The 72089-nt window shown below is 25.8% G+C and overlaps 4 protein-coding genes across 4 annotated transcripts; 2 read left to right on the forward strand and 2 right to left on the reverse strand.

The window, feature by feature from the left end:
* The first annotated feature begins 3926 nt into the window (after positions 1-3926).
* Positions 3927-31325, forward strand: LOC129615166 (spaetzle-processing enzyme-like). The gene is made up of 4 exons (XM_055530263.1): positions 3927-3965; positions 30140-30304; positions 30377-30512; positions 30595-31325. Exons 1-4 carry the CDS (start codon positions 3927-3929, stop codon positions 31323-31325), a joined length of 1071 nt encoding a protein of 356 aa, XP_055386238.1.
* Positions 31326-32537: 1212 nt separating this feature from the next.
* LOC129615167 (serine protease easter-like) lies at positions 32538-34447 on the forward strand. The gene is made up of 5 exons (XM_055530264.1): positions 32538-32541; positions 33191-33333; positions 33519-33660; positions 33726-33773; positions 33843-34447. Exons 1-5 carry the CDS (start codon positions 32538-32540, stop codon positions 34445-34447), a joined length of 942 nt encoding a protein of 313 aa, XP_055386239.1.
* A 721-nt stretch (positions 34448-35168) lies between these two features.
* Positions 35169-42261, reverse strand: LOC129615168 (uncharacterized). The gene is made up of 7 exons (XM_055530265.1): positions 41953-42261; positions 41481-41635; positions 41206-41353; positions 40198-40926; positions 36466-36635; positions 36111-36252; positions 35169-35908 (listed from the first exon to the last, which is right to left on the reverse strand). Exons 1-7 carry the CDS (start codon positions 42020-42022, stop codon positions 35202-35204), a joined length of 2121 nt encoding a protein of 706 aa, XP_055386240.1. The 5' UTR covers positions 42023-42261; the 3' UTR covers positions 35169-35201.
* An 8139-nt stretch (positions 42262-50400) lies between these two features.
* On the reverse strand, positions 50401-55310 carry LOC129615353 (solute carrier organic anion transporter family member 74D). The gene is made up of 6 exons (XM_055530509.1): positions 54995-55310; positions 54600-54788; positions 52884-53040; positions 51783-52782; positions 51433-51718; positions 50401-51344 (listed from the first exon to the last, which is right to left on the reverse strand). Exons 1-6 carry the CDS (start codon positions 55044-55046, stop codon positions 50554-50556), a joined length of 2475 nt encoding a protein of 824 aa, XP_055386484.1. The 5' UTR covers positions 55047-55310; the 3' UTR covers positions 50401-50553.
* Between the last annotated feature and the right edge of the window lie 16779 nt (positions 55311-72089).

A 72089-nucleotide genomic window follows, 5' to 3' on the forward strand; every position in this document is an offset into this window, starting at 1 on the left:
AGTAAGTGTTTTTTATATTAAATCATTATCCGAATAAACACCATGGCACCGGTCCTTTAACCGAAGAATCCCGACTTCAAACCCCGATCAGGTCACTATAAACATTATATTCAATATTATATAACTTAATGTACAGTACTAATAAATATTATACAAGTATTTTCAAATATTCGTAATATTCGATATTAAAAACTAAGAAAAATAAACAGTTAATATTAATAAAATTAAATATTTAATATAAATAATATGGCAGGCTAGTCACCTACCTGGTTAAATCTATGACGATATGAAACTAGGGCATGATATCATGCACTAGCCGTATGCTCCTCCTATAGGAGTGGTGAAGGAGAAACAAAAAAAAAATCCGAGTAAACCCTGTGAATAAGTATGTACCCTTTTAATTTTGATATGGAGGCTTTCAAATTTGAGTAATTTTACCCATACAAAACCTTGTGTTTCAAAATTTAATTCTTGATATTTTTGCAAATATTGTATTTATTGGAAAATGTTAGAAAATTTAGTTTTTTTTTAGATTAATTGTGTTATATCTGCCAGATTACATTAAAAATAAAATTCTGCGTTCTAAAATCTTGAATTCTTTGCTTCTTAATTTTATGATTGAGAAGATTACTACCATGTCCCAAAAAAATTTACGAAATTTTTTCTCCAGTTGTGTTACCAAATTTTTTCTATGTGAAAAACTGTAATAATTGGGTGGTCGAACTTGTTAGATCGTCTTCGTTGGTAATCATACATTTTAAATGGTAGTCCCATTTTTGTCCCGGTCATGAATCGTGACTAATCAATATTATCTATTTATTATTACCTCTAAATTAACCGTTTGGTTGAAGGAATCATTCTAATAATAAGTGCAATTGATAATATTCTAAAATGCTCCACCACTGACATCGGATACAGTCTAAAAGTATCTCCGTTCTATTATTACAATAGGAATAAGCGTACATAATATATAGTATTTAGATATTATGTACATATATGGATGTATATATACATTTAGAGTGGAAAGCATAAAAGAAATGGGATAAGAAAAGAAAATCACAGAAAACGACAAAACAAAAGAATTTTTGTTTTCGAAAATATTGTTGTTATTTTTTATGTTTATTCAAGATATATGTATGTGTATGTATGTGGGTAAATTGTTTGTGTATATAAACTTTAAAAAAAAAAACAAGGATGTTTTATATGATGCTGGTAATTGTTATGAGGTAGAAAAAAAAAACAACAATGCAATTTCATAACAGTTATTTACTGTACAAAATATAACAATTTTATAGCAGTTATGTTTTTGTTTGTTCTTTTTCTCTGTTTCTTACAATTTCTAATTTAAATATGGTCATACGTATGATACCATACATTGTTGTATTAAAAATGTTATAAAACACAATATTCTTTCATACCGTTTGTATGGTTGTGTATTGTAGGTAAAAATATATGTGTTTTGTTTTTGGTTGGGTTTGTGATTAAAATTTAGGTTATTTACTTTTTTTTTTTCGTACATATGGTTGAGTCCATTGTATTTTTAGTAATTTTTGTTTATTTTTTGTTTTTTCTTAAATTTACATAGTTATAGAGTTTTAAGAATAATACAATATTGTTTTGATTATTTTATATTATATACTTTTTATTTTTATATATACCAATATTATTATTACATATTTACATATATAAAAACTATTAGGTTAAATAAAAAAGAAATTAAAAAAAAAAATAAAATAAAGCGTCTAGTATAATTAAAATATTTTTACTAACTTTTAGATTTCATAAGAAATTTGATAATTTTCTAATATAAATATGTATGTATATGAAAAGTACCGACATATTGTATGAGGTTAAGGATGAAGAATAGGTATATGAAATAAGAAAAATGGTTAACTTAAAATTATGAGGTAAGAGCTTGATTATGTAAATTTAAAATGAGAAAATTTAAAAACAAAAATAATTTTAATATATGGAGGAAAACTGTTGCTTTTGAAATTTTTCTATTATACATAGAAAATCATAGTGAAATACAAACGAAACAAAAAAATGCATACATAAATTAAACCCTTAAAATATTTTTTACCTTTGAGAATTTAAAATAATCAAATATATATATATATATATATATACAAAATTACCATGAGAATTCGTTTTGATTTTTAAAATAGCTATCCAAAAGAGAAAAAAAAAACAAGTGAATTGGAAAACTTATCTATCCGGAATAAAAATAATTTTCATATTCGAAAAAAGAAGAGAAAACTTATACTCGTATTTAAATTTTTTTATGAGAATTTCATATATACTTTCAAAGCACTGTCAAAATCAGTCATTTGATTAATCAAAATATGAATGATATAAAAATTTACATTTTGTTAAGTTTTTTTTACCAAAAGAACGGTTGGGATGATTAACAATATAATTTTCTATAATTTAATAATATTTTTAGAATTTTTAATTATTTTTATTATAAATGAAAATTCTTCTGGAACTGAAGGTTTTTATGCCTAAACTACATTTTTCATACCTAAATGTAGTTTAGGCATGAAAACCTTCATTATAAATAATTTGTTTTTAAACAGCAGTCTAATATAATTATACAGAGTGTAACAAGTTTTTAATAAAAGCAATTAATCTCGGAGTTATTAAGATTGCTACGAATAGAATATGATAAATTAAAGACAAATAAAATAGTGCAATGGAAAAAATGTATTATAAAAGCTTTCCAAAATTTGATTACGAGAATCATTCCATCACAATTCTATAAAATTGTGGTTATTTGAAAACGCGACAAATGTGTAATACTTCTATTCATCATTAAAATTAGAATTATGTATAAACTAATTGGTTTCAGAAAAAATTATTTACCTCTTTGAGGAGCTTTTCAGATTTTTAAGGCCCTTAAACAGAAATTAAACTCAAATAACATATAAAGACATTCTTCTATTTTGGTTTTCTGTCTATATTTTTAATTGTTAATAATTTCTTAGTCCTTGTGCTCTTTACAGACCGCATTGCATGCAATAAGGAAGATTATATGATGGTATCAAATTTCGGATGTCGAATTTTCGGTATGAATGCACTTCTTCATAGTAAGGAAGCATAAATAAGCTATTTTTAGAGAGATATCAGTTTGTCTTTCTGTTAGTCTGCCTGTCTGTCTGTTTGTCGGTTTGTGTGTACGTGTGTATCTCAAGTTCGGCTAAACCGATTTTCATGAAATTTTATATGTGAGTTCATTTCGGCTATGTAACGGATTGTTAAAACTATTGGGATATTTCAGACCTCCGGACCTTTTTTCTTCTGTACCTTTTTGCAAGCCGATATCACATTTTTAATAAAGTAAAGAAAAATAATCAACCAATTTTTTAGAAATCTATAATTTGAATATGAGATGTCAAGCCACCAACCGGTGGTTAAATAAGAAAAATTCTTTTTCAAAAGCAATTGCATTAACAAATAAGATTAAGATAAAACCTAAGTCTTAATAAAACCTAAAAAATTCTTAATTAAAACCTATTGACCTTTTTTTGTCTTGCCAAAAAAATAAGAAAATTTGAGGTTTATTTGTTTCTGTTCATATTACTAATTTTTTATTCGTAAGACGTAAGAATATGTTCAATTTGACTCTAAATGAAATGTTGCAAATTTTCTAATTTACTAAAGAGATTCATTTTGGTAGAAATTTGTTTTGACTTCGGGTCTTATGCGTGATAATGTTCATTAAATTACTTTATTACAACAAAAAAATTTAAATTAATTTTTTTAGAAAAAAAAAAAAAACAAATCCATTTTCCTACACTAGTACGCGTACTACAAAAATTTCCATGAACCTTAATTAACCCTTTGATCAAATGGAAAAAAAAAAAAATTTTTGTCTTTCTTTTCATAAAAAGCCCGAATTCTATTTCAATTAGAAAGTATACACAATGGTAAATTCAAATAACCTTGATGAAACAGAACAAAAGGTAGAAGAAACAAATTTAAAAATGTCCCATAAGTTTCCAGTAGTTCCATAATACTTTTTTTTCTGCAAATCTACTTGAAAACTTAAAGAATTTGCGACAAAACACTATGATATTCGACAAGTAGTCTAGAAAAATTATATTTATAAAAATATACACAAACACATAGTATAGTAATATATGTATACTTAATCCTCAAGCTATTAATCTGATGATGAGTATAAAAAAGTGAAAAAAAGAACAATAAGAACAAACGATATTATTACCACAAGTCACAACACCAAAAAAATGAAGTACTGTCAACACCTATAGGAACATATTGAAATACACTCCTTTGTAATACCTATACATGTATATGAATGTATATGACGTATAAGCTATGAATAGAAATGAGAAAACAAAAAAAAAATTATAAAAAAAAATCAAATAAAATTTCAAGTGTTTTTCAGAGAAAATCAACGTTCAGGCTACTTTTACTTTATTATTGTAAGGGATGAAAACAACAAAAAAAAAAATCAAGTAAAACTTTTTCTACTGAGAAATAAAATATTCAAGGTGTTATAGTGGAATATTTCAAAAATCCTTGTATATATATGCACAAAAGATTCCTTAAACGAAAATTATCTAAGAAAGTAAACTATAAACCATTATATCCAGTGACATGCATTACATAAAAAGTGGAAAATATCATGAGACTGACTAAGTAGCAGTGCTCGGGTATCACACAAAAAAAAAGGATTTAAAATTCAAATATTTTGGAAACTTTTTTTCTTGCTGTTGTTGTTGTGATCTTTTGATGCTGAATTTTGCTTCTTTTTAGGTTTTAACCGCAATAGCATAACTTAGCAAAAGTTATTTTATGCAGCATATTAATGATAGTTGACAAATAAATTTAATAGTTTATATAAAAAAATGGTCATGTTCGTAAATTTTCCGGTTAAGTACAAATTTTTTGCATTTTTATAACAATTTAATTTTTCATTTATTTAATATAATTTGGAAAGTTTTAAAAGATAATTTTCAAATTACTTCAAGCTTCCCACAAGATATCAATGAATTCCACTCTTTAAGAATTTTTTTAAAAGCGATTATTAAATAAATTCAAGAAAGAGTAGGGAATCTTGTTATAAATTGTGCTTAGGTTATTAATTCTTAAAACTGAATTGAAGACAATTAAGTCTGATAGAATCATTTAGAATGGTTTTTGGAAAATATCATGGCTCAAACATAAATATTTCGCTAAATTGCAATTTTTAACCCGATCATTAATTTTTCGTCATATAATCGAGAAATTATTAAGAAATACAAGATGAATATCAAAATCATGTTATTAAAGTTGTATAGAATATTAAAACATGGCAAAAAAAAGAAACAAAACCTAAGAAACCGAAAAATTTTATAAGTTGGATTATTGTAGAATTTAAAAAATTTTTTTCCATTAGAATTACATACATTATGTATATACGATAGAAATTTTTTATGGCTATACAGGAATTTTCATTATGAACAAACTATTATATAACAAGTATAATATCGCAACACTTAAAAATCATTATAGAGGGATTTAGTTAGAAAGAATTTTGTTAGAAAAATAATATGATTATTTATGCGATCTTTTGAATAAACAGAATTTTAAGTATAGAAAAACGTAAAACCAATAAAATTAAGTTTTAATAAGAAATTATTTCCATGCTATGCAAATTGTAAAGGGTTGGTGGTAGGGTTTAAGTTAAGCTCCATAATTAAATTAGTGATGATTAAAATTAATAAGAATTTAATATTTGAAATTTTTTAGAATTTTTTAAGGATTTTTTACCTAAAATTTAAAAATTAAATTTAGATATAAGTTGATAAATTTACAATAACTAATTTTTTTAAAGAATCTCTTGCACACTTTTGACGTACTCAATTGACTCAAAATTTAAAATATTTGTTGGTAAAAATTTCACAGGCTGTGCAAATTAATTGCAAATCTTTTATTAAAAGCAAAAGAATTTTGAAAAAACATCAGGATTGAATTTTGAAGTTCTATATTCTTGATTATAATGCTGACCATGCTGTGCAACATAAACTTATAAAATATAGTTTGGCACTTTATTCTTACTGTTTTTCACACAATAAAATAATACAAGAAGTTATTTTCAATGCTAGAAATCTCTGGAACCTTATCTTTGCTACGAGCTGATTTTGCAATTTTTGACTGTATTTAAGAAATTAATCAGCGTATGTCCTCGATATTATATATGTAAATTTCGTGTGACAATATGAGAAACAACGAACCATTTGGTGCTAGCAACTTGATGTTTACTCCGGCTCAAATTTTTTAATGTTGCATATATTTTTGAAAATAATTAAATTGTAAAATTTTTGGGAATATCAAGGCTGGAAAACCTGGTCAAGGGTCGAATTTACATTTTTTATCATATAAGGAATTAACTGACGGAATTTTTTTAAATTTATTATTTCAGTTCTGTTTGCTACAGGATGGGATAACACCTGTTGAATTTATTTGAGTTCTTTGTTGTCTAATAGGGAATTCGAATGGCATAAAGTATCATTTAAAATTTGATAGAACGATTCAAAGAAAACTTTCATAATCTTACGGAATATTTACGCTAAATTAGCCAACATCTACATCTTGCTGCCGGTTATGTGCTATCATATCAGATTTTTTTGATTAACAAACACTTTATATGATATTTTAACATTTCGTTAAATTAATTTATAATATTAATCCTGCATTTTCTATCTTTAAATACCATTTTCATAATTATTATTTACATAGTCTCATGTTAAGTTAATAAAAACTTCATGACTTTACTTACGAAATTTTACTTATAATATTAACGAATAGCCAATGTAAAATGTTCTCACTCGTATTCGAAACAAATTTTTTTAATTATCTTCCTAAAAGTATGCTTTAAGATTATCAAATTAAATTATTACATCATTATATATGTATAAATGTGATTTCGATTATCTATATATAATTACTATTTAAAGATTCTTTTGAAGTATAACACATTTTCAATCAGATAACATTTTAATTGATTATAGATTAAATCTTTATGTAATTCAAATATAAGGATTAATGCATAACATTATTATATATATGTATATATATCTGCACGTCATACGCACATATATATAAAATGGTATGATTTATAAAATTAATTTCTCTTCATTTTCTTTCAATTATTTTTAGAAATTTATTTTATTTTGTAACATATTGCCTCAAAATGTACTAAGTAGATATTAAATGCGGGATAATGTGAAAATTATAATTAATTTGATGAGAATTTATCAAAGAATACTATAGAGAGAGAGAGAAAGAGAAGGAAAATAAAACCCAACATTTAATAATAATTTTTCATTCTGTTCTCAAATACATATATTATTAAGATAAGTATATAACACTGAAAATTATACATACATACAATCTTGCAATGTAAATGGCTAACGTTTTTATAATCTGATGTGTTAAAATATTATATAATTATTGTTGTAGTGTAAAGCAATGGTGCAACACATAAGGAAAGGTCAAACAAATGCTCCATACTTTATTTTATTAATTATTATTATAAATTTTTATATTTTATATTTAAACGAGCTCCTAGTGTTAAAAGAAAAATTTTATTTTTAGTTTTTAAAAGAAATTCATCACAATACCAAGACTCACATTAATAAGCATTTTCAATGTGAAATAAAGAAAACAAAGAAATTTTGTAAAATTTTTTACATTAAAATTTTATAAAGAATTGGAAAAAAAAGGAAAAATTAAAGTATTTTATGCCAAAATTTATTTGTTAAGAGTGTTAAAGATTTGATTTTTTCTCTCTGGAAATTTTATTTTTATAAATTTAAAATCCTTAACTTTTAAAATATTTTTATTATATAATATTATAAAGAAAACAAAACTTTTTTTTTTATATAGAATTCCGGCTAGTCATGTGTAATTAATTTTTATTACAGCAAATAAATTTTAATTTTATTTTCATGTTTTGTTTCTTTTGCCTGTGTTACTCTACATTAAAACCTTTATATAATTATATGCACATACGAACAATATTACTACATACATATATTATATACATACACAAATATCTAAGTAATGTAAACTTTTTTCTTCTTCTTCGATATTCTTATTCTTGGTTCCATTAAATTGAGAAAATCTCACAGGATACTATTATCCTTCCAATTCTTTTTTTGGTTATTTCTCTCATACTTTAACTTTTTATTCTTATTGCTCTTATTGTTGTTGTTATTGTTGGTATTATTGTTATTATTATTACTATTATTATTATTGTTATTTTTATTATTAATGTGGTCAAACTTAACAATCTGGAACGTGAACACAAATATGCTATATATAAAATATATAAAAATAAGAAAGTAAATACACATAATAATAATGTGAATCTGTATAAATGTAGGTCTATGACTAGATGCAGACGTATATGTCATAATATGTGATTATATTGTTAAGAAATATGATTGTAAATATGTATATCAAATGCATAATATGTACATATATATATAATATAAATGACTATTATAATATTATTATACTTGTATAATATTATATAAGCATATCAGGTTTGCCGCTATTAAGATAATTGAATTTCTCTCATAAATTTTTAGGTTGAATATTTTCTCTTGATATCATAAAAAAGAAAATATAACAAAAAAAAGAAAGAAAACGAAAATAATTTTATTATTATATACAGAATCGCCTGTCGAGAGAAATTTTATATTGAATTTATGTATATTAAGTGCGCTCTAAGTATATGTATATTTAAATATAACAATAAATTTATTTATATTTATCATAAATTCATTTAATATATTTAAATAATGAATGTAGTACAGTTATATATTTGTGTTTACATACGTATATGAATAAAATATGTAATGAATCTGGTATAATAATAAATTAACTTTGATTTACATTTTGGTGTAATGTTGTACGGCATTCTGTGCATTATAATATTATGTACATATATCTAATATGAGAACTAAGAAAAGAATATAGAAATAGAACTTGTTTATCCTTATATTCTCTCACAGGTATTAAAAGTACAGTAGAAATGTGTTACTTTGACTTAACTTAGAATTAGAACATATAGAGCTACTCTGTTATACAAATACGATTTTCAATAATGTTTTGCCAAAACTTTTCTGGAAATCCTGACTATATTTTGCATCCAGTTTACGAAAAATTGTTAACATTATAGATCAAGTAATTTTTAAGTTGTGATGACATTATTTTTAAAGTTATTATTGATAAATATCGTAGAGATTCACTAAATAAACTATGTATACCTTCTTTTTGTTCTATTTTGATATAGAAATTGCGATGACAGGGACACTATAACCAAATTCTACCTGAATCTGTACGATGATTGCTCGTAGTACATTGCTCTATAACATAAGAATATGCAGCTCACGCATTTATTAGGGAAGATATTTTTTTTTCACAGACAATATCAATATTAGATTTTTTACTTTTGTATAACAGAATATTGTAATACAAAATAGTAAATCGATACAATATTTATGCTACCTTATATGTTTCAAATACCAAATATGCTTCAATTTTTCTTAAAAATTAGGCTCTAGTAAGAATTTTTGCAATTATTATTAAAAATAAAAATAAAAATTCTTTCAATTGCAAATTTTTTATTCTTGTAAAATCTATAAAAAAATGATTTACAAACATTTTTGTAATTTCTGGTTAAAGCTACACCTTTTTACGGTATTTATTTTTAGTAAACTGTTTATTGGATATAAGATGCTGTAAAAAATCTATTTAATAAACTTTTATCGGATTAAGAAAATCGAAGTCATTCAAAAACACAAAAAAAAATCAAAATTTTATTGTTTTTCCATTGGAAACATTAGTTTTTTTATTAGAAAAATTTAAGGTTATACTTTTGAATTTCAAATATTTTTTATGAGTTTTCATTTTGATTGGGTTGAAATCAATAAGATAATGAATTCATTTTAAAGAGTCGAAAAGTGTAAATTCGCTTTGAGGTATGAAGGGTGTATTCACTTTGGTATTTAGTTTTTAACCACTTAAAGGAGTCGTCTCCGGTATTGACATGTATATATTTTCTTACTCAGCATTAAATTCTGCGTTGATTTAGCCATGTCCGTCCGTCCTTCCGATCGCACCATAATTCAAAAACGAATAATGCAATCGACACCAAACTTTTACAAGTTTTTTCTTTTGTGCAAACGAGGGCTGCTATTGTAATAGGACCAGTTCGGACAACGGGTTCTTGTAGGTGCCATACAACTCAAAGAGGTTTTTTAAATATTTCAAAAACTAATAAAGATACGAGTATTATTATAAAAATTTTTAAAGATGTGTCCAGTTATACTTTACATAAGCTTTGACAATTTTAATGGAATGGCTGCACTGATTCGGGTAGCTGGAAACTAAATTTTAAAACTAGTTTTAAATATTTAGAAAAATAATAAAGTCAGATTCGTGAAACTTGGCATGTGTGTGTCCAATTATAGGTCAGACTTATCCGTGAATTTTTTATAGAGTGGTTTGCAAGTTCGAGTAATTGATATACAACAATGAAAGCTAACATTTTCTGGATATTTCAATAAATTACATAATTTACACATAAACAATTTTAGATATTTCAAAAACAAATTTTAAGACTCAGAGTGTCTAGGTACAGGTACAGGTCTATAATTTGATCGGCTTACATTGACTGAAACGTTTTTAATTGTTATTCTTAGTTTCTTTCTGTATAACTTTAAGTGTAGCCATATGAATTGATTGAAGTGTATTGAAATGTTAACACGCGTACATAAAATTGTTGAATTTAAATCTCGTTATTTTAAACAGAGCTGATACTATCAATTTCTTCCTATCTATAAATATCTAATATCAGTAAAATTACGTTGAGAATTTATCGCAGCTTTGGGATATTGTAGGCAATAAAGTATCTGTAAAGAGATAGATTTATAAGATTTTTAAAACAAAACACAATCATTATGAACTTTAACAAATTTAAAATTCATGTTAAAACGAGAATAGATATGATAGATGATAGATTGATTATTTAGTTTTTTTTACATGTCTAGTACAATTTTGTACATAAGTATATGGTAGTTACCATACAAACCAATACATTTTAAAAAACTTTTACTAAAAATGTTGGTCACATCACCAAATTCGTTTATTCAAAATTTCAGCTTTTAACTTTAATAGTTTCTGAGGTACGATCAAACAACTTAAAAAGTTATGTGGTATTTTACGAAATACAACAGAGCTAATAATAGATTTGCTTGCACAAATTGTTATAACTGTACCCTGTACCCTGTATCGACCGTACACAATGTAAATATGGTTTTCTTTATAAAATTATTTATTGGTGTAAATAGTATATTGTAAAATTATTATTTATTGGGTTTCTTAAGAGTTATTATTTGAGAAAATTTGGTAAGCTTAGTTCAATCAGTTTTTAAGTTATCGTTGGGACGGACGAACGGACGGGCAAACATGATTAAACCAACTCAGAACTCGCCGCAGATCAATAATATACTACATCTAAATCCCTTTATCTAAGACCACTATTTCTTAGCGTTACAAACGGTAAGGCAAATTTATTATACCTTTCGAGCATACCTGCTTACGGATGTAATTACATTTCGGTGTTGATAATATTTTTGACCAAAACAGTCTTTAATTTCTTTTATTATTTTAGCAATAGAACTAACCATTCAATAAAGAACTTACAATTATAAATTAACAATATTGAAAATGATATATTAAATTCATAATATCATACTTAAAAACCGTATAGGAAAGTGGTTTCCAATCATCATAATAGAAATATTTTACTAATATTGAAAAAACGTCAAGGAAAAGAATATTTTCCTTTTTATTGAACGCTTCACTTACCATATAACATAATAAAATTCAATTTAAATTATAAAGGAACAAAAATAATTTTCTTTGTTTTCTCCCAAAAAAAAATAACAAAAAAAAAAACATTCAGAAACGGATGACAAGGATAATAAAGAAAGAAAAAATGAGAATTATTAAAAACATTTTGCTATGCTGCCATAGAGTAAAAGAAAGAGCAGGAAATTTTTTTTAATACCTGCAAAATACTCAAAAAATAAAAAAAAAATCATTTTATTCTTTAAAAAGAAAATGTTTCGAAAATTTTCATCAAAATAACAAAAACAAATTTTCTCTTCAGTTTGATGAAAAATAACTTTATTTAAAAATAAAATAAAAATTTAAAAAACAACAAAAACCAAACACAAAGACACCAACAAAATACTCCAAAAAAAGAAAAATATTTTTTTGGTAAAAATTATTCAAAAAGAGAAAAACAAAATTTAAATGAAAATTTTATTAAAACAAAAAAAAAAAAATGTTTTTTAAGTAAAAAACTTGGTAAAAATTTTATTTTTGTTTTATTTTCTATAATAGAAACGATTGTGCATGTCACGAACTAAAAGTTTTCCGAGTACAATTCCCAATCTCTTTTACATTTACTCAATAACACTGAAATAACTAAAACACTCTGAACTGTCCTGCATTACTACTGAGAAATTAGAAAAATTTTTAATAAATGTAGGCTGGAAAAGAATGCCAAATGAAGGAAGTGATATGGTAGAACCTTGAGAAGGTGTGTAGGCAAATTACAATTAAAAACGTAAGAAATCAGGAAAATGGGTAGCTAGAAGCTCATATTCAGTGAACAGATTACATTTTTTATTCAGTTTGGATTGAGGTTGATAAAAGCAAATTTGCTTGAAGAAACAATATTATAGCTCATAATACTAGATTACAAACGTTCGTAGATATGGACAGAGGAATCCAAAATTAAATGGAGTTAAAACGGAAAAAGTGCTTCGTTTGTAAAGACTGCAAAAAATCAAAAATCAAAATTCTATTAATGAGCATTATTTGCAGTATGACTATTGCCATGCTAGATTACTGTGTGTATTATTCTACCGAAAAGCACCAAAGTCTATAAAATTTAAAAAAAATATTGGATTGTAAAATATGGAAAAGTTTTAAACAACAAATAAAATTTCAAAGTATGTGCATGAAATTTTATATTTCATTTGTGGATTTTTAAAAATAGAACCCTTATGGTCGGAAATTCTAATTATAGTGGCACTTCTGTTCTAAAACAAAATACTTTACGAATTCTATTACTTTGTTTTTTATTTTTAATTTCGTTTTTTATTTTTATATTTTTTTTTTTCAATTTTAGATTAAAATTGACAGAGAAAAATTGTCAGCTCCTTTGATCAATTTGAAGTTTTTATAATATTTTGTGATAGCTTCAAATTTTGAAGGTTACTTAAGTCGTAATTGTGTATTATATTTATTATATATTATATATATATGTATGTATATAGGAGTGTTGTACAAAATAATACAAGACAAGAAGAATATTCAATTTTCAATTCAATATTAATTATTTTGAAACTTTTTGAAAAGTTTTTGAAAAGTTTATCGATATTTTCTTTATTACGTTGCTTTTTATTATGATATCAAAGCAAAAAAAAAGCAGGAGCTATTAGAAAATTCTAAATTTAAAAATTATAAAGTTAAAAGAAATGAGGAAGTTTTTTTTAAAGCGTGTTATTTTGTTTCTCCAGTATTTTTCAGGATTTTATGTCGAAAGAAAATTCAACTTTTCTAATCAACGCTTTTAAATTCAAAATTTTTATTTCTTTAATATTACATGTTAGATTTGAGCCTTTATGTCATCTTTTTAAATATTGAAACTTTTCCATTAGATTTTCAGTAATTGTTGCTGTCATTTTAATTTTGAAATAGCAATTTTTTTTGCTATTTCAAAATTCTATTAATGAGCATTATTTGCAGTATGACTATTGCCATGCTAGATTACTGTGTGTATTATTCTACCTTTCTTCTTCATGAAATTCTTTCATGAGTTTTACATTATTATTTTTACTTGCGCTCTATTAAGGCAATATTTATAAGAGCTTTAACTTTTAATTTAAATTTTTCTTTTATAGTATAAATAAATTCTAATACAATTAAATTTAATAAATAATTCATTCGCAAATTTTAGTTCATGTGTGCAAATCAATTAGTTTTAACTTTATCAGCAAAAGGAAGTGCAAGTATAAAAATTATTTTATAAAGCAACAACCTACCTCGCTGAAAGCGGATCGAGGAAAATAAAATTTAATATCAATGATATATGACGATGATCTCCAGCGTTGACATACACAAATACAATACTAAAATACTTATAAATTGATAAAATTCTTGATACTTCCAAGAAATTTATTAAAATTATTGAACAATTTATTCACTATCCGAATTCAATTGAAAAATATTTGAAAATTTTTCAGAAGTATCAATTTTGTAATTTCCAAATAAAAAATTTATTTTTGTATACAAACAGAATTTTTGGTATTTCTTTAAAAAAGCAACTAGCTCATATTAAAATAATTATTACAAAACTTCTTCGAAAATACTTTAAAAATAATTCAAGATAACAAAATTTTATTTTGAAATCAAAAGTAATAAAAAATTGGGTTAGGTTACGTTTTTCGCCTTAGGGAATCTCATAAGAAGAATTATGTTATTAACTTACTAAACTTTAAAGCGTATAGGTATGTATATATAACAATAAGTTTACTTTTACAGCTACATTGAAGACAATAGGATTTAATGCCTTAAGGAAGTTCTTAACTGCAACATAAGAGGGATAAAAGAAGAAGAAAGCCTTCTATTAATATTCTTAAATATTATTTTAATTAAAAATTTATATATGATATAATGTTAATTAATTAAACAAATATTTTGTAAGTAAGCTTACATCTCTTAACATAATTTGAAAAATCTGATGCTAATAGCACATAACAGTATTGCTAAGGTGTTGCATTTAACAATGGCAATGCCTTTTAAAGACTTATATTAAATTTTATAAAACATTTTTGTTACGGTACCTAGAAAAATGTAAATTTGTTTCTTATCGGAGATCTAATTTTAGTGATCCAATTTTTCACAAAAGTTTCCATTTAAATTTTTTGACAATTAGAGCTAAAATTTTAAAGGTAAAGAAATTCTGCCAATTAGTTTCTCTAATTTGTCAAGAAACACAGAATCAGCGCTTGGTGAAATTTTGACTTCCGAGCTCTGACTCTCCTGAGACTAACTGTCATTGTAATAATTGCGGTAATTTTTTGAAAGTTGTAAAAAGAATATACCGATATTCTGTTAATTAAACGCTTTATCTTTAATCATAAAACAACTTTCTCAAATTCTATCCTTATTTAAATTAAAAATATTGCCCATACATTTACATAAAATTACAAGGATGCAAATTGCATTAAAGCATTATTATAGATTAGAAAACTTTAAAAATATTTTAATTTTCATAAATTTTATCATTCTATGTATAGCTATCACTATAATACTAGCTTTTCAACTTGATGGCTGGTAGCTTCAAGCAAATAATTTTCCTTTTTTTTTTTATTTTTCTATGGTATTTTATATGTGATAAAATCACACTAAATATCCAGTGGCATATAATAAAAATTCAGGATACCAATGTGTTGAAAAGCAAATAAAAACAAAATTTAAGAGAAAAAAAAAAAAAAAGAAAATGTGCCCGTATGTTTACATCAAGCGCAGATAACCCTCTTTACCAAATACAAAATAAAAAACAAAAATTTCACATTAAAAACGGGAGAAATAAAATGTCAGTATGTCACTTGTTGTGTTCATTTTCCCGTTTCTTTTGTAAAACTTTTTGTTCTGTTTCTCTCTTTCTTGTTTCTATTTTTTGTTGTCTACAAAAATTCATTATTACTTGCGTAACTTAGGCTACATTGTGACGCATATAAATTTCTAACCTAATGTGTTTTCATAGAATTCCAAAAAAATTTGTGCACCTTAAATTTTGGGAAAATTCAAATGAAAATTCTATTTTAAATCCTGAGAGGGTCACAAGCTCACTATATACAAAAGTATTTGTGATTCTCATCAAGAATTTTAAGAATGCAAAACTCTGCACTGTTCAAGAACAATTTTTGTTGAAATGTATATCTAGAATGTTATTGAGCTACTTACCCTGTTTTCGGCGAACTGGTACGATAACGTTCTAAATTTGATTTCAATACTTAATTTCCACACAATACGTTAGACTTTTGAAAAAATATTGGGATATTGGTTCTACTAAGAATATTTGGTAAATATTGCGGGCTCTGTAGAAATTTTATTTAAAAGTCTTACAAACTTGTAAATTAAATTATTTTTTTTTTTAAACACCAATAATTGTGCCTCTGATCAAAGTGTCTATCCTTTTTCTATATAAATGATACTCGTATATCTTGGATATTATGGAATGTATTATAGTTTTTTAAGCAAAATTTATGTCCATCCGAATTATTACAAAAAATCAAATTGCAAAAAAAAAATTTTCTTATGTTTTAAATTTTATGTTACTTTTTTTTTTTGTTTATTTCACTTAACCATCATATGACACAAACACTTACATTTGTTAACAAACTATTATTTAGGGAATTTAAGTATTTTGAATGTCCGAGTAACTTTTCAATTCTTTTAATATTACAGGGATGTCTTATTTGATTTTATCAAATTTTGAAATACAATACTGAAAGAGTTTGCTAAAGTCACAATAAAAGGTCTTAAAATTAAAATTAACCCTAAGAAAGTAAACTTGAAAAAAGAACCCTAAATTCATCAAAAATTAGAGCGGAAAATTTGATTAAATCAATTAGAATATTTAAAGTAGTGAAAATAAACCGAACCAAGTTTTTGAACCCAGATTCCAAATTTTTCAATCGATTGATGTAAATCAATAAGGCTACTTATCCCTTTAGTTATAAATTAAAAAACTCTTAGAAAAATAGAATTAGATTAGGTCTAAAATTCTAAGTATAACGATAACATTCACATTATGTACCCTAGTATGAAAAACCAATTCATGTTAGCACAATGCAAGTACATATGATGAAGTATTTCTTATTCGAAACAACCCTACTTTTCACTGAATACAAAATGAACTCAAATAAACAAAAAAAAAGAAAAAACTGAAAAGGGATATTTAAAATGACAGTGGTATAACAAATACAAAAATGTGAAAAGGACATGGGAGTTGTAGTTGATGTATTCCATATATTAGTGGTTTTTCTGGTATTTAAATATTTTCTTTTTTACTTGGTTCTTATTGTTGTTTTTCCTGGTTTAGATTGAAAATAGCTTCACTCCATTTATACATAAATAACAAAAAAAAAAATCTGGAAATAAACTGAAAACTAAATACCTAGTGCATAATAATAATGTGTTTTTGTATATGTATTAACCGTATTAAGTAAATGATAGACCGATAATAATTCAACTTTGTAGAAAAGAATTAATTGCATGGAAAATCATTTTTAAATGCTGATAAGAGAATTTGAAATTAGAATGGTATGGAAAGCAAAAAATAAACAAATATCATAAAAATTAGCTTTGCAATGTTGATTTGGGTTGTACATAATGTGTTTATATTGCAATACACGTATATGACGGTTTATGCATATGGAACGAGTAAATTTATTTTTCGTATATCTTGGTCCTCAAATGATTTGGGCAATCAAAAGATCTACTATATGTATTTCTAAACATAAATAAGTGAATTCCCTTTTGTTTATTAAAGAACCTTATTTGCCTATTCTTTTACAATAATTTATTACGCAATTTGACTTGTCATATTCCTTATATTTTTTCATTTCGTTTCCTATTTTATTGTATATACATAGCTATCCTTTTCCTGTTATATACGTTGGGAAAGACTTGAAAATAGTTTTCTTTCTTGGCCCTTTAAATTTTATATAGAGGACAAAAATATTTTGTTTGATATTCTGGTATCATTCAAGTTTTATGTTCAAGTCAGGCTTATTAAACGTAACTAAGTTTAGAAAAGAAAGAGGAAAATAAATGTAACCGTAAGTAATATAAAAACAAATTTTTTGATGCTAACGAATTTTAATAAATCATTTTTATATTTGTACATTAGAATAAATTAATGCTATTTATGCCAAGTCTTTAATAAGTTTTACTTCATTTGCCTAATTTTCATCTATGATATAAAATTATTAATATTATTTATTAAAATATTATAAATTATTTATAAAATAACAATGTTATAAATTTTAATTGTATTCAATAAAGTTAATTTGTAAGGCTTACGATAAATTACCGTGCTAGAGGTGCAACTAAACTGTACTTTTAAATTAAAATAAAAAATAACATGATTGTGTTAATTGTGTAATGCAATTTATAGTGCTTGTGTTCCCTATATCTACGTAAGCAAAAGGATCTGGATAATATCAGATTTCTAAGGTGTGAAATATCCGCTATCGAGTACGAATGCTTTCATAGCTTTAAAGCTGTAAAAACAAAATTTTAATTAACATAAAAAATTTGCAGTAATATTTATACATGTATATGTATATAAGTTTATTAATAACTTAAAAAACAAATCAAGATTATACCTATTTTTAGTTTAATTTAGTATAATTTGGTTTTGACATTTGCTCACTTACAGTTGACATTTTGACATTTGATATTTGACACTTGGCGGATGACATTTGATATTTTGCAGGTGACATTTGACATTTGAAATTTGACAGTTGACAAATGACATTTAACGGGTGATATATGACAGTTCACATTTTACAACTGACAGATGACAGTTGGCAAATGACATTTTACAGGTGACAGAAGACTTTTGACAGATGACAGTAGACGTATAACAGGTGACATTTGAGAGCTCACAGTTGACAATAATGACATTTGGAAGGTGAAATTTAACAGTTGACAGATGACAGCTAACATTTTGGTAGTTTACACGAAACATTTTACAATTTTTTTTTTAAAGGTGAAATTTGACAGTTAGCATTTGCGGTTGGAAGCTGATATTATAAGGCATTTGTCACAACTGTATAATATTTATCATAATGACTCTTAAACTTCAATTTCATTATTGGTTATAATTTTGCAGAATAAACTTTCAAATATTATGTAATTTTTATATTTGATATATACCCGTAGCTAGTTGTAAGCGGCTTAGGAACTATAAATTCAAACTATATGTACTTTTGGAGTTATCCTTGATCATAATTATTTTAAAAGCGCCATGGTAATTTTGTAAATATTTAATTAAAACTTTTAAATTTTCCGAAAGAGTTGTAAAAATTTTTTAAATAAATTCATTCTCGCTGACATTCCTCTCTCATAAACTAAACTTATGAAGGAAAAATAATTATTTCGGAAACTTACTATTATTATCAGTATAAAGTTTATTTTAATTAAATAAATATTAAAGGAAATGTTCTTTCAACTTTTAAAAATTTTTAGTTAAAAATAAATATTTTTCTTTTAATAATCTTTAAATAAACGACTACATCTTTGCTATAGGTATTATTGCTAAAAATAATTTTTGGTCCAATAAATTTTTGTCTAATTTTACAATAAAAAAAAATCTCACTCCGATAATTTAAGCAGAAAGAAAAAAAATTAATAATAAAAATAAACTTAAGTATATAAAAAGTTTTTAATGAAAAGAAATACTTTTCAATTTAAATTTTTATTTTGTTTTTTTCTTATTTCTAGGTCTATGAAATAGGAAAAATTTGTACTGCATGATTCAGATTAAGCCGAATTTCGTTATAGAATAGATATAATTTATGGCTCAAGCTGAGACCTAAAATAGACGTATAATCTGAAAAAAACTTAAGTAGCGAGTAACAAAAATAATTAAAAAATCTGACGTTATCGGAGATAAAATTATTTGAAGAAAAAGTAGTAGTGTTTGAAGCACCACTCTATGGCCACAGAAATTCAATTAAGTTATATTCATTCAAGCCGATTAACTACATTTGTTATGAAAATTTTAATATTTTTATGTAATTTTTAGATAATATTTTGATTAGTTCTGTAAAATCTATGAGTTATATGAATAATTTTGTCTCTCATTGAAACTCTAGATTTTATTAGTATTTTAGAAATTGCTCCAAAGAACAATAACAAAGAAGCAAAATTTTCTGCGGAAGTTCTGCGGAATGCTGAAATGTCTTAGTACGCATTCAATTTAGCTTCACTTTCCATCTGTCATACTGGTGATATACTTTGTATATAAAATGTGATAATGATCATGAATACGATGATTATTGATGATTTTTATGACGATAACAAGTAAGTAAATGGAAAACTTATTGGAAATTTTTTTTTCACCCGTTTTTCTTTCTTTCATTTTGTTTTTTATAAAAATTTTATTTTAAAAGAAGAACAAACTTAATTTTTCTTTTATTTTTTATATATGTAAGAAATTTTAATATAAAGTTTTAGAAGTAAAAAGTTAAAACTTAAATTTCTTATCGAACATGAAAACTGAATGATTTGAATAAAATTTAAAAAAACAAAAAAATAACAAGTAAAAACGTTTCAGTCGGTATAAACCGATTGAATTATACCCTGCACTTTTCGTTATTGTGTAGCAATTACTTGAACCTCTGAAATCATTCTATAGAAACTTCTCGGACGTGTCTGACCTATAATTGGACATCCGACTGCCCAGTTTCATGAATCTGACCTTATAATTTTTCCAAATATTTAAAATTAACTTTTGGAGTTGTATGGTAAGTACCTGAACCTGTCAAGCAATTCTACTAAAACTTCACAAATATATCTGATCTATAATCGGACACACAACTGCCAAGTTTCATGAATCTGACTTTATTATTTTTCCAAATATTAAGAATAAGCTTTTGGAGTTGTATGGCAAGTAGCCGAACCTGTCAAGCAATCGCACCAAAACTTTAGAAATATGTGTGACCTATAATTGGACACACGACTGCCAAGTCTAATGAATTTGACTTCATTATTTTTCCAAATATTTAAAATAAGCTTTTAGACTTGTATGGGAGCTACTCGAACCTGTCGAGCAATTCCACCAAAACTTCAGAAATATATTTGAGCCATAATTGGACACATGACTGCCAAGTTTCATGAATCTGACTTTATTATTTTTCCAAATATTTAAAATTAGCTTCTGGAGTTGTATGGCAGATACCCGAACCTGTCAAGCGATTCCTCTAAAACTTCAGAAATATATTTGATCTATAATTGGACACATGACTGCCAAGTTTCATGAATCTGACTTTATTATTTTTCCGAATATAAAAAATTTGCTGTTGGAGTTGTATGGCAGCCACCCGAACCGGTGCAGCTATCCCATTATAATTTTTAGAGCTTATGTAGAATGTAATTGGACACATGTGTACAAAATTTTATATTTATAGCTTTATTAGTTTTTGAAATATTTAAAATAAACTCTTGGAGTTGTATGGCAGCTACCCGAACCCGTTGTCCGACTTAGTCCAATAACAATAGGGTTCGTCCTTGGCACAAAAGAAAAAACTTGTGAAAGTTTGGTGTCGATTGCATTATTCGTTTTTGAGTTATCGTGCGATCGGACGGACGGACGGACGGACGGACGGACGGACGGACGGACGGACGGACATGTCTAAATCGACGCAGAATTTTACGCTGAGCAAGAATATATATATATGTCCATACCGCAGATGACTCCTTCAAGTAGTTACAAACTCCATACCAAAGTTAATATACCCTTCACGAAGTGCAGGGTATAAAAAGGACATATAAAAGAGGCTACGTTTTAAGAAGAAAGGACTTAAATGAAAGAAAATAATAAAGAAAAAGGATTTTGAAAATTGTTATTTTTTTTTTAGTTTTTTTTATAGTTTCTATTAAGAAAACTTTATAAAAGTTTTAGACTTTAACTAAACTATAAGAAGAAGAAAGAGTTATTTTTTTAAAGAACTAAACGAAAGCTACTTCAATTTTATTTAATTTTTTTAATGTGAAATTAATAAAACAATTTCAATATCAGATTATTAAGTCTATCCATATAGCATACAGCATTTTATTAACATAAAAAATTGAAATCTACAAAAATTGGTTCAAGAAATTCCGAGTCAACCAAAGAATTGCCTATAATCCAAAAACTTTTTAAATTTCGTTGTTCGTTTTATGATAAAACTTAATCGAATGCGCCAGCATCAAAAATTATTCACTGAATTATAATGATAAATTTTGTTATGTCAGACATAGCTACTCCATTTCCTTAATACAAAGACAACTCCATTAATAACATCTCAAACTAATTCCCTACATACATCCCCATGACTAAACATCCATAATTTTTTTTACTGTATGGAACACTCTAGTTTAATGATAAATCATATTAAACTGAATTCAAAAGAGATAACTATACTGATACGAGTATGACATTTTTTGAGTGTTTTTATTATGTTGATTACCAACTTAATATTTAAGATTCAATATTTCATTGGAAATTATCAATATTATTCAATTAAAAATTAAAATTAATTATTTTGTGTAAAATATTCATTTTACTCACTTAAAATTTATTCCATTATACCATGGAGACCGAACAAATTTGTCTTAAGTTTTTAATAATATTAAAGAAAAATTCAACAAAACGCGAAAATATTTAATGAACCTGATGAACTTTGCTCTACTTCTTCTTGCCCATTTTGTGTTAATTAATTTTGAAAGATGTTATTATCTTGGTCCTTCGTTTGTGATGTATGAGGAGGAATATGAAATTAAATAAATCGTAATTGCTAATATTATAATATTTGCTAAAGATTAGAGAAATCGGGATTGTTATAATTTTGAGAATTTATTCTATTATTGAAAAATATTAGAATATAAGCAACTTCATCGAATCCTTTTAAATTTAGAAAAATATCATTTATCAATCGGTTAGGTTTTGTGAAGTAAATCTATTTGTTTAGAATTGGTAGCAATTGAGGAAGCAACAATACAACATTTATCTTTAAGCCATAAGAGAGGTTAAGTAGGATTATGTTTTAATTTATTTAAAATGGATAATTTTGCTATTCCACAGTCTAAGATTTTTCTATTCTGCAGCTCACCTATTTTCTGAATGAATTTGTTTAAAGTATTTCCTTTGTTCTAGTACTTGTCTTAACGTTTCAAATTGCTTTTTCAGACACATTGATTTTCTACCAAAGATGTTTGGTCTTTGATTTTCTACCAAAGGTTTACAATATACAATGTATAAATGATCACGCTATCAAAATCACAACTCCAAGCAGTTTATCTCATATCTATGAGGCAATACATTTTTATGTAGATAACAATTTTTAACTATCTTAGTCTATTTTCCTTATTAGTTATAGTAATTTTTTATTGCAGATAGTTCCTTGGAGATTTTCATTAATATCGTTTGATAAAATAAATTGATTATTGAGATAGAAATATTTTTTGATTGCATCAGAGTTTTATTAAGACACGAAATGAAAAATTCAAAGAAAAAATATAAATAAATTAAGAAAATTGAGAATAAATGAAAATTTCATGGGTCATGTAAAATCATAAGTGGTATAATTTTGTGTTTTGTGCTTTTCTTTTATAGTTAAAAATGTGATTTTTAATTAAAAGTTATTCGTTACTCATTTTATTTTTATTTAATAAGAGAAGGTGTATTTGCAATACAAAAATCCCGACAAATTATTTAAGCAAACCTTAATCATTTCAAAAGAAATCTATTTCAAGGAACTTTTTACTTTCTTAATAAAAATTAATATTTAAATTGTGATTAATTAGAAATACATAATTTTTTAAAAATTTTGATTATTTCAAACATTTTTGTTATCCTCCAAATATTTAACCCAAATATTGTATAACCGGAATAAAAATGAATTTTCTTCAAAAGTTTCTTGTGTAAATTGTTAAATTTAAGATTGTTTGTTTATTTTTTGTCCTTTAAAATTTTTATTCGATATACGATTTAATCGATAATTTATTCAATCTTTTATCCTTATTAAAATTTATCATTCATAAAATTTATGAAAATGTTGGAAATAATCGAAAATATAATCAGGAAACCAATTTTATTTCATATTTTTATTTTTGCTATAAGACCATAAAAGTGGGTGTCAGTTATATGAAAAAAAAGAAAGATTAATGTATAAAAAAACAAGAAAAAAGATAAACGTAGTGGGAATCACCTAATATTTCGCTAAAAAAATTATTGCAATATAATTATTTAAACCTCCCTCTACATAAGAAACATTTGAAAGTTGGGCGTGAAGAAAAATAAATTTTTATACTTGCACAGAATTTTAAATAAGCATAATCAAAAGTCTTTTGTAAAACATTTGCAAAAAATTTTACTTCAACATTTTCTATTTTACTATGATGCTTAAATGAAATTTGAATTTAATTGAGATTTCAATGTATAGATTTGTGTGTCCGTCTGTTTCAAAGTTTCATTGAAAAATTCTGATTGACCAAAATAAAGCAGTTAAACAGTCTATTTTCCATAATATTAATTACTATTTTATATCTCCTTAACTATATTTCATTATTAAGGTCATACAAATTTCAGAAGGCTCGAGTTGAAAAATTATAGAGGAAAGGAAAAAAGGCTCGAGGAAATTTATTGTAGAGATTAATTAATAGGATTAAACAATATTATCTGGAATTAAGAGTTTTAGTTTGAATTCTAATACAGCCTTGTTTTTTTGGAACATCATATATTTTTTGTTCAGTTTAAATTTATAAAAGCCCGCAAAAACATTTCCAAGAATAACTAAGGTTATTGACTATGCGATTAAATTTCAATATGATTTGATTAAGTGTATTACATTTTTCAACTGAAAATGTAACCTAGAATTTTTTCTTATACGAGTAGGTTTATAACAGCAAGGCTTTTGAACGACTTCATTTTATTAAAATTTATGAAATTTGAAAATAAAAAGGTAAAAAAATCATAAAAATGATAAAATGATAAATTTACATACATATATAAATCTTATTAACATATTTTGGATTTTTTTCTTTTCGGCCAAAATTTTTCTTATTCCTTGAATAACAAAAAAATTCAAGAAAGGGAAAAAAAATAAAGGCCGAAGGATGTAAAACAAAAGATAAAAATAGTGAATGTTTGTGTTTTGAATTGAGTTTAAAGTAGCGAAACTTTTTATACGCCTTAAAAATTTTTTTTTTTTGAATTTTTATTTCGTCCTTGTATTTACATAGACAATTGCCAAAAATCGAAGGGAAGGACACAATTTATTAAAATATTACAAATTTTGTTTTGTTTTTTTGCTTTTAAGGAAAGAAAATAATAAACTTACAAATTTTATCGGGGCTGAAGTTAAGGAAAAAATTTTTTTGTAGCTTTATTTTTGCAATGTATATAAAATTGTAATCACGTGGCTTTCAACGTGTTAATAGAGGTCACGAAAACATAATTTTAAAAGGAAAAAACCAAATAAGAAAGATATTTTGAATTTTATTTCGAGTAAATTAATATTATCTTTGGTCCTTTACTGAATAAGATTTATTTCATTTAAAGAATAATTAAAATGTGTAAATATTTTAAGGGGGAGAAGAAAAGGAAGTCATTAAAATGTCGGTTTTATCCAAATATTGTTTAATGGAAGGGAATTGAGTACTACAATATAATATGACTGTCTCAGAAAATCTGAACAGAAAATCTGTAAAAACAGAAAATCTGTAACAGAAATGCAATAAATTTAAGTCTAAAGATAAAAGTGAATTGTAGAGATTGGGAATTCAATGAAACATCAAATTGTACAATCTCTAAATAATATTGCGACGTATTTCATGTCTATTATTCAGTTGATTGGCAGATTTCATGAATTTTTCATCGTGAACAAACTTAAAACCAAATAGCTGTGAATTATGAGTTAAAAAAAAATTGTAAAGATTGTGTAAAAATTTAAGCCGAATTGAAAATGGTGAACACTTTTTGAGTAATTTAAGTTTCAATAATGCTTTAATTATAATTATTTTGGCCTTTTAAAATTTGATAGAATGTTTTAATTGGAATAAACAACTTAAATTACGAATCCACAATAATTTTAAATTTAAAAAATTTTTTTTTGTTTATTTTATTTATAAAATAATTTTAGTTGAAAAAATTTACATGATTAAAATACTTTTGACTTAATTCAGGATTCACCTTAAAATTTTTATGATGAAAGTGTTGTTTTAATCATAAACGTGTAATATTAAATATGTGCTACTAATGAAAAAAAGTTATTTAATATCGTTACGTGTGTATATGAGACTTTCCTTTTAACCAATAATATTATTTCTCAACATCAAAAGAACTTAAAGTTAACTGACCTAATGAAATGTTTTTTACTATTGATACCCATTGTTTCGTTATTATTTTCTTACAACACTCATTAATAGGGTATTGTAAGAAAATAATAACGAAAAAAAATTTTTTGCTCTCTTTTCACGTTTCTTTTTCGCTTTTCCTGGTTTTTCATTTTAAAATTCTTTAAATATCCGAATACAAAAGTATGCATGATTCCTAAATGAATTGTGTACATTTGTACATGTCTCGTAGTTATGTGAATATGGTATTATAAATTTCATTTTTAGTTTATAATTCCAACTTATATCCTTATTGAGTCTGTGGCTGTGCCCTAAAAATTAATATAATTTGAGGAAAACTAAAGAATTTTGTAAGATATTGAATTTTATTGTCATTCAGTTTGCAATTTATAAATTAACTTTAGATTGTTTTACCTCATTGTTTGAAATCCTGACTAAAAATGTGCTCCATGATAAATTCTTTTTCTTCATCTGTTTATCCGCTACTGGATGTTTGCGTTTACATTGCTAAAGCTCTCCTTGTTCTGTGCGGTGTGTATTGGTTACCCGATTGTTTGTAGGTCAGTCCATTGCCTGATGTTTTACAGCCGCGACATTTGTTTCGTTTTGATAAATAAATTTATTTTTTACACCTACATTCTTGTTTATAACAAAATTATAACGCCCAAATATCTGAATTCTATAGAAAATTAAGGTATCACGCAAAGATCAAAAAATAAAAATTTTCATTATTACTAAATTGTAAAGTGGAATTTTTACATTTTATGAGGCGAATTACTTGAGGCAGAAATTTGATTTTTAAGGATTTTCTGACACGAGAAAAAAGATAAATAACAACAACACAAAAGAGAAAAAAAACAAAAACAAAAAGGGAACATGACAAAATTTTAATGTTTCTCCATGAAGAAAATTCATTGGTTTCAAGATTTTATAACAAATCGACATTTAAAGATATAATTTAAGAAAAATAGAAAACAAAAAAAAAAGAAACGAAATAAAATTCGAAATAAAAAGAAAAATGAAAAATTGCCTTTTTAAAGTAAAAATTCCTTTGTAAATGAGAAATGAAGAGGTAAACAGAAGTGCTTTAGGGGCAAATTTATCTTAATATTTCTAGTCATAGAATATAAAAAATTATTTAGAAGTTGTTTTTCTCCTCGTTTGATGATGGAAAATTAATGTGATTTTATTATTTCACTTTTAGGTTTTCTGTTTGGTGCCTTAAAGTTTTTTTTTTATCTAGAATTTTAATTTTATCGAATTCGAACAATTTTATAATAATTTTTCGTGCATGAAATTTTTTAAAATTAAATCTGAAATTTCAAATTTTCCACTTTTTTCAAATATAATAGGCTGATAATAGAAACTTATTATTAACAAAATAGTGGTAAAATTAAAACTTATTTAAAATAATTAGTTAGCTAGCTATTTTGATATGAAAACAATTATTATTTTAGGGCTCCCCAAAAAGTATGCAATTTAATAAAATTATAAAATTTTAAATTTTAATATTGCATACTTTTGCGGTTATAAAAATAATTTTTGTTTTTCAAACAAACGTATAGTAAATCATTTATCACTAGAAATAAGCTTAGTGAAAATAAAAAGTTTAAAACCTTTTCTTGTAAAAGTGATTAAATATGCTAAAACGTTTGCTTAACGTCATCAGTTACACAAATGACATCAATTTCTATTGAAAAAGAATTTTCATTCATAAATTTTGTAGTTTACGTCGGTACAAACAGTTTCTAAAAAGACAATATTTCGAAAATTTTTCTTGAAATATTACAGCTAAAAATTATTAATTTTTAACAACACTCGTTAGAAGAAAAAAACTTTGATTAAAAATGCTATTCAAGCTATTCATTTCGCAATACACTCTATTAAGAGAAATGATCTGCGCACTTAAAAAAATAATATTTTATATGAAATAATTAAAAAATATCTCGATTAAATTAACTAATTACACATTTATAACACTACACGGTCCGACTCACTATCATTCACATATAAAAAGAAGTCTGATATTATCCGCACATAATCGAGTGTAATGTATACTGTATAGTTTAGTGGAAATGTTGCAGAAGATAAAGAAAATACGTTTTAAACAATTTTTTACCATTTTGAGGATACTAGTGAGGTTTTAGCTAACATTTCCCGAAAACGGTGAATTCGGCTCATAGAAGATTTTTGCATTTGCCAGTTAGTTCAGGTAACAACGAGAACTCAAATATTAAATTTCAATGAGATTAGTTGGTTTTTTTCTCTTTATTAGCTCGAAAATGTAAAATCACAAAAAGAAAGACCCAGTTCCCGATGTTTCATATATCCCAAAAAATTTCATCAAAATCGGAGACACACGCGTGCACATACAAGCAGACAGACTGACACACGGACATCTCTTTAAAAAAAGTTTATTTACGTTTCCTTACTATAGAGAAGTGCGTTCCGCCCGAAAAATTGACATCCGAAAATTTTGCCATCTCATCACCTCCCTTATTGTATACAATGCGGTCGGTAAAAAAATATGAATACTTTTAAATGAAGCAAATGTTTAGACCAAGCAACTATTCGATGTAGTTCAGTGAGGAGTGCCGCATACAACTTTGTACCTTTCTACTAAAACTATGTTACTTAATTAAAGTAAAATTGATTTTTAAATTAAAAAATTCTTTGAAGCTTTTCAGTCTCCGATGTTATTTTAATAAGTCTGAATACACCATAAGATAATATTAAAAATAATTGAAGAACTTTAAAGCTCTGACCCGGCTGCCTTTTTAATAAAAACTTAAAAATTTAAGGCAAAAAAAAATTGTATTAAAGGAAGAATATAATACAAGATTTCTATTCAAGCACATCTTTTTTCTAATCTCGAAAAATGTCCTTGTTAAATAAGTAAAAAATTTAATTGATAATGTATATCCATGTCATAGGTTCGACCTTTTTTACTATATTCTTATTAATACAATAATTATAAAGTTCACATCAAAATGAAGTCAGGTTCATTCTGACGTCATAAACAATTTTTAATTAAATGCAAAATTTTTAACGTAAACTATTTTCATATTTAATAATTTCATAAACATAATGAAAAATTGTTACACTTCATGAATACAAATTAATTAATGCTAACCACATTAGCTATGACTACAAGTCATAGCTAATGACTATGACTACATTTATAATAAGCAATCTATATTTATCGAATTGCCCTTAACAAATCAATATTTATAAATATTTTGAATTAAAAATCATTGAAATTTTTGATTTGTTTTGTGATAGTGTTACAAACGAACTTCCATATATTATGAAGATCGTTATTATTCAGCTACATTTATTTTCATGTTTGTATTACTATAAGAATTTTAAATTATAAACTCATTTATTTTGTGTATTTAAAAATAATAAAATTGTTCTAATTTCGATTTCCATAAAATTATTTTAAAATGATCCCATAATTATCAAGAAGCAATATTATCACCTACGTATTGGACCCAATGAAATATTATTTTATAATTTACTATGTTGCTAAGATACTTTTACTGTATTCTATTTGAAATTACTGAATGAGGTTTGTAGAAAATTATATGTATTTAGAATTTGCATATAATACAAAATTTATTTTTAATGAAAACCACCAAATTTTAAAAATAAAATCGAAATCTTTTCATTTTTCTAGTATATGTACTTGCAATAGTACTTTCACTGAATAAAGTTTGAAATTGGAAAACTAAAAACAAAAATTTAATATTTTAATTAAGTAATAAAATAAAATCAATAGAATAATGAAATTTAATAATTATTTATTAATTAATGCTTTCATTTTAATAATAGCGTCTGCTATTAGTAAGTAAAATTCAATTATTTTTTTTTAATTATATTTAAAAATTTTATTTATTAACCTATTTAGAATTATGTTTTAGATGCTAATCAATGTTTATGGCCAAAAAATGTCTGTGTACCAATACATAATTGCCCGAAAATAAATAATCAACTGTACAGAGACAAATTAACACCAATAGAGAAAAATTATTTACAAATGAAGCAATGCGGTTTCCGAAATGGCACCATATTTGTAAGTTTTAAAGAAATTAAATTTTTTGCTTTAGGTTAATTGCACAATAAAATTTAATTTATATATTTATAGGTTTGTTGTAAATCATCTCTACCACGGCCAGGAGTTTGCGGACCATTATTTCAAGATAATAGAATTTCTCATGGTAAAATAGCTAATATGGATTGGTTTCCCTGGACGGCAGTATTAATTGTTAAATACAAATCAGGTTAATAATATTTTTAATTTTTTAATATTATATATAAATTTTTTTTTTGTTAATTCAATAAATTACTTTTTTATTTTATTAGGTAAAATTAAACAAAAATGTGGTGGATCACTTTTAAACCAAAAATATGTTTTAACGTCAGCCCATTGCGTTACAAAAACAGAAAATTCACGAGAAATTCAAAAAATATATGAGTTGAGATTAGGTGAATGGAATATAACAAATTTGGAACCCGATCAAATGATTTCATCATTTGATAATACGACAATAACAGCTGATCCTGTTTTATATTTAGGTGTAGAAAAATATATTATTCATGAGAATTATGTTCGACATGAAAACAAGAACGATATTGCATTATTAAAATTAAATAAAACTGTTTCATATACAAAATATATTAGACCAATATGTTTAACATCACCTCAAAAATCAAGAATACCAACTGAACCAAATAATTTGTACATAATGGGTTGGGGTAAAACCGAAAATCAAAAGCTTAGTGATATTAAACGTTACGCTGCAATTACATATGTTCCGAAAAAAAAATGTGAAAAAATATATCGTGAAAATGTTGGTTACCATTTTAAAGGTAAATTTAGTGAGGAACATTTTTGTGCTGGTGGTACAAAAGATGCATGTGGCGGTGATTCCGGTGGTCCAGTTGCAATATTACAAAATGTTTCTAATAAATGGGCGTATTTTATTGTTGGTATTATAACATATGGTACAACACCTTGTGGAAATGATGATCCAGGCGTTTATACAAAGATTAGTAAATATATTGAGTGGATAATACAAAATATGGAACATTAAATTTTTTGTTTTGTTTTATGATAACATTAATTATAATTGATTTAGGAATTTACTAAGTTATTATGTGTCAAATTTAACACAAAAAAAAATAAAACATTAAAAATAAGATTATTTTTACATTAAATTTTTAAAATAGTAAATATTGAATGTATTATTAAAAATATCTTGCACAAATATGCAAATCTCTGTCGGAAATACTGAAAAAGTGGTACCTTAAAAATATTAATATGAATTTTGACATTTCGCCGCGAAAAATCGCTGTCATTTAGTTTTCATCTTGACTCGGGAACGTAATGTGTGAACTCAATTTAAAGCTCATGAAATTACTTTGCTCTATATTCCCGTATTCTAAAGTTCAGTGAAATTTGTGAATTTATGGAAAACCCACATTTCACCATTTTTGTGAAAATTAATGTAATTTGGTTGCACTTTTTATTACATAAACGTTGAACAGAAATTCTAAGGTTAAATAATATTAAATTAATTATAGTGAGTGCTGAATATATATTGTTAATATTCGTGTATTCATTTTTAATTTTATTGCTTAATCATTATCTTATACCTTCCATATCTTTCTATAAAGTCTAGTAACATATATAAAACTAACTGAGTTTAAAAACAAGAAACTAAAGGTTTTACATTGTCACACAACTTCACGTTAAGATATGAAAGCCTATATACTTTTTCAACTAGTGTTGTTTAAATTTGGAATATTTGTTTTATGTTGTAAAAAAACTTTTTTTACAACATTTAAAAATTTTTTGACAAAACCTTGGCTAACGAAATTATGTATCTATATATACCGTTTTCTGCTAATTAAAAAGCCGCCATCTACTTTTTTTGTAATCAAGTTAATTAATTAGTCAGCTAAAGTTTCAAATAACCAAACTTAGGAAAATTCGTCGACGTGAGCAGATGAAATATGTTTGTATAGAATTTTTTCAATAGATGATGATATTGCAATTTTGATATTTTAATTGAAGTCGATCAAGTATATTGTTGAAAACTTGAAAAATTTATACAAAGCTTCTTCTTTATTATTTTTTCTGTTAATTTGAAAAAAACTAATTTGAGAAATTCCTTTTATGTTGAAATGGTAAGTAACAATTTAAACTCAAAAGAAGTTGTGATCTTATTTAAACTTTAAGTAAGAAAATTTGAAGTACACATGTTTACGCTTTTTCAACATCATTTTAATCTTCATATACGGAAATGAGTAAGGCACTACACATATGATCAGAAAAAACCGTCAGAAACATTTTGTATGAGGTTTTTCTTAATATTTCAAGGTATTTTCTGACCATCATAAGTAGAGCCTAAACCTTAAAAAATGTAATAAAAATGTAAAATGAAGTTTCCCGTAAAAAATATTATTTTAAGTTTACGTTTTTATTGTGAAATTTTTTAATTTGCTTATAAGTTTTGTTCAAAGTTCTTCCGATTTTTTTGTAATCGTACAATAATTAATCTTTTTTTATGAAATATAGGAATTGGCTCCGTTTTTTTGAAAATTGCTCCCTTTTTTGAATATTTCTGCTCTCCACCCAAAAAATCAGACGACAGCCCTGGTTGTACTGTTATAGAATACCGATTTTAATTTCGCTAACATGCACATCAAAAGAATAATTTTTATCTGGTTCAGTATTTTTAAAACTTCAGTGCATATTTGGTAAAATAAAACGCAACGAAAGTTTAAAAACAAGAAACTAAAGGTTTTACATTGTCACACAACTTCACGTTAAGATATGAAAGCCTATATACTTTTTCAACTAGTGTTGTTTAAATTTGGAATATTTGTTTTATGTATGAAAACTATTTAAGGTAAAAATAAAATAAAATTAAAATCAATTTGGTCCATATTTCAGCGAAAATATGCCCAGAAAATCAAATATGCGTTCCAGTTGAACATTGTTCATCGGTTAACAACACCCTTTATAAACGAGATTTGAACGAATCGGAGATTAATTATTTACGAAATTTGGAATGTGACTTTAAAAAAACTATATATGTAAGTTTAATATTGGAATTTCAAATTTTTAATTATCTAAATGGAAAAATGAAAGTTTTTTGTAGGATTGCACCAAAATTTAGATATATGGACATGATACCAATAATTTCCTATCAATTATTCATAAAATTTTTTGTATTCGTCAAGCAGAAGTATTGAATATTATTTTTAATAATTTATTCAAGGTTTGCTGTAATTCGTCACTTCCGAAACCTGGAGAATGTGGGCGTATTTCTATCAGTACCAAAATAATAAATGGTCATGACACATATTTAGGACAATTCCCTTGGGTAGTTTTACTTGGTAGAAGATGGAGGGAAAAAGACAGTAATGGACCTGTGCTTCCTTCATTTTGTTTTCATAATCCTTAAATTTTTTTTATTTCTTTTTAGATAAAACAGGAATTTCATATGAATGTGCTGGTTCGATTATAAATGATCGTTATATACTAACAGCAGCACACTGCGTAAAATTCTTCAGTTTTAAAAATTTTAAAGAATATCTAACAGCAATTGAAATTGTGAAAATTGGTGAATGGAACATTGAAACAGATCCAGATATAGACAGAGATGTTATTGGTGATCCTGTTATTAAAGCTGAAGTTGAAAAAATTATTCCGCACAAAGAGCATAGATGGAATAAAAGATATGATGACATTGCATTGATAAAATTAAAAATGAAAATTAATTATACAGAATTTATTAAACCGATATGTTTACCACATAAAGAAGAAGTTCTCGATGGAAAATTGGTAATCGTTGGTTGGGGTGAAAGTGGAAAAAAAATTAAAAACAATGAAAATAGTGAAGATATACTGGAAAAAATACAACAGCATGCTAGTTTGGACGTAGTTGACAATAATGAATGTCGCAAGAAATATTTGAGGTACAATTTGAAATCAACCCAAATGTGTGCTGCATCAGCTTTTAGTGATTCATGTAAAGGTGATTCTGGTGGTCCACTGATTGGTTTACAAACAAATCATTTTCCATTTTATTATTTTATAACTGGTATTGTCTCATTTGGAAAACATTGTGGTACACTAGGAGAACCAGGTGTATATACTGATGTAAGAAAGTACATTGATTGGATTCAACAAAATATTATTCATTAGAGAAAACATGATTTGTTTAATAAAAACTTCTATTAAAAAAGATTTTATTTCAGGTGTATAATTTGAAATAATCTATCCATATAATACATAAATATGAAAGTATGCGGTCCTACACTAAAAGAAAAAATTTTTTTTAAAAAGGTATTAGCCAAAGATTTTTCGAACCTTTTCCAGAAGCCATTCTGAGCTAAAATTGTAAGTTTTCATAATGTAATATTCCCATAATTGTTGGAAAGTACTCGGCCAAATTTATAACTATTATTCCTTTATTCTAAGTTATATGCTATAGTCGATTACGTATTTGCTAATACCATATTACTGCATCTTGAGAGATAACCAAAATTTGCGCTTCTGATACGGGCTATTATATGTGAAATTATTTAGAATTCTAAAGCAGTATATCAGTTATAAGGTAGGTATGACCAAAAGATTTAAGAGATTTTTAATCGTCTCGAATATGAATGAGATTGGAAACTTACCATATGGAAAGTTTTGTACTTAAGTCAGTTCGTTGCATAGTTTATCAAAACTTAAAAACAATAGATTGCCCTACTATTTCGTGCTTCTGTAGACTGACATCAGACTATTTAACACAAAAATGTAGAAACGTGTAGGTTACGAATTCGACATAAAATATTAAGTTTTTAAAAATGAAATCGTCAAAATACATGTTATAATGATATTGAGCATTAACAATTTAAAAAAAAAAAAAAAACAAAAATTTAATACAAATATAATATTTTTTTTTATTTCCTCAATGAATAACATTTTGTTGAATCCAATCAATATATTTTCTAACATCGGTATATACACCAGGTTCCCCTAGTGTTCCGCAAGCACTTCTACCAAACGACACAATACCAGCTAGATAATAATAAAATATTGGATTTGTTGTGTTAATACCAACTAATGGGCCACCAGAATCTCCACCACATGAATCACTCCCTTTTGTTCCAGCACATAATTGTGTTGATTCTATTTCAAAATTGTTATAAATTTCATCACATAATTTATTGTCAATTAAATCAACTTTAGCATATCTTTGAATTTTTTCCATATCAAATTCTCGACTTCCATTAATTTTACCCCAACCAATAACAATTAGTTCTTCATCATATACCTCATCCTTATGTGGTAAACAAATTGGTTTAACAAATTTTGTAAAATTTATTTTTTCTTTCAATCTTATTAAAGCGATATCATTATACTTCTTATATAATCTATATTCTTTGTAAGGAATAATTTTTTCAACTTCAGCTTTAATAACAGGATCTCCTATTGTACCGTCATCTTCATCTGGATCTGTTTCAGTATTCCATTCACCCAATTTAATTATTTCAATTGTTTTTATTCGTTCTTTATAATTTTTAAAACTTAAGAATTTTACACAATGTGCTGCAGTTAATATATAATGATCACTGATTATTGAGCCACCACATTCATATGAAATTCCAGTTGTACCTACAAAAATATTAATTTTTTCAAAAATAGTTAAAATTTTATGTGTATAAAATCTGTGGTCTCAATTCAAAGAATATTTTTTGAATATTGATCACAATATATTTCATTTATCATTAATCCTGTTTTTAGTTTCTCTTGGTATTCGAAGTTAATTTTTTTTTGCAACCACAAATATATTATAAGTTTAATGATTGAATATTACCATTCGCTTCTTTCCATCTTCTACCAAGTAAAACTGCCCACGGAAATTGTCCCAAATATGTTCTTTGACCTTTAGTAATTTTTTCTTCTAAACCTACTTTTCCACAGTCTCCCGGTTTTGGTAGTGATGAATTACAACAAACCTTAAAAAAAGCAAAAAGAAAATAATGATATTGTGGGCCAGTGTTTAGTATTATTGTTGAAAAATCTTTTGTTGAATGTAGAGTATTAAAAAAAATTCTTTCATCCATCTTCAAGCATTACTTAGGTTATGAAATATTATACAGCAAGGTCATGAACTATATTTTGATTTATTCATTGAATTAATTTCTTTTTACAAGAATTTAAATACTTACATAAACATTATGATCCAGAAATCCACATTGAAGTTTTTTCAACTCATCTTTCTCCAATTCACTTAAATTAGGCTCATATAATTTTTTATCAATTGATGAGCAATGATCTATTGGAACACAAATTTGATCTTGTAAACAAACTTCCGCTGAAACAAAGTAAATGCGATGCAGAAGTTAATTAAAATGCTTATAAAAAATTTAAAAGAACTTTAATTTACATTTTACACCATTTAAGACGAATACAAAAGCTATTAAACAATAAAAGATCATTTTTTAAATTTAAAATTAATATGCAGCTACTAAAATAAATTTTGTTCCGTGTTCTTGTTGTGTACGAGATGAATTAAATATTAGACTGAGAGGAAATAAAAATTTATTTACTGGATTTTCCAATATTTAAAGAAGGAAACAAAAAAAAATGAATTTATCAAGATTTTGTTTTTTTTATTTGAATTCGAAAATCTTGCTCTATAAACTTTAGAAACAATACAATTTATTTTGATAATACTTTGAATTTATGCGATTGAGTATTCTAAATTTCTGTTTAATTTTATTATACTTACAAATTTTGTGGCAATAATATTTTTTTCCAGTGTTTTTCTTCTGAAACGTGAAATTTGTAATTTTCAGGGAGACAATTTGAAAGGTTTCATGCAATTCTTCAGGTTTCATGCTTTAAAATGTAATTTTTCTCAATTTTTTCTTATACGTGATTAAACTTTTGCGTGATATTAGTAGAGCATTTGATGTTCATTGATATTAATAGTGTGAATATACTTATTATACAATTAGGTGAATATTACAATTAGGTGTACTAAAAATATTTAAAAAATATTTATTATTACGCTGTCATCTATAGGGGCGTAAAAATATTGATATATCTTTTAACAGTCCCAAGTTTATCGTTAATTTACAAAAATAAAAGAGATAAAATAATTAAAACTTCCTCATCTGCATATTGCAATTTGGTATTGCATTTTATTGTATTCCTGTGATCTATTTAATTTTTATATGAATATACGCACATATTATGTATCTAAAAATTTTTAAACTCACTTAAAATTAAACACCAATATTTTATTAAAAATTTTATGCTTATTTTATAATTCAATTGATACTCTGGATTTTTAATCAAATTAAAAATAAGTAAATGCAGTTAATGCATTTAATCGAAATAAAGCAAACAAAAGTACATATACACATAATTATTATTGAAATACATTATGTACACATTGTTTCATAAAATAATCTTATTTGATAATTGCTCTCATAATAAATTCAGATCAACATTTTAACATTTACATTTATTCATAAAACAAAATATTTCAAAATATTGCATACATTTGGGATGAGGTGAAAAAATGAAAGAAGCGTTTGCATAATGGTCCAATTCGATAACTAAGTAAGCGAGTTAACATAAATAAATATTTTTTTTTTTGTGGATGGCATGACGTTTACATTTAGTTTAAGCTTCAGACTTCTATTATTATTGACCATTGAGAAGAGAAACGATATTAAATATTTAAAAATAAACAGGTTTTAGATTAATAAGAATTAGTAGAACAACTCAGTTGCGACTTGCAAAATTTACGAATTGAATATTTTAATAACCATAAAATAAATAGTCAAAAATGTCATTATGAACTTTTTTTAGGGGCAATAAATTTTCAGAAGGGAGGAGAAAAATAAAAAATTTTCTCGAAAGAAAATAAGTTTTCAGTAAAGACTAATTTATGTTTGAAATTTCAACTTTAAATCTTAAAAGGTGCAGAATTTTTATAAATTCGTAGATACACGGACGGGCAGAGTGAAATTTTTAGGTATTTTTTACCAATTTTGTTTTTTTTTGAAAAGTGCTCATTGGTGTAAAAAACAAATTCGACAGTTGATGTAACAATAAAACTGTTTCAAGCTAATTAGAATTAGATAAAGAAATTCTGAGAAAAATTCACTTTCAGAATGAGATGTTTTGCAGAATGAATGAATTTTTGTTTTGAAATTTGTTATGTATTTAAATGTGATGGAAGCTTTTCACATTGAACGTATAATTAAATGATTTACTATATAAATCGTACACTAATTAAGACAGAACTACTATATAATTTTTATAGATAGAAAATACATAAGAGTCTAGTTATGCAAATCTTATTTAAAATTATGATTCGAAATATTCATGAGAAAAGATGAGCTTTCTATTTTTCTGATACAAAATTTTTCTCTTTTTTTAGTAATTAAATTCAAATAATAGAGGATTCTTAATTATATACTTGTCCAATTTATCTCATTAAATAATGTGATAATTTGTAGTATCTACCAAATATTAATATTTAAAATTTAATTAAAGATAAATAAGTAATTAAATAAATATTATATAGGTTGATCGTTCTATGTTATATTAAGAGTAGAAGATTAATAAGAATTGGTAGAACAAATCAATCGCGACTTGCAAAATTTAAGAAAATTCTGAATTAAAAGTGGAAATTAAAGTAATTGAATTAAAAATGGTAATGTGTAAATTTCCAATGAACGTAGCTCTTTTTTGAACATTTCCAAAATAATTAAATATATTCAATAAATTATATTGACTATGAAAGTTCTGGACTAATAGTGAGAGAAATTTTTCAAAGTTATCCTTCAATTTTTTCAAAAACCTTTCCAAGTGAGTCCATTATTTTAATCAAAACTATAAAAGACGTAATAAATATGCAGTATATAATTACATTTTAGAATTTCCAAATCGATTTCTTCTTGTATCTAATATTATTCCTGGATATAATCACTTACACAATATACTTTCTTAGAAGTTTTTTGAAAAATAATAATAAAGTATAAGCGTAATAATATTAATCCTGCACATTAGTAACCCTTTAGATGTACAAAGAAATAAAGTTTAAAAACTATTAATTATTTTTGATATTAAAATATTTTGAATAAGCTTCAATCATTGTATTAGAAATTAAATTATTTTACAAATTAATTCTAATAATTATGTGCATCTAGCATACCTTTAAATTTAAAAAGTTAAGGAAAAATATTAAATTTTTCACTGTGGTGCTCAATTGTTGTAAAAGAATCGCATTTATTATATTATCCTGATAATTATTATTATTTGAAATCATAATACGCTTATTTGTGTCAGAGATAAAGTCAGAATTTAAATATTTAAACTTAATTTTTAAATATTTTTTCGCAATTTGTTTAAAAAAGAAATCAATTTTTTCTAAAAGGAAACTACAAATATATGTACATCTATACATGCCCCAAAGTGAAATCCTTTTCCACTACATATTAACAATTTTTATTTATATGTAGCTGTGTTCATATAATATAAAAAAAACATTATTTATGTATACAACGTTATGTATAATATGTAAATAACTGAATTGAACAATGTGGGTTCATGTAGGTATATAGAAGAAACCCATATAGGTGTATACCATATATTATGGTCTATTACGAATGATTCATGCTTGGTTAAGCAGAAATATTGTTTTTTAATATTTACTTGACATTTGATAAATTAACATTCACAGATTTAATATGATATTAGATTTTTAAATAAAATTTAAATAAACATAAAATTTAAAAAAAAGAAGTGCCTAGCATTTTTTTTATTTATTAAATCAAAAAATTTAAAAATATGTAGTATATAAAGCATTATAACATATTTAGAGCTACATATACAGTTTCAGAAAAAAACAAATTAAATTAAGAAAACTGAACAATATTAACCAATGTGTTCTATATGTTCATTTATCCATTTAAGATAAGATTTTACATTTGTATAAACACCTGGTAGTGTACCTTGACCGCAATCTTTAAAACCAAACGAAGTTATTCCAGCTAAATAATGATATATTCTAAATGGATTTGATGTATTATAGCCTACTAATGGACCACCAGAATCGCCTTGACAAGAATCAAAACCGCCTGTACCACCAGCACATATTAGTGTTGAATCAATTTTTATATACTCCTTTTGATATTTTTCAATGCAAGTTGTTAAATTCCATGTTGAAATTTGTGCAAATCTTTTAATATTACTACGTGTTTCATTTTCTGTTTTACCCCATCCAATAACAATAAGATCTTCTTCAATTTCTTGTTCTTCATCCGGTAAACATATTGGTTTTATGAAATTTGTATAATTCACTTTTTCAGAAAGTTTAATTAATGCAATATCATATAGTTTTGATGATGGATGATATTTTTCATGTACAATACATTTTTCAATATTTAAATCAACGACTGGTTCACCAATAATAGTTCTATTTGAATCCAAATCTAATACTTCTATATCAATTGGCTCTTGTTTCAAATCCCATTCACCTAAACGAACTTTTCTTATACGTCTATTAGCAACTTCTCCTATATTCTTTTTACTCATAACTTTTATACAATGAGCAGCAGTTAAAATATATTGATCATTTATTAGGGAACCACCACAATTATATTTGATAACTAAAAAATAGATAGATATTTATTATTATTATATATTAAATATATTGCATAAGTATAGGATGAATGCTTTAAAAAATGGAATTACATTAAAATGAGACATTTTTCATATAGTTGAAAACCATTGTTTCTAAATTGCATGCATGCTTTATACTTATAGGTATATAATTGAAACTGATAAATAAATGTGAATAAATTTAAAACTGTTATAATTTCTCATATACTCTTTTTTACTTGACTGTGTAGGATGTTGACTAAAATAATAAAATACAGAAAGTTTACCTTCTTCATTGTTTACATAAATTAATGTCCCAATTAATGCTGTCCATGGATAATCATAAATATGAGTTATATTTCCTCCAACAATTCTTGTTGATACTGAAAATGGTCCACAAACAGGTGGTTTTGGTAATGAAGAATTGCAGCATACCTTTTTTTTTTTTGAAAAATATATTTTGATTTTATTTATTATTAATTTTTTTAATATAATTTTTAATTAAATATTTAGGATAGACTTTTTTTTCTGACTATTTTCCGAAGTTATATTGGTAACTAACATAAATAGTTTCATCTATGTATGCACACTGCAATTTTGATATTTCTTTAATTTCAGAATCAGTTAGATTTTCATCATATAATCTTTCATTTATTGATAAACAATTTGATATTGGGACACAAATTTTTGAGCTATCACATGTCAGACCTGCATTAACTAAAATCAAAAATGAAAAATAATTTTTAGTAATTAAATGTTATTATAAATAAAATAAAAGTTTTCAAAAATAATGTTTGAATCCTAAATATGAAAATATTTTAGTTTACATGTTTTCGAATTGCTTTAGTATTTTCGGTTTAGTATTTTCTATTCTGCTGGTCTTTTAGTCTTTATTTAACGAAATACTAAACCATTCATTTATTCAATACAACATTCTGTTTTTGTTATTCATTATCTAACAAAAAGTGACCCTAAACTATGTAAGTACATTATTATTATTGTACATCATATCAAAATTACACACACATACTTACGTTTAATACAAAAACATATCAAAGTAAAATAAACGATCAGATTGACATATTTACTAATCGTAACACTCATAATGACCACCAAGTGATCTCAGCTTTATATTCAAGCTTTTTTTTTGCCTGGATTTTTATGCGTTAAGAAATAAATGCATAAAATTTGCATCAACTTAAATTTCTTTCTTATGTATTTTCAATTCAAATGAAAGCTTTCTTATAAATTCATGAAAACCAGCAACAATTACTTGTTGTAAGCTGAACTTCTATAAATAATGTACAATTAACCGCTTTCAACAAATAGTATTGACTTTACACATGAAGATTAATCGAGAAACTAAAAGCTTAATTTGAAATCTTGTTTTACAAGTTAATTGAAGAATGAAAAAAGTTTTCTTTAAGCTTTTGGTCTTAAAAGTGATTTAAAATCGTGTTCGCTGTCACTTTGTTTATAATTTCAATTACTTAGTACATTTATCATTTATAAAGGGGATTCCTGTATATTTGTCATTAAAAATGTATGTATAATAATAATATATTATTAGATATTATACGAATACATGCATATGTCTACATTTACTACAATAAAGTGTCACGTTTAATAAATATAGAATGTGGAATTGTGTTTACACGAATGACACTGGTTTATCGTACAATGATACAAACAGATATTTTCGAAGTCAGTGCTTGTAATTAATAATAATTAATAAAATTTTAAATTATTTTTGCTTTACATATAGACCACCCTATTTCAAAAAATTTCATGGGTATAAGTAAATAAAATCCTATATAAGAAAAAGATTTCCATATATAAACAGGGTGATTCAGAGAGCTATACCATTTGGTTAGAAGATCGAAAATGGGTAAAACTTTTGTTCCGAACTGGATGCCAGGTATCAAGGGTTTCCGAGTTCCAGGGGTTTAAACGAAATTTAACGAAATTTTTACTTATCTAAGTTTTTTGGATTATAACTTCCATTCTGAAAAAGATAGAAAGTTCAAAAAATAGTTTCTAAAAGACCTAAGGGCTTAAAATAGATATGCTGCTTGATTCTGTATTCCTTCGGGATACTAAGCATTCGAACTTTAAGCAAAATTAAATTTTTCTCCTGTTTTATATTTTTCAGTTTTTTCTAACTGAATAATTTCGTAAGAAAATTTTTCAAACATTTTGGTAAGAAAATTTTTTTATAGAATTTTTGCCAGCTGCTTAAACTTTAATTTAAGCCCTCAAATATTAAAAAAATTTTTATGGTACAGAAGATATAATACAAAAACTACAAATATTGCGGGCAACAAATTCAATTGAAATCAAATCGGATGTTAATACAACTAAATTTTAATTCAATTTAATATTCCTTTATCAAAAAGTTCGGAAAATACTAGTTCCTTATCAAATCATTTACATACTCCATTTTGTTATAAAAAATTAAATTTTCCTTTTAAAAAAATTTTTTTTCTATTAAAATAAATGAGTTATCAAAATTTATATGGCATGTCTTTAAAAATTTGTTCCAGCTAGATAAATTTAATAACTTCAAATGCCAAATGGTGTCTAGTTTCCGAAAAATATTTTTTCAAATTTTTAAATTGCACCCAATTTGAGAAAAATGCATTTAAAAATTTTAAACCATATAGGTATCATTTCTTATAAAAATTGGCAAAAATTAAAAACCTATAAATTTTTTTACCAAGAAAAGTTTCGAAAAAAAATTTTTTGATTACTAGATTTTTTTTGTAATACAAAATTCTAGTTTTTCTTTTCAAAAATCATAAATTTTTTAAATTCAATTTTTGTTTTTCAATTAAAAATTTTGTATAAAATTTCGCTACAATTTGATTATTGTTTTGCTACATTTCAATAAAAACAATAAAATTCAGATTTTTTATCAAAATAACGGCTCTTAAAAATGTCAAATGTTGTTTTGAGTGACCCTTTTCATCAAAAATTAATGACAAATAATAATTAGAGCGCTTAAAATCAATAAAAATCAAAAATAGTGAAAAATAAGGCCTTTAAAATCTTCACTTAGAAATGATTCTTGTGCTACATCTTCTGTAACATAAAAAAAATTTTAATGCTGGAGCACTTAAATTAAAGCTTAAGCAGCTAGACAAAATTCTATAAAAAAAAATTTCAAGGTTTTAAAAAATTTCTTACGAAATTATCCAGTTAGAAAAAACTGAAAAAATAAAACAAGGGTAAAATTTAATTCTCCCTAAAGTTCGAAAGCTTGGTATTCCGAAGGTACATAAAATACAGAATCAAGCAACATGTTTATTTTAAGTCCTTTACTACGTCTTTCAGAAACTCTTTGTTTGAACTTTCTATCTTTTTCAGAATGGAAGTTATAATCCAAAAAACTTGGACAAGTGAAAATTTCGTTAAATTTCGTTAAAATCCCTGGAACTCGGAAACCCTTAAGATCTGGCATCCAGTCTGGAACAAAAGTTTTACCCATTTTCGCTCTTCTAACCAATGGTATATGTTGTTGTATAGCTTTCTGACTCACCCTGTATACAAAAAAAAAAAATTCACAAGTCACATATTCCAATTTCCAATCACGTTCAAAATTTAAATATTTGGTATTTCTAATGAGAGAATTTTCTCATATTATTTATACGTTATAGTGTTGCGAGAAGTTATAATACTCTCTTCTCTTCAATTACTGTTTACACTATGATAAGAATAATTACATATTCGTTTTGTTTTTCATTAAATATATTTTTTGTAATCATGTAGAAATAAAATTCTGTCCCTGCTAAAACGAACAACAACAAAATATAAAGGTTATTAAACTGAGATGTTAGATAATAATTTTAACATTATCTCTCTTTAAAATAATTACAGATTATTCTTTGAATTTGTTTACTAATTTGTACTCCAAAATTTTATTGCATAACAGCGACTATTTTAGTTTACCAATAAAAAAGAATTTATAAAATGAAAAACGTGAATTCCAATATGAATTCTGCTTCATTTTTACCAAACTGTATTGAAAATTTTTTATTCTGTATCTTTTTTACAAAAGATAAATGGTCACTCCACTAAGTATAGCTAGCGTGTACTTATAATATAGTTATTATCTAATTTTTACACCCCCAAAAAAATATTTTAAAAGCTATTTTTCACAATTTTTAAAAATACGCCCTTATTAATAGATATATGTAGATATATGTATGTACATTTAGCGCCATAAAATTTTTCTTTTTCTTTTAATAATGCCTTAATTTTATTACTTGTCATAATTACTCGATTAGTAAATACCTTCACAAAGACAAAATCTAAATTAAAATAGTTTCTTAATAGAATTCTTAAATAGAATTGTAAATATTGTGAAATTTATTCACACAAACTCAATATTAATGTAATTTGAATTATAGTCACACGTTTTTATGAAATTTTACAATGTTATACGTTATATACAGGTACAACTTCATTTACAAAATTAATTTTTAGTTATCATTTATGTGCCTATAATTAAATTATAAGTAACACTATAATCAATAACATACATATTTCGTAAAATTAGCAATTATAAATAGAAGAATGATTACAATAATTACCAGGTTTTAAAAATATAATTTTTGCATATATTTGAATATAAAATGAGACACAATAATTCACAATTATTTTTATTGATTAATTAAACACCAGTTTACAATACGGAACTACAGAACAAAAACTATATGATAAATTGTGAATAGCTCATTTGTAAGTTTTAAGTAACTTACTTTGTATTTTTTTAATACCAGTTAGAAAGATATTATTTAATACTCGTAACCATTCCATTTATAAGAAACAGATGATTGAATATTGACTGAGTTGTTTGTGTTCTGCAAATTGATTATTGCAGTTCTTAAACAAGCACTATTTAATTTGATCGCGACAGAATGAGTGATTTAAACAGCTACCGTGCAATTACATTCGAATAAATGTCACGATTGGTTTGTCTTTGTATAAGTTCCTATAGAATAGCTACTATATAACTTAAAAATTAATTTTCTTATTTTCGGGTATCAGTGTATCACAGAGTGGATATGCTTAACACTATTTTTTCTCATTTTTTGTAAATATTGAATATTGTTTTTTTTTCTTTATTTTCATATCTTAAATAGCTTTACAGCTTTATGTAAAATGCTTTCGCAATTACATTCGAATAAATGTCACGATTGGTTTGTCTTTGTATAAGTTCCTATAGAATAGCTACTATATAACTTAAAAATTAATTTTCTTATTTTCGGGTATCAGTGTATCACAGAGTGGATATGCTTAACACTATTTTTTCTCATTTTTTGTAAATATTGAATATTGTTTTTTTTTCTTTATTTTCATATCTTAAATAGCTTTACAGCTTTATGTTACAATTTTTATATATAAATGAAAATCTATATGTATGTTATGTTTATTGCTATATATCCCCTTATATAAATTTATGTGTACATGTAAAACTTTTGCCCACTTATTCATTGTTATCAATATTATTACTTTTTATAGAAATTGCAAAATAGTAGGCACTTTTTATATCAAACTATTGAATGTGGTTACTGCGGTGTTCATAACCGTATTATATTGATTTGTTTAATGAATGTAAGTAGGTGTATGACATAATAAAATGTGTATATCATATTTAATTTGTTCATCCATTTGTAATATAAATACAGCTGGCTTAAACAAAAGTGCAATAATTCTGACAATTATTTTATTAAACTGTTGCCAATACAAAGAATCAATGTACTTTAACCACTCTAAGCTTTCATACGAGTAGTTAAAAATATTGCTTTATTTTTTTTCTGAAAGTTGAAAAGTATTTTAGCTACGATTCCTAACACGAAGTGCCAATTTGTTATTGTACGTATACGTAATTTTAAATATAAGTATGACATATTAGAAAATTCATAATTGCTTTTCTTTTTCCGAAAATTTACTCAATAGCAGAAAGACAGAAAACCCTTTAAGTTGAGGATAAAATTTTGCAATTAGCCAAAATATACTCTACTTTATTGTTGCTGAATGTGTACGAGTAATACGTGTAAAAATATTTTAAAATTAAAAATGTATCTAACATTTGCGTAAATTATGTTTAAGGCACTGTAAATTTCTCTATAAGGTACTACGTGCTTCTCACTTTTCAACTTAGTGTGAAAATGGCTTTTAGTTTTTTTAATCGTTTTAAGTCTTACTACTAAATTTAACTATTCATTACTTTATTTAGTTCACTCTCGATTTTCGATTATCCTAATGCAATTAACTATTGCATCTGCAAAATCATTTTACAGCCAGATAATGTCCAGTGCGAAAGCCTAAAATGTGTTTTTTTTCTAGCTAAATTCACAAATTAATAAACTATGCAGATTTGCAAATGATATGGAAAAAAGTATAGCATGAAATAGTCAATAGTCTAGGGTCTAGGCAAAATAATAGCAGGTAAAAGCTTTTTTTCTATTGTAATACAAAAAGTTAAAATACTTTCAGCAAGTGAAAATAGTGCTTTTAAAAACAGTCTAGCTATGTACTGCGTTATTAAAATTATTTTAATTCATACACGAATATGTTTCAAAAATTGCATGCATTTAGGATTAGCAATGCATGAAAACTTTAAAAAAAGCAAAAAAAATTTAAAGAAGCGTTAACATAATGCTCCATTTTAAGGGAGTCAGGGAAAATAACTATATTTTTTAGTGGCAGGTCATTTACCGTTAGCTTTCTGCATTTATATAGAAAGTTGATAAAATTTGCAGTTTCGGGCATATTAGGTTCCAAAACTTCAGATTTTACTTCGCGAGATGATAGCTTGAGAGGGGGTGGAGATGGAAAAAATTTTCTTCTAACGAAATGAACTATTTATGAATATCTAAGAGCTAGTGAAATTTCACACTCCCACAACCTGAAGTCTAGAAGAAAAACGACATTAAAAATTTGTAAAAAACGGATTTGAGATAACGGTCAATTTTAATAGCCATTTTGTTTTTGGAAAGTTGAAGCCAGGCATTACTCTTGTACGTTTACAGAACGTAAAAAATGTTTCTGGTTCATCTACAATAATTGCTTAAAAAATGGCATTCTAAGGACTTTGAGGGGCTATAGCTTTTAGAGAGCGAGATAGGTGAAAACATTTACAGAAATGAGTTTCTGGCAAAGATATATGTATATTTCCGCTTTCTATCTTCAAGACTGTTTTGTAAACATGTCTATGGCACCTTTATAAGCCGTTATTTTCAAAATTTTTTGGAATTGTTTTTAACACATTTAAATAAAAGATTTTAAAGCTAATATTTTCTTATAACAGGTTTTTTGTATTTTCTGTGCTAAAATATTCTCCTGCAGTAACTTCAGCTAATGTAAATAAGAAATAATGAGATGAAAACTTTCTTAATTTTTGTACAGCTGTACCTTTCCTTTGCTAGTTCAAATATTTACATATGTACATATTTAGAATTTGTACATATTTAGAATTTGTTCATATGTACATATTTAGAATTTCATCTGAATTTATTTACTGTAACACAAATGAAACACTTGATAGAATCTCATAATTATTAATAACAACATTCGATTAGGGAAATTTATGATCAAAGCATAGAATCACGCTTATTATTTGAATAGTTTACAAATGCAGCCACGTGTATTCTGGTATTAATTTGAATAGTTCATTGATTGATAGCAATGACATATTTTTCCAGTTTTAAAATTTATTTTTGAATCGTCATTATTGCGAACATTTACATTTATCAAACAAAATTGTGTAGGTCAAGAATTTTTCATTGATTCAAAATAATTTATTAAAGGGGAAAATAACAAAAAGAAAAGAAGGAATTTATTAGCAATTTAACTATCTCATAAATCAAATAAAATTTTATCGCTGACACAATTAATGTCATTGCACTTGCAATAATAATAAAGTTGGGTCAAACCAATGGTTTGTATTGTAGCACTTTTCCCTTCAACAAGTGAAAATTCTGCTTTTAAATACAGTCTATGTATACCTATCACACTATTAAAATTATTTTCATTCATATACGAAACTATTTCTAGGATTGCATATATTTAGGATCAACGATTTATGCAGTCTTTGAAATAAAGCAAAAATTAATATAAAAAGGGATAAACACAATGCTCGATTTTAAGGGTTAATTGTGTGAGTTAAGAAAAATAATTATATTTTTTAATTTCACGGAATTTACCGTTAGCTTTTTGCGTTTATAAAAATTTGGAAGAGCTTGCGGTTTCGGAAATATAAGGTGTCAAAAATTCAAATTTTACGAATTTCAAGAGGTGATAACTTGAGAGGGGGTGGAGATGGAAAAAAATTTTCTTCTAACAAAATAAACTATTTATTAATATCTAAAATCTCCTAAAATTTCAAGCTTCTACAGTCTGGGGTCTAGAAGAAAAACGAAATCAAAAATTTGGAAAAAAAGGACTTTAAATAACGGTAAATTTGAGCGGCCATTTTGTTTTTCTTAAGTTGAACTATAGTATACCGCGCAAGGGGAAGCAAGCCACTGCCTTTCTGCGTTTGCAAAATTTCAAAAATGCTTATGGTTTCATTGCAACAAATATTTAAAAAAGACCATTTTTAGGGTTTTGGGGGGGTATAACTTCTAGAGGGGGGGAAATAGGTAAAAATTTTGTTCTACGGAAATAAGTTTCTAGTGAAGATCTATGTACGTATTAAATTTCAGCTTTCTATCTTCAAAGGTGTAGAAGTTTTGTAAACAGACACACGGACAGACGGATGGACGGACGGACGGACGGACAGAGTGAAACTAATAAGCACTTTTTTCAAAAAATTTTTTGGAAAAGTGCTAAAAATATGGAAAAACATATTCCCAAAACGCTTAAATTAGATACTTGTATACAAAAGCAGAGTTTTATGACTATTAAGTTGTAATTTATTTTCTATATCCGATAAATACTAATGAATGAAAAAATTTTCCACAAAAAAAGTTATTGCTAAAAATATTTGAGTTGAAATTAAAGTGTCGAAAAATGTTTCAAGTAAACATGAAAATTATTAATAGGTAGCAGAAGTTAGGATTTGAAATTTAATTTTTTTGTAACTTTTGTGTTAGACTTCGAAAACAAAATTAGTAGATTAATGGAAAGTCAATAAAAATAAATATGTGTGGCTCCAAAATTCCAAAAAGCAAAATAAAATGAAACGAATTATTGGCGAGATCATATAAAAGCTAGATAATAGTTTGATCAAAACTTTAAAGTGCTTTATAGAATCTACGGAAATTTTACCCTGCCATTTATTTTCATTTCAAGAAAACTCTACTCTCAATATCAGTCTGTATTTCCGTCAATTTTGATCATCTTTGTTATCAATTGAATGCTGTTATTCAAAGTATATCGCTATTTTTTTAAATAGAATTGTTATTTGAGTAAATGGCTATTAAGTGATTAAGACAGAACAAATGATAATAAAATGAACTGAATTTTATAAGATTCAAATTTTTTTTTTAAGATTTAATAAAATTTTCTAAAATTACAAAAACCAAAATGAACTTATTAATCGAAGAAATTTTTTGTTCTTCTAAAAAATTAAAAATGTCATATACAATGTGAACTATAAACTAAATCATAATTTTTTTTATAAAGTCTTAGAATGAAGTTTCTTTAGCTTTTACTTTTCCATTTTTTTGTTTAGTATCCAATTCAGAGAGCTCGTCATCAGCATCCATATCTTGTCTAGTTATCGGTTGATCTCTTTGTAACCTAAAATCTAAATTTTCATCTAAATCACTACCAATATTACTTGTTGTTTGCTCTGATACTGGACTTAATGATTTTGGCACAACTTCTTGTTCTTCTGATACTGGATCTATTTCTTTTGATTTTGACTTCTTTTTAAATTCAAACATAACTTGAGCGTAATTTACATTTTGATTTTGTGGTGATAAACGTTTGGGTGAACTTGCGTTTTCATTAGCTACTTCTTCATATTGAATATTTGGATTAACTATAGAACTTTGTGAACTAACTGGACTTCTTGAACGTCTACCGCCAATACGACGCGGTGAATTTTGAAATAAACTTGAATCAGGAGAACTATCCTGATAATTTCTTAAATATGAATTATATTGTGTTTGCGGTTGTCGTTGTCCTGGATTTATTTCGTTTTCATTTCCTGTATTTGAATTTTCGTTTACATCAGTTTGATCAACTCTTGAATTCATTGGTTGCAGTGGAACTGGAATAATACCATCACTTTTATTTATTTTAGTTTTTGTAAAACAATCTATATCTTTAATGAAAATAGCATTTAGTATGTCAAAAACTGCAGATATCGCAAAAAGGATAGCGGACACAATATTTAAAATGTTTCCATGTAATGGGGATTGTTGTAATGCACATTTTCTTAAACTTTGAGAATAATATTCACATGTTGAACCTAAAATTTATTTTATTAAATTTAAAAAAAACAGTTCATTTTGTTTTGACGAATATTTAAAAATTTAATTTATAAATAAATAACTCACTTGCAATATAATCATATGCTAATTTTCCAGGAATGTTAACAAAAAGACCAGCAATTGTTATTTCCATAGACAAAGCAAGTGCCTTATCTTGAGGCAAAACACTTCTGAATGTTATTAGCATTCTATTTACTTCACATGATGCCAAAAGGATAGCCGCAACTAATGCTAAAGCTTGATATATAAGCCATATATTCCGGCAATCCTGGAAATTGCACGCTCCCGATGTAACTACTCCATTTGGGAATGGGCTTTCGTGATTTGAGCCACAGAGGCAATTTTTGTACATCTAAAATAAAAACTATATTAATATCAATTGTTTTAATGCTCGATGAAAATAAAGTTCTAAATACCACAACATTGTTGATGGTATAGCTTGCATTGCAACCAGCATGACAAGGTGAAAAATATGTTTTCTTTTCTCTTTCTGTACAAACTGGCATAAACAGGACATCATCGCCACAATAACAATCCGTTGAACAATCTGGTTGCATTACTTTATTATTCTTATACGACTGTGTTAGTGTTTCTGATGAACAATGTAAAAATATGTAAGAAACAAAAAATAAGCAAACTAAAATTTCAACTATTGCATTCCATGCTGCTAAACTTTTTGCAGAAGGTTGAAGTTTAGCTACAATAAAAGCAGCAAATAAAATTGTAAATCCAAGTATAGGAGGTTTTAATATAATCAATAAAAATCTTGACATCCATTCATCTAGAAGACCATTAGCTTCGCTAGTTGCAATAAAAAATCTCGATTGCATATATTCTTCTTCTTGCAGTGAAAAATTTATTAATACTGTTTCCAAAAATGTGAAAGCTAATAAATTGAACATTAAAGTTCTGTTGGTAATTAACCTTTTTAATGTCGGAAAGAATGTAAATTCTTTAACATATTCAACTGATTCAATTAGGTTTGGTTGTGACATTCTTTGTATTATTAAATCAGCTGCTTGTCTTACAATAGTTCTAACTAATTTTCTTGGAAACAATCCAATAATAATGGCAGAAATAATTAATAATGGAACTATTATTACCCATCCTAACCACCAACCTAATGGTAATGCATCTACTTGAAGTGAAACTGCAGCTCCTAATTGTGCGCCCCAAAAATGTGCTGCTAATCCAATGCCAAGCAAAATTGCTGCATTTTTTGGTTTTGAATTATCATCGATGTAGGAATATCCAATACAATAAATTATTGCATTTGTAATGGAAATAACTGAATGTAGTACGAATAGAAGAATAAGTGTAACAACACCATGAGGTTTTTCAATTTCAGATTTATAAGAATCACGTATACATAATGGTGGGGCGTACACCGGGCGACTCTGTTCTCCTTGATTTGGTCTAAAATAAAATAAATTTAGTTACTTTATAAATCCTAATTCATTCTTCATAAACAATATTTTTTTAAAATTACAAATGTACAAATATAAAAAAATACTTACAAAAAATGCAATGCTGGTATAATGGTAATAATTGCAAAAGCTGCTTCTAACAATATAAATCCACTAATCCAGGACATCGGATGAAATCTTTGTGAATAAAATACTAAACCAAATGCAATTACACCTTGTGTTAACCCCACACTCACTAATAACCAATCTGTAATATAAAATTTATAACTTTTTACGTATTAGAAACATAAACAAAAACTTATTGTCTGAAAATATTCCTGTCAGTTTACTGTTATTGCAAATGAATTTATTGTTGCCTGAGAAAAAAAATATTCCTATTGTGATCGTCGTTGGATGCTCAATACGTTTTTACATTATTTTTCGCTTTTCATTGAAAATATAACACGGGTTTTTATTTATTTCTCACTCATAACTACGCATTGTATTTTGCGATTGAAAGAACATTCACATCTCATATCAAACACAAAGGATATTGCTTGTCTAGGGGTACTTTTGTTCGTGATTTTCAAACAGTAACAAAAACTACTGACGTTTACTGACATTGTGAACGAATTGCAAGGCAGCTTTCCTTTAGCTTGATATTCAAATAATATAATGAGTCAAAGACCGAATAATCGCTCTTTTTTAATGCAAAGTTTGGACAAAATTTCCTTTTCTTTTGTGATAATTACAATTTCCATAAAATTTTGAACAAAATGTTAATTTTAGCCTTGAAAAAATCAACAATTAAACAATCAAGCTTACGAATAAAAATTTATTCTTTAGAATAATCCTTAATAATAATTACACTAAAAATTAATAATATTACTACTAAACAGTACTACAAGTATGCAAGTAAACCAAATGCAAATTGGAATTTTCATCAATTATAGTTAGAACTTTAATTTTCAAATAAGAATTTGTGAAAAGCTTGCAGTTTTATTACGAATTAAGAAACTGTTTGGAAAACCTCAATAAATTTGTATTGAAGATTTGCTTTTATAATGTAGCAGGATATACCACTCTTATGCTTTACGTACCAACATAACAAAAATAGGTTTTGTTTGAGCTCTTATTCTGGAGACTCAATAATAATAAAAAGATTTCTATAGATTATGAAAATTGAATAAATAAATTTTAATTTTTTATATTGGGGATCCGTCGTATATACAAGGCAGCTCTATAAGTATATGTATGCATGTGAAAAACAAAGTCAGATATACATTAAAAATTGAAAATATAAAAAATTTATTGGGCCCTGTGTGTTAGATATTATGTAAGTACACAGCTTTAGTAAAATTTAAAAAAAAAGGAAGAATATTTTTGTATTGGCATGTCTGTGCGAAACAACACAATTAACAATTTTAACAAGTGCGTTCAAATGAAATTGTGTTGTAGCATATTTACTGCACACCTTAATAATTTAAATAATAAAATATGACAATAAATAATTGTAGTATGACAATATTTACGAGTATTGTATAAATTTCTTAACATATTATGTGTATACACACAACGATAAATTTAACTCAATTCGATTTACTAACTTTCTTATCAAAATGATAGTAAAAAAAATTCTTATCAAAATAATTGTATATAGAAAAACGAGAAAAAATGGCATACTAAAACAAAAGTAGAGCTAATATTTACTTCAGAATTTATTAAAGTATTTAAATCGTATTATTGTATTTTCCCTAAAAAATATTGATTCATGCACATATTGTTTAAATATGCATTAAAAATAGTACTTGAGTTTTACTTACGTACCTATAATATAAGGATCAAATCCTAGATCCATACCAGCTTGTTGTGCTGATAATCGAAAATATGTCATAACAGCACCCTGAAGGGCTGTAACAACTGCAAAAGCAATTATAAAATTTCGTGATGTTGCTAAATTTTGGCATTTTGAACCGCCACACCATCCAATTGACTTTAAACCACAATCTAATGATTCTGCACAAAGATAGAAAGTAATAGAATTCACTTAAATATTTTTAATTAAATTCATTATGAATAATATTAAATAAAAACTAAGTTAATTGCTTTTAAAAATTGATAATTGAAATTAGTATTGTCAATTTTGAAGTTATGTTTTGCTAAACACACATTTCAAGCTTTAAATTTAATAAATTATTTATAATTAATTCTTTGCTTTTTACCTTCTTGTATATTATGTGAATTCGCTTGAATTAATGGAGTATTAGGCTCCATTTTTTAAATTAAAATAAATTAATTAGGTTGTAAGTACACAAAAAAAAAATTTGACCGAAAACTTTTTGTTTCAGTCTTTAGAGTTTTTTCCTACTCTATAAAATTCCACAATTAAAAATATTTTGAATCAAAAAATTGAATGAATCATTCGTAGTTTTGATAAGAAAATTATCGATTAGAAATTCCATTTGAAAGAACAACAACTAAAATAAAAACAACAATAATCGTAAGTGGCTTTTGTTTTTTGTCCGTTTTTTTTTTCACTCTAAATTATTTTACTTATGAACAGGTGTAAAGCTTAATTATTACTATAGTATTATTATAATTTTCATTGCAAATAGGGTGCAAATGATTCTTACTAGTTCTGGGGTAATTGTTCAAAATGAGTTAAATGTAGATTTTCCAGATTATTAATAAAATTTTGGTGAACTATATGAAATATTTCCGATTAGTTGCATACATACATTTCATAAGATAAAATTTTGACTTAACTCATGTACTTAAGCAATTGGAATGTTATAAAAAATTATCAAGAACTAGAAATTCTACTCAAAAAAAAGCCATAATTTGTATTTTTATAATATTATTAACAATTACCCTAGAATTTTGTATCATAAATATTTTGATCTTATCTGTTTAATAATAAACGAGCATATCTTATCATTATTTTGATAAAAGAATTTACTCTGGGTCTCAATATAAATGTTAATATATCAACTAGCTGTGCGATTCAAACTTTTTTTTTTGTAACTTCAATGTTTTAAAAGCTCTTACATTATGCCCTTATTCAAGCCAGTATTATAAAATTGGTTTAAACTGTAAAAACTTAAGAAATTTAATATTGTACAGAGAAACTTGGCATGATAAGTGAATTGCAATTTTCAAACAATGATATCCTATGGATGTAATATTCAACTTTCAAACAAGTTAAGTTTATTCAATATTTTTATCGTTCATTTAAAATTGCACGAAAACTACTAGACGCCCTCATTTTAAACTTATTTTTGATAAACAAAATTATAAAGTTCAAAGGTTAAACATTTAGAAAAAACTTTTGTATTTTGAGTTTCAGAATGTTCGACAGAATGTTAAACTAAGTACACTTGCTACTTAATTTGTGATCAGTGCCGAATCTACTATATAGATATGCAAAGTAAGCATTTGCAATAAATGCAGGAAAACAGGGACACCATTGAAAACTTAAAAAAAAATTTTTTTCTTTCTATAATGTTTTTCAAAACATTTTTCTTTATGTTTACGAAATTAATTCGATAGCATGTAGACCTATATATAAACATTGCAAAACAAAAAGCTGAAAATTTAATTCCAGGCTTTAATTTTATATGACTAATCTTAAATTCAACATTATAAAATTAGAAGAAATTTACTTATTATTCGCATATTGTTCATTACCTTGAAGGTGAAGGTGGAAAGGCTGGGCGGATTTTTTGGAAACCGCGTAAGGCGACGAACAAGCCTGAACCGGACTAGATTGTGATACCATAGTATTCTGAATTTTTGGAGTTTTTTATCTCAACTAAAAGAATTATAATGTAAGTATTGTTCTAGTTTACCTGGCATATTGTGATATTGTTGCGACAATGAGATATAGCAAAAATTTATTAATATAAAATAGCAAGGTTGCTTAAATTTTTCGAAATTAAATGAATATTTAATATTAGAGCTCAGACAGGAGATGCAATTTTTCGGTTTTGCAACTGTTTGGTTGCTTACTTGTATTCCATTAATTTATATTCAAGCGCGCACAAATTCAACTACATGGTTGCAAGCAATTATATAATCAAAGAGTTTGTAATTTTTTAAAAACTGATTGTAATGCCTATTTTAACGCATTTGATTTGGATTGACGCAATAGTGTTGGTTAGATGTGCGCGCAATGATTCTACAATCAAGCTGTTATTACAAATCTAAAAATTTCATGTCTGTCTGAGTCCTTGAAGTCCATTTTGATAAATATAAATATGGCTGTTTTCATTTCTTATAGGACATATTTTTGAGAAAATTATCAAAAAATTTCTTTAGCCACTTAATATAAAGAATCTGATGTGATCAGCACATAACCGATCGCATTGTGTATTGTCTAGTTAAGTGAAAGTGTTACAGAATATTATAAAAATGTCTGTTAAATACTTCTTTCCAATTTTTAGGGCATTAAAAAGCTTATAGTTAACATATATGGAAAAATGTAAATTTGGCTCTTAGTAGAGTTTCGTTTTGTGCCACCTGAATTCACTGAAATGCTCGACAGTTAGTTTCGGTAACAACCGGAAGTCAAATATCAAATTTCAAGAAATTCCATCAATTCGTTTCGTAGATATGGTGAAAAATGTAAAATCGGCCCGCAAATCAGTTTTTCGAGCCCTGATATTTCCAAAAAATTTATATGTTCATTTATTTAATACGGGGAATTCATATATTAAATTTCAATGAAATCGGTTGATTATTTCTCTTTATATACACAATAATGTATATTTGGCCCGTAGTAAACGTCCAGTTGCCAATGCCTGATTTCTTCCAAAACATAGGAATTTTCGCGGATGGTCGAGCAAAGCTTATATATGAAATTGCAAGTAAATCGGTTTAATTTTTTCTTCAAAACTATCAAAAATATAAAACAGGCCCGGTGAAAAGTGCAGTTGCCGAGGCCCGATATACCCCAAAAGTTGATCAGTCCGTCCCACAGTGGAAATAAACTTACACTTCAGGTTGCTAAAAATAGTTTATTTACACTTCCCTACTATGGAGAAATGCATTCCCACCGAAAACTCTATATTATCTCTATATCTGTTTACACAATACGGTCGGTAAAAATATGCAAAAACTCTATAGACTTACCCAAAATTCTAAAAGAGTTACTAAATGCAATCAGTATAAATTAAATACAATTTTTTTCATTTCATATTTTTCGAAATTACGTAGCTTGAAGGCAATTAAAAATTTTAATTGTAACCTATGAACATTTTTATTTTAAAAATTTGAAATTTATTTTAATAACAAATTTTGTATTAAGACAGGATTTTTTTGTATAAAGACAGAAATGCAAATGACTTCTCATACAGGACATTTTGGTACACAAAAACAAGCAAAACCGTAAACATGAATAAAACTCAAAAAAAAAGATTTTTTTCTTTCTTCCCACATGTTACCAAGAATGTATGAACATTCTATGTTTGCAAAGGTGCTTTAACGGTCAGAGATTTCATTTTTCTCTTTTATATTTTAATTTGCTGTTTCTCATTTTCTTTTCATTTTTTATAAAATTTTCATATTTTTACTTAATTTTTTGTAATAAGTACAAACGTATGTAAATATACACATCAACAATCCTTTCATAATGAACTTATTTAAAATTTGAACACAAGAATAAAAAAATTTTCGTTTTCTTGTTTCTTTTTTCATATCCTTAAACATTTTAGCATTTAAAATACATATTTCCTTAATTATTTTATAACTTTTTCACATTATTTATTTTAAGTCTCTTGCCCTAAATCCTTGCATTTCAAAAGGATATTATAAATATGCAGAACAAGAAAAAATAACCATAAAGGAATCATGCATTTTTCATTTAGAGAAGCCAAAAAAAATAAGGAACTAATATTTTTCCTTCTCATTGTGTTGTTCATGTACAATGTACATCATTTCAAAATGGGTCATAATATTGTAATAATGTAATAAAGTTAGGTCAAACCAATGGTTTGTATTGTAGCACTTTTCCCTTCAACAAGTGAAAATTCTGCTTTTAAATACAGTCTATGTATAGCTATCACACTATTAAAATTATTTTCTTTCATATACGTAACTATTTCTAGGATTGCATATATTTAGGATGACGCATATATGCAGTCTTTGAAATAAAGCAAAAATTAATATAAAAAGGGGTTAACATAATGCTCGATTTTAAGGGGTAATTGTGTGAGTTAAGAAAAATAATTATATTTTTTAATTTCACGGAATTTACCGTTAGCTTTTTGCGTTTATAAAAATTTGGAAAAGCTTGCGGTTTCGAAAATATAGGGTGTCAAAAATTCAAATTTTACGAATTTCAAGAGGTGATAACTTGAGAGGGGGTGGAGATGGAAAAAAATTTTCTTCTAACAAAATGAACTATTTATTAATATCTAAAAGCTCCTAAAATTTCAAGCTTCTACAGCCTGGGGTCTAGAAGAAAAACGACATCAAAAATTTGGAAAAAAAGGTCTTTAAATAACGGTAAATTTGAGCGGCCATTTTGTTTTTCTTAAGTTGAACTATAGTATACCGCGCAAGGGGAAGCAAGCCACTGCCTTTCTGCGTTTGCAAAATTTCAAAAATGCTTATGGTTTCATTGCAACAAATATTTAAAAAAGGCCATTTTTAGGGTTTTGGGGGGGTATAACTTCTAGAGGGGGGGAGATAGGTAAAAATTTTGTTTAACGGGAATAAGTTTCTAGTGAAGATCTATGTACGTATTAAATTTCAGCTTTCTATCTTCAAAGGTGTAGAAGTTTTGTAAACAGACACACGGACAGACGGACGGACGGACGGACGGACGGACGGACGGACGGACGGACGGACGGACGGACGGACGGACGGACGGACGGACGGACGGACGGACAGAGTGAAACTAATAAGCACTTTTTTCAAAATTTTTTTTGGAAAAGTGCTAAAAAACGAAAGCAGAAAAATATTAAAAAAAAAATTCTGGGAATTTAAGGATTACAGAAAATTTTGTACTACTAATAACAAAATATTTTTTTTTCTCAAATTTAGAATTTTGAATAAATAAAAGACAAAAAGTACAAGGAGCTTACAATCTTTCAGAATTTGTAATATCACAAGAAATTTTCTATATACCTATGCATTAATATATTAATAATGTATATATAGTCATGCATGATCATGGACTACACTTTTATAGTGTTTTTTTCTTCTAAGCTTGTTTTTACATTGAAAAGTTATTTAATCAAAATAATTTAGTAAGTGAGAGTATTTGGATTGTTTTAATGCCGATAGCACAGAGAGCGTATGTCTTTTCAGTAAAAAATTAATATAGTAGCAATGTTATACTTTTTTTTCATATTTATTTTTATTGGTCTATTATAACGGGCACAGTTCTGTTGGAAAGAAAATTGTTTCAGTTGATATTAAATGGCAATCACTTGCGTGTGATTTCAAAATAAGGAAAATTTTTTTCTTATCTTATTCAATAGATTTTCCATTACGCTTTGAGGTACTATTGCGTAATTTAACGCACAATATGCTGTGTAACCGTATGCTTCTATAAAAAAAATCACAGTTTGTAAAGAAAGTGACGTGTTAAAAATTTTTTTGGAACTAATTTTACTAAATTATTATTTTTGTAGTTTTAAAGTTGTATTATTTTTTTACTCTTACTAAGTCATTTAGGTAACACATTTTCTTCTTTTTATTCTATTCACTTTCTTCCCTAGTTCTGTGCCGTTTTATTCTATGTTGCAATCGGAAAACCTATGGAAGGCGATATCTCTCGCTTCGTAGCAGAGCCTGCGTTTTAAAGTTTCTCAATTTTCCATCTTACTTGTTTGTTATCATTTAAATTAAAATTACAAGCATGAAAGCTTAAAATTAATAGAAAAACTTATTATTTTGATTTTCAAATATCTATATCGAACTCTGCGTGGTATTTCAAACTAATTTAGTAACTATGAAGCAATGGCATAATTTGAAAGTTTTTCCTGCTTGATATTAAACTTTTTTTTATTAAAATAAATAATTCATTTATGTGCATATCAAAAAAATTGCTTAATTTATATATTTTCTGTTTTCTTTGAGAAAAATGTGGAATAAAATAAATATGAATGATTATACAAAAAAAAAATTAAACCTGTTACCTTACTCTTCAAATGTTAACAATATTATTTGTAAACATAATGACTTCATGTACAAAATCTTTACATCTTTCATAACAGTTACATGTAAAACTCATTTACTAACATAATTAAAAATAAAAATATCATGAAGAATAACAAGTTTCTAAGAAAATCATATAGACGCCATTATGTAAATGCAGTCAATATGAAAAAATTAACAAAAATATTTCCCCAGACCTTATAAAACAGTTAATAGCGAATTATTTAGGCATATTTAAAAGCCTGAATAATTATAAATAATTATTTTATTTATAACTTGAATATAAATCGAAAAATATAAAAAAGAAAATGGATAGTCTGAAAATGTCTACGAAATTCTTAACTAATTTTTTTTAAAACAAAAAGTAAGATTTTCATGAAAAATTTCTTAATAGCTTTTATTCAAAAGAAATAATTTTTCATTTAGTATAACTAGCGCATGACAATATTACTGCCTTAACACGTGCAAAAATTACATAGAACATCTGAATAAAATTTACTAATTAAATACCATTCATGTGTATTTTCACAAAAACAAGTAAGTTTGGCTACCCATTTTTCTCTATTACTGACCGAAAAAATGAATTTCATTGTATTTTAAAGGAAAACAGACAAAATTTTTATATTCATAACCACTATATTCCTATTAAATCAGAATAAAGTTGACAGGAATTACTCGGAAATACGTTATTAGTATGGTCAAATTAATTTTAGATGCGATATTGAATAATGTAGATAAAAACTACACCAACCAGGACTGTATTTGTGTCATATTGATTAAAGCGATTAAAATTTAAATGCGTTAATTTTAAAAATATTTCATACAAATTTCAAAAACTTATCAAGAAGAGTAACTTTTAATGAGAATATTATTATCATCGATTAAAATTTTTAATATGGTAAAATTGGTAAACGTATCCTTAATTGTTATAACAATTAACGAGACAAAAGATTCTAAAAACTATACGTAAAATGTGTGTGTATGATTCCCATTAAAATTTTTGTATATAACTGATTATTATAATATATACGAGTAGAATAAGTTCATACACACATTCTTCCTTTTAGAATTTCATGACTATATACAAAACTTTTCAAATTAAATTTTTAAAATTTCATATTTTTCCACTGAATCACATAAAATTTTGCTACATAGAAAAAAACTGAATTATTTTGAAATTTTTGTTTTTCCCTAGTAGCTAAATTGTTTTTTCCTTATTTTTACTGTGTACCTATTAATGTTTATTTTTTTTCCCCTACATTTTTCTAGCACTTTTCCGAAAATTTTTTGAAAAAAAGTGCTTATTAGTTTTACTCTGTCCGTCCGTTCGTTCGTCCGTCCGTCCGTCCGTTCTTAATTATTTTTCTTAACTCACGCAATTAACCCTTAAAATCAAGCATTATGTTAAATTCTCTCTAAATTAATTTTTACTTTATTTCAAAGACTGCATAAATCGTTCATCCTAAATATGTGCAATCCTAGAAATAGTTTCGTATACTTATGAATGAAAATATTTTTAAAAGTGTGGCAGATATACGTAGACTGTATTTAAAACCAGTATTTTCACTAATTGTTGAAGGGAAAAGTGCTACAATACAAACCACTGGTTTGACCCAACTTTATCATATTATTAGATTCAACAATGGTATTATTATTACTGTTGCTACTCGAAATATTAGATTTTCAATTTCAAAATGAAATTTTCAAATGCATCTAAACTTGTGATACTATTGCTAAGTAGTTCATGTGACAAATATATTATATACGAATATTACTGAACAGTGAAAATATAATATCACCTTAAATTTTATTAAACAAAATTCCATGAAATTATATTAAAATATTTAACAAAAAATTCGAAAAATATGCATATGATTTTGCATATTATAAAAAATATTGTAGAATGTTTTGGTAAGTGAATGAATTCATGTAGACATTACAAGTTGTATGTGTATATATTATGTCTGATACATTAACACTATAGAAATTATGATGTTTTATTTGTATTTGGTTAAAGTTTATTCGAGCACAATGTAGTACGCTTATATGAATTATGTTAAATTTTTACTTTATGTTATACAATTTTATTTTAATTTTTACATTCTTTTCAGAGTTAAACATAACTCAAATAGCATTTATATTATTTTACTCCCGTATTTTAACTTAATAGGAATGTTATTTACTATACCTAAATTCTATTCAATAAGCAAAAGTTACTAAAGAATTTAAGTGTATAATTTTGAATTTAAAAGGGTAATGGTTAATTTTATGTATATATAATACGGATAGATTAGTTTTTGTTTAAGTTAATTTTATAAAATCTTCAAAAAGAATCAATTTTAATTGAAAATAAAATTCCAAATAATGAATTATAGCAAATGCATCCAAATAATTAGATTTATTGTGATTTTATATTACAATAATTTTTGTTTAATTTTATATGAAAATGATTTGAATTTGATTGAGATTGTAATAAGAATACTGCATCACAAGCTCGAAAGATCAAAAAGTAAATTTATCGAACCCAGATTTAGTATTAGATATTTTGCTAATTAATACAGAAATTGTAAAAATTAAAATTCATTCATTATGAAAGGATATATGAAACAAGAAGACGAAATCTAAAATTTGCAGTTAAATGAAATAAACTTTCAAGAAAAATTCCCCGAGTACCTATTTCTACAGTGAACAATTTAGATACATATACTCAGTGTGCATTATGAAATGACAAAAACAATAATTGCATATACACATGCTATAAAGTTTCACTATCCTGTATTATGGCATAAATTTCCCGAATTTTATAATAAACACTTATCTTATTTAATTAACATTGTACTGTTCAATTCTTAATTTATTTAATATTCATATACAATATATTATTAAATATATATTATGTATACGCTCTTATTAAAATATTAACTGGAACTGTGCAGCATAAACACTACTGTTTGCTGTAATTCAACTTTTGGCAACAATATCATTTACAATAGCTCTTTGCCATTATATACACAATAACGACACAAAAAAAAAAAAAAGAATTTCTTAATCCTCAAACGTTTACATGTCAATTTAGTTTTCTTTTTCTTTTTATGAAAATGTTCTTGCCACTTTATAAGATTTTTCTTTTATGCTCTTTTTTCACTCTTTTTCATTGTGTCTCTTATTCGAACTCCTTTTGTTCCTTTATTTTTGTGAGTTCATCATGTAATATTACAATGGTATATGCTCTTGGAAATGTTACATAAGTAGTTTCAGATGTTTTTCTACTCATTCAACTCATTCTCTATAATATATACATATACTTATAAATTTTTTAGTTTATACAAATATGAGCCGCAAAGTAAAATGTTACGTATATTATTTTGTGAAAGAAACATGAAAAGAATCTCAAAACATCCTGAAGGAAGTTGTTGCTATAATATGTACGTTTAAATATATGCACTTCTTTTTTTTGTATGCATATATTATTTACATAAATGTTATGAGAAAAAGGCTGGAAATGGAGAAATTTCAGTGATGAACGGCCATTATATTATATGAAGTTGAATCAGCTTTTCTGTTGCTTAAAATTGGTTCAATTACAGCTGATTTCAGTTTTATGCAATTAATTTTTTCTTAAAATTTCGTAATGAATTATTTTTATAGTTTTTTAATAGATATGAGATTTAATTTAGTTGATTCAAATCACACATAAGATCAAAAGAACATTAAAAGACAATATTTTCATATTAATATTACTAACATTTAGAATTCGAAGAATGCCACAAAATACTCGGTAGCATGTAGATTATTCAGTACCTAAAACTATTTAAATAAATCAGTACCGCACATATTTTTATAATAATTTTTCAAATTCATTGTTATAACACCACTGTACTTATATTCATAAGTTAAAATAGCAATGAACTTCAAGCAATTACAGTATAAAAAATAATAGCTATAGCTACAAAAATTGTATACACAAATCTTAACTGCTTTTCTTTGACATTTTTCCTTTTACTTAAAAGGTTGAAAATCTATTACACTGTGGTTGTATTATTAAAATGCAGGGGAAAATATAATACATTAGAAATAAATACGAAGGTAAAAGAGTTGACAAGGCATCCAAAAAATATTCAAATTCTAACTTATTACCACTAAGTTAACGAGGATATATCATTTTAATGTTATTATTTTTTAATGTAAAAGTATTATCGTGTATCGCGAACAGCAATTTTACTTTTAGCAAACATGTATTGTATATATGCCTGTTAACATTAGTTAACATGTTAGTATAATATGAAATTTCTGTTCAAGACAAGAAATTATAATATTGAATATAGAATTTGAATACGATAAAAATGTTTTCATTTCAAATTTAAAAATTAAATATTTGAAGTATAAAAATTATGAATGTCTTTTTATGATTTCGAATGCAACGGATGGTAAGTTTTTGTATATTTAATCTTATTTTATTAAATCATCTGTAGTTTGCAGTTTCGTCTGTAGTCTAGTGCACTTAAGATAGCAGATTGTAACGCTGGTTGTATTTAAATAAATTTTTTTGTTGTCTAATGATTTGTATTTTCGTTAAATTTTGCACTTGCTTGCCGATTTTAAGCTCCATGTTGACTCTTGTCTTGAAAACTGAATGAATATTTTAAAAATATCGCGTAGCCTTGAAGCGACGAGGGGAGGCCTAGCAATTTGTTAAGAATATTGTTTTCAGTAGGTATGGAAATTATTGAAAAGTCATAAAAACAAAACAGCCATCTAAAAATAAAATTTAAATAATTTTGAGAGATGTTGTCTTTAATTCTAATGAAATGAAGTAAATTTTAGTTTTATAGGTGGAGAAAACTTCGTTCGAAAGAAATAAATTTCTGACAAAAGCTCTTTTGTAAATAAAATTGCTGTGTTGTTTTAATAAAAAAACTTCTTTGTGGTTGCATGCACCAATGAACAGATGAACAAAGTGAAGTTAAGAAGAACTAGATTCGTATGTTCAAAGAGTATACTAAATATGCCTTACCGTTTGTAAAGCTAAGAAAAAATGGTCTGAGATATGAAAGGATATGAAAGGATGTTTTTGATCAGCGCTAAATTTTGAATCGATTTGACAATGTCAGTCCTAGTGACAAGTTAAGAACTCATTGAACTAAGCTCACCAAATTTTCAAACGATAATCTCAAACGATTTATAGTAGTAAATGGCGAAACCATATTTAAATTGGATATAATCGAGGTACTGGTTCAGATAACTATCATACAACTTCAAAATTATTTGACCGCACATATCACAGAAATTATTTAGCGCAAAAATTTCAAAATTTGCACAAGCAAATTTGTTAAGTTTGATAAAAGTCGTTAAAATTTCTCGACTGCTTGTGGTAGCTGCTATACAAATTCATAAACTATTTGTGCATAGCGCAAAAACTATTGAAGTTACAAAGCTGAAATATTGAGCAAAGGAATCTGGTGATGCGGCGAACTGTTCATGCGGTTTCAGTAAAACTTTTGTAAATTGTGTGGGTTTATATGGTAACTACCATACTTAAATTTACATAATAGTACTATAGAAATATAGATAGCAAGAGGTTGTATGAAACTGTATGGCAATAATTTTGACAATAACACCATGAACTCTGTTTTTTCTTGTTCTAATTTTGCTGAAAAAGTGCTTAAAAAAGGAGAGTGAAGAATTGAAATTGCAAATTATTTTATTATTAATTATTTGCAAAATTTAATATTTGAAAAATTAAAAATTTTGAAAAAGATCCACAGAAATATTTTTACATTTAAATTTTTTTTTTGGACTACCTAGCTTCATATGTTTAAAATTTTTCTTTACTAAATTTTATTTTTGCCTTTTTCATATTATTTCAGGATAATTGAAAAAAAAGGGCACAAAATTTGATATGCATCATAAATGAAAAAAATTGAAGAATTATCATTCATTAAAAAAAATGTCTGAAAGGATATTTATAGGACTCGTTGCGATATTCATTTCAAATTAATGAAGATAATAAAATATCGGATGCATTTTATAAAAAACCAAGAAGATTCATAATAAAACTGGAGGCAAACATGAAAAAAAAATCATTTGCATTCATTTAGTGACTTGTACAGAGCGTATAATTAATGTCCTCTTTGTAAAGAAATTTTTCACTTATTGAAATGCAATCTATGTTTTTAATTAAGCATTAATGTGTTAAAATTTCCTCATACACCGCTTTATAACGTACTTAAGTTACATCAACAATAAAATTACAAAAAATTAAAATAATAAAGATTATAAATGGGGTATTAATTTGTTTTTTCACAAACCCCCAAATTCAGTATACTAGCATGTATGTAGCTTTATTTTTATCCTCAGTAGGATTTAATTTGCTAATGTCACAAAACATTGAACGTCCAAAGAATTTACAATTTATGTTTTATATTGACGGGGAAAAATTAAAAGATACACTGAAAAAAAAAATTTAAAATAATAACAGGGCGTTGGAAAAGGGCCCTTATTCATTTAATATTGTACATATATCAACATTTATGTTACAAGCTCTAACAACAAGTAGAGCAATTTGAAGTAAGAACAAAAATATTATTCAAAATAAAAATTTCACTGAAAATGTCAATGGGTATAAAAAACTTTTTTAAATAAAAGTAGAGCTAAAGCTGTAATTAAGGCTCTAAAAGTAATTAAAAAAAATACGAATTTTACATAACATCTATAAGGTGGAAACATCACGACGATATTCAATACAATGTTGTATATAATTGTAACATTTCCGTACAAGTGACATTAGAAAAAAAGCGATTGATCGACAATATTCAAAAGGACTTTTAAGATGTTTACAATATTAAGTAATTTTTCCTTTTTTCCAATTGAACAGAAACGCAATACTACCATGCCATTGGCCTCTTATTATTTTATGGATAAAGAGAATATGATTATTATATTATTATACAGGGTGTTTCGCGTAATGTGGCACTTATTTTCAGTGATGATTTTTTGATCAATTTTGCATTATTTTTAACTACATTAAATTTGACACGTTTTGCTTGAAAAACTATGAAATATAGAAGAAAATGTTATGTGGGTTAACTTTTAAATCTCATTGTAGCGCATCGAAAAAAACAAAAAAAATGTACTAACAGTAATTTTCGACAAATATCGAGTTTTGTAAAAAAAATTTAAAAAAAAAAACTATGGCTAAAACTTAATTAAATTGTCCACCCCAAAAATATAGAACAACCATTTGGCTGTAAAACTCTAATGATAACTCTATATTCTATGGTCCCTAAGTTATAGGCATTTATTTATATGCAGAAAAAGTCCGGTACCTTTCTTTTCAACAGACTGTAGCTCGAAAACCAGTATATTTGCACCCCCCTCCCCCCCCCGCAGGCATACAATTTTTTTACTGGAAGTTGATCAAAGAATCATCCCTGAAATTATTTGCTATCTTGTGCGAAACCCCATGTACATATTTGACATAATTTCTTATATCAAGTCTGAAATGTAATATGCAAGTAAGACTCCTAAATTGATTAGGATAATCTAATTAATTTAGAAGTAGCAGTCTGATCCAAATGACATTTAATACTATTGAAGTTGCTATGCTTGAAGTTAATTGAAGGAATGTAATATCAAGAAGTAGAGCAGCAACTTTTCAAGTTTTGAGGTTGGAGAATTTCAAGTTGCTCTTAATTTAATGCATTTTTCAAATTTTTTTAAATTATTATTAGAATTGGCAATTGTATTTGGAATCGTAATTCATTCCAAAATTAGTAAGAGTTGAGAGATTAATAATATTTTAGCGAAAAACAAATCTGTTCAATGAAAATAAAAATGATGTTTGGCGTTGATTCTATTATGCACAAAAAGTCAAAACTTAAAAAAAAAATAAATACATAGATGTAAGTGAAGTCAGCAATTCCAAATAGAGATTAAAGAAGAAAAAGAAAATGAGAATTTTTCAATTAAATAACAAGAGACGACAAGGACAAATCTTTGTTGTTAAAATATATAAGGAGTGGTAAAATTTATACACACACAATACAAGTGTGCATTTTATCTATTTATACCCGTACGAACGTATGTTCGAAGGGTATACTAAATTTGCCTTACCGTTTGTAACGCTAAGAAATAACGGTCTTAGATATAGACTACACTTGAGTCTAATGTTTTTGATAAGCGTCAAATTCTGAGTTGATTTAGCTTTGTCTGTCTTTCCGTCCGTCCCAGCGATAACTCAAGAACTAATTGAGCTAAATTCACCAAATTTTCACAAATGATTTATTGTAATAAGTGCAAGAACCCTATTTAAATTGGACATGATCTGTGCACCGGTTCGGGGAGCTGCCATACAACTTCACAATATATTTGGCTTTATCTTAGGAACTATAAAAGCTATGCTATTGAAATTAGCGAATATATTAGTAGGGCCAATGTGTCTCATAAAGGTCGTTAACATTTCTTGGCTCTTTCTGGTAGCTGCCATACAACTGCAATAGTAGTTTGGCATACACAGTATTGAAAAAAACATTTGAAAAACACATAGTACTGAAATTTTGCATAGCCAGTTATGGCATCTTTATTCGCACATAGGATAACAAATTCGTACGGGTATCACAGAGTTGACAAGGTCAAATCTATTTTTTCTCGTTTTTTTATTTATTTATTTTTTTTCTTTTGTTTCTATACTCCTGTCACTGGTGTATGCCATTATTACATATTGGTAAAATAAGGTTATTTTTCCCCCCATGTTATAGCCATTTTCTTCCAATTGCATTTAGTTAAATGCACTTCTATTTCTCTTATCCCCTTATAATGTTAAAATAATATTCTAAGATTGTAGTATTTAACAATTCCAAATTTATTCAATACCCTAAATGTTTGATATTCTGTTTCAGATCTTGGAAAAGCTGTTCCATCTATTTCATTTAATTTTAAGCGTTTGTTTTTAATACAACATAAGTGTTATTTAATTTAAAATACAGTTTAACTGTATGTTGCCGACGTTGGTAGCTGAATACAATTCAATAAGGCTTAAATACTCTTTAATTATATGATATAGGCCCTAAACCAATTTCAATATTCTAGGTCTACCAGGAATGATTTCAGGAATAATTATTTGAACTAAAAAGAAAAATTATATACGAGGATTTTCTCTACGCTGTTATTTCTATCATTTTAAACCAAGAACTATCAACAATATCTTAGAGTTAACATCAATTTTAAAATTTTTCAAGTAAGTTTAGCTATAGTATATATGTAATGGAGAACGCCTTTTATTGTGTCTTCTATATTTACCAACCTTTATAGTTACTATTGTTATTTCCTATATTGTAATATTAATAGTAAACATGGACGATATATTCTACTATCTAAAGACTCGTAAATATAGAAAAGTGGACATGTAAGAAAACAGACAAGGAGGAGAATTTAATATAAAGAAGCAAGAATTCAAGAAATTTTTAACATTTTCTTACGCTTCAAAGAATGAGGATCTTTAAAATAAAAATTAAAAAAAAACATCACACAATTTTCATTAAATTTTTAGATTTTATAAAACTAAAATATTTTCAAGAATAATATGAAAACGGAAGTAAAATCATTCAGTGAAAATTAAGTCAGTTTGACAATTTAAAATGAAAAAAAATTAAAAAATGATAAAAGTTTCTTCCTGTACTTGTTCTTTAATTTTTTATTGTTTGTAGTGTTTTTCATTTTTGTTATTGTTGTCATTTTCATTATTATACTTCCATTTTATTACTCTCATGATAGTTTCTATCTGTTTAACTTTTATAAATTAGAGCAAGAAAACAAAATTATTTTCATTTGTAGTTTCATTTTCTCATTTTGTTAAACAATACAATTGTCATGATTGCAGTTAGACTTATGTATTTTGTTTTTCCTATTATTCCTGTATTTAATTATGTAATTACTATTTACATTCTTATAGCTTAATGTTGCTTCTTCTTTATTAACAATCTTGTTTTAATAAATAGAAAATTTTTTAGTTAAATATTTTGTAACAAGAGAAATTTATAAATATAATCACCTTGTACACGTAAAGTAAGTTGATCACAATTGCTATTATATGAAACGTATACTGTTACTATAGTATATTATAATTCACAATAGTAATAATATAGTGTAAGTTAGTTTACAATAACTATTTAACATGATTCAGACTGTTTATAAAATTTCGTACAAATATGCAAGTATAAATTTTTGTAATGCAATTCTACTTATATGTTTTTGCTATGATTATAAAGTTATATGACACTTGTAATTAGAAAGTTATACGACACTATATGTGTTTAGTAAGAACTATGTTTACAGATTTTTTTTTTTTCGTCAATTTAAAATGTACCAACATGTATTATGTATTATTAAGTAATTAAATAAATAATATAGTGTTAATTATAAAAATATTAAAATTTTATTGAAAAAAATAAAAATTAATATTAAATGGGAATAATGAGCTAAAAAACATATTGTTGATTTTATCGACACTAAGTATAAGTTACTAGAAAATACCAAATAGACTCATAAGTATGCATGTACATAATATGTTTTACTATTATTATAACACAATACAATTACAGGCTCATTACAATTATTATATGAAAATAATATTAATACTTACACTTACGATTAATAAATTAAAAGCAGCTAAAAAGTTCTGCCATTACCTATTAATATTCCTCTTTTATATTGGAAAATTTTAAAAAACTGTACTGATTAGTTTATTCAGTTTTTTTCAACAGTTACAAAAATTCATATTTCCTAAGATATAGCCGATTTATAAATGCAGAACAAAACATAGATTAAAGTATCATAGATTAAAGTATTCTAATTTGGTCTTTTCAACCAATTCGTTATTAACGACCTCCAATTCATCTTCTTTCCATTCCACTCAAATTTTTTTTAAAACATAATTTTTCGTGGAACTTTCTCCAATCAATTCCTATAACAGTATACGCAACAATGTATATTATACAAAATTTCAAAAAGTAAAAAAATCAGTCGAGATTGATTTAAGGCCCCTGTAACTCTGAACCTGTTAAGCTGTGAACATTACCTTCATATAAAAGTTTTGCCTAATCATGAGGGCCTACACAATGGTATATAGCAGTGCACTTAGGTATGAGACACCCTGTA

Source organism: Condylostylus longicornis, unplaced genomic scaffold (genome assembly GCF_029603195.1).
Source record: "Condylostylus longicornis isolate FDR11 unplaced genomic scaffold, ASM2960319v2 ptg000135l, whole genome shotgun sequence".
NCBI lineage: Eukaryota > Metazoa > Arthropoda > Insecta > Diptera > Dolichopodidae > Condylostylus > Condylostylus longicornis.

Bases quoted from the DNA above. Each gene is read 5' to 3' on its own strand.
- LOC129615166 (XM_055530263.1), top strand. From the start codon at position 3,927: ATGGTAAATTCAAATAACCTTGATGAAACAGAACAAAAG. The intron at 30,305-30,376 runs GTAAGTTTTAAA...ATATATTTATAG, and splicing joins TCCGAAATGGCACCATATTT to GTTTGTTGTAAATCATCTCT. The intron at 30,513-30,594 runs GTTAATAATATT...TTATTTTATTAG, and splicing joins AATTGTTAAATACAAATCAG to GTAAAATTAAACAAAAATGT.
- LOC129615167 (XM_055530264.1), top strand. The intron at 33,334-33,518 runs GTAAGTTTAATA...AATTTATTCAAG, and splicing joins ACTTTAAAAAAACTATATAT to GTTTGCTGTAATTCGTCACT. The intron at 33,661-33,725 runs GTAATGGACCTG...ATTTCTTTTTAG, and splicing joins AAGATGGAGGGAAAAAGACA to ATAAAACAGGAATTTCATAT.
- LOC129615168 (XM_055530265.1), bottom strand. From the start codon at position 42,022: ATGAGTGTTACGATTAGTAAATATGTCAATCTGATCGTTTATTTTACT. The intron at 41,636-41,952 runs GTAAGTATGTGT...TTTTGATTTTAG, and splicing joins GATATGTTTTTGTATTAAAC to TTAATGCAGGTCTGACATGT. The intron at 40,927-41,205 runs GTAAACTTTCTG...TCTATTTTTTAG, and splicing joins TTATGTAAACAATGAAGAAG to TTATCAAATATAATTGTGGT.
- LOC129615353 (XM_055530509.1), bottom strand. From the start codon at position 55,046: ATGGAGCCTAATACTCCATTAATTCAAGCGAATTCACATAATATACAA. The intron at 51,719-51,782 runs GTATTTAGAACT...TTTTTATTTTAG, and splicing joins ATACCATCAACAATGTTGTG to ATGTACAAAAATTGCCTCTG. The intron at 51,345-51,432 runs GTGAGTTATTTA...AATAAATTTTAG, and splicing joins AGCATATGATTATATTGCAA to GTTCAACATGTGAATATTAT.